At 32.1% G+C, this 70,458-nt stretch overlaps 10 protein-coding genes and 1 long non-coding RNA gene across 13 annotated transcripts; 8 read left to right on the top strand and 3 right to left on the bottom strand.

The window, feature by feature from the left end:
• The first annotated feature begins 9,872 nt into the window (after positions 1-9,872).
• On the top strand, positions 9,873-13,834 carry LOC114374354 (proteasome assembly chaperone 2-like). The gene is made up of 7 exons (XM_028331996.1): positions 9,873-10,033; positions 10,279-10,444; positions 10,542-10,600; positions 11,466-11,584; positions 11,719-11,956; positions 12,838-12,958; positions 13,601-13,834. The coding sequence occupies exons 1-7, from the start codon at positions 9,974-9,976 to the stop codon at positions 13,678-13,680; spliced, it is 843 nt and encodes a 280-aa protein (XP_028187797.1). The 5' UTR covers positions 9,873-9,973; the 3' UTR covers positions 13,681-13,834.
• A 2,944-nt stretch (positions 13,835-16,778) lies between these two features.
• On the top strand, positions 16,779-17,708 carry LOC114375573. The gene is made up of 2 exons (XR_003658787.1): positions 16,779-17,077; positions 17,363-17,708. It is a non-coding gene; the product is annotated as an uncharacterized LOC114375573 (long non-coding RNA).
• Positions 17,709-19,974: 2,266 nt separating this feature from the next.
• On the top strand, positions 19,975-22,022 carry LOC114373542 (allene oxide synthase 3-like). The gene is made up of 2 exons (XM_028331023.1): positions 19,975-20,940; positions 21,008-22,022. Exons 1-2 carry the CDS (start codon positions 20,184-20,186, stop codon positions 21,685-21,687), a joined length of 1,437 nt encoding a protein of 478 aa, XP_028186824.1. The 5' UTR covers positions 19,975-20,183; the 3' UTR covers positions 21,688-22,022.
• Positions 22,023-28,860: 6,838 nt separating this feature from the next.
• On the top strand, positions 28,861-31,935 carry LOC114376966 (cold-regulated 413 plasma membrane protein 1-like). 2 transcript variants are annotated; one of them, XM_028335311.1, is made up of 4 exons: positions 28,873-29,224; positions 30,472-30,579; positions 30,674-30,744; positions 31,359-31,935. In XM_028335311.1, exons 1-4 carry the CDS (start codon positions 29,097-29,099, stop codon positions 31,610-31,612), a joined length of 561 nt encoding a protein of 186 aa, XP_028191112.1. In that variant the 5' UTR covers positions 28,873-29,096; the 3' UTR covers positions 31,613-31,935. The 2 variants fall into 2 exon arrangements, with proteins under 2 accessions (XP_028191113.1, XP_028191112.1); XM_028335312.1 differs by lacking the exon at positions 30,472-30,579 and having other exon boundaries at positions 28,861-29,224.
• Positions 31,936-32,147: 212 nt separating this feature from the next.
• LOC114376965 (long chain acyl-CoA synthetase 2-like) lies at positions 32,148-39,842 on the bottom strand. Its single transcript, XM_028335310.1, has 19 exons — positions 39,562-39,842; positions 38,832-38,895; positions 38,121-38,210; positions 37,981-38,037; positions 37,531-37,579; positions 37,310-37,386; positions 36,777-36,813; positions 36,588-36,682; positions 36,308-36,472; positions 35,730-35,840; positions 35,552-35,639; positions 35,335-35,401; positions 35,178-35,253; positions 34,989-35,106; positions 34,476-34,721; positions 33,848-33,987; positions 33,498-33,680; positions 33,057-33,176; positions 32,148-32,634 (listed from the first exon to the last, which is right to left on the bottom strand). The coding sequence occupies exons 1-19, from the start codon at positions 39,708-39,710 to the stop codon at positions 32,596-32,598; spliced, it is 1,971 nt and encodes a 656-aa protein (XP_028191111.1). The 5' UTR covers positions 39,711-39,842; the 3' UTR covers positions 32,148-32,595.
• Positions 39,843-43,624: 3,782 nt separating this feature from the next.
• Positions 43,625-45,872, bottom strand: LOC114377589 (RING-H2 finger protein ATL65-like). The gene has a single exon (XM_028336177.1). The coding sequence runs from the start codon at positions 45,542-45,544 to the stop codon at positions 44,345-44,347; it is 1,200 nt and encodes a 399-aa protein (XP_028191978.1). The 5' UTR covers positions 45,545-45,872; the 3' UTR covers positions 43,625-44,344.
• Positions 45,873-49,746: 3,874 nt separating this feature from the next.
• On the top strand, positions 49,747-52,359 carry LOC114372851 (mitochondrial import receptor subunit TOM6 homolog). 2 transcript variants are annotated; one of them, XM_028330393.1, is made up of 2 exons: positions 49,747-50,056; positions 50,533-51,594. In XM_028330393.1, exon 1 carries the CDS (start codon positions 49,869-49,871, stop codon positions 50,031-50,033), a length of 165 nt encoding a protein of 54 aa, XP_028186194.1. In that variant the 5' UTR covers positions 49,747-49,868; the 3' UTR covers positions 50,034-50,056; positions 50,533-51,594. The 2 variants fall into 2 exon arrangements, with proteins under 2 accessions (XP_028186194.1, XP_028186193.1); XM_028330392.1 differs by lacking the exon at positions 50,533-51,594 and adding an exon at positions 52,115-52,359 and having other exon boundaries at positions 49,753-50,056.
• Positions 52,360-53,918: 1,559 nt separating this feature from the next.
• Positions 53,919-56,411, top strand: LOC114377156 (CASP-like protein 5C1). Its single transcript, XM_028335562.1, has 3 exons — positions 53,919-54,733; positions 55,805-55,937; positions 56,030-56,411. Exons 1-3 carry the CDS (start codon positions 54,603-54,605, stop codon positions 56,231-56,233), a joined length of 468 nt encoding a protein of 155 aa, XP_028191363.1. The 5' UTR covers positions 53,919-54,602; the 3' UTR covers positions 56,234-56,411.
• A 57-nt stretch (positions 56,412-56,468) lies between these two features.
• LOC114377154 (pentatricopeptide repeat-containing protein At2g15980) lies at positions 56,469-58,444 on the bottom strand. Its single transcript, XM_028335561.1, has one exon. It carries the CDS (start codon positions 58,394-58,396, stop codon positions 56,933-56,935), a length of 1,464 nt encoding a protein of 487 aa, XP_028191362.1. The 5' UTR covers positions 58,397-58,444; the 3' UTR covers positions 56,469-56,932.
• Positions 58,445-61,632: 3,188 nt separating this feature from the next.
• Positions 61,633-62,770, top strand: LOC114375415. The gene has a single exon (XM_028333191.1). It carries the CDS (start codon positions 61,893-61,895, stop codon positions 62,610-62,612), a length of 720 nt encoding a protein of 239 aa, XP_028188992.1. The 5' UTR covers positions 61,633-61,892; the 3' UTR covers positions 62,613-62,770.
• Positions 62,771-67,999: 5,229 nt separating this feature from the next.
• LOC114374630 lies at positions 68,000-69,117 on the top strand. Its single transcript, XM_028332296.1, has one exon. It carries the CDS (start codon positions 68,274-68,276, stop codon positions 68,706-68,708), a length of 435 nt encoding a protein of 144 aa, XP_028188097.1. The 5' UTR covers positions 68,000-68,273; the 3' UTR covers positions 68,709-69,117.
• Positions 69,118-70,458: the final 1,341 nt, after the last annotated feature.

Raw genomic sequence — 70,458 nt, 5'->3', positions numbered from 1 at the left:
AGAATGAGAAGTAACTCTTATGTGGATCATATGATTTTTAACCATTATATATAATATTTTTAATACGTGGATCATATGATTTTTTTTAAAGGGGTGGATCATATTTTTTTTTTTAAAGGAGTGGATCATATGATTGATTAATAATTAATAATGTAACAAATTTAAAAATCAAATTCGTACACGTGACAAAGTAGCTACAAAGAAAAGAAACATGTGACGACTAGCGTCTATGGATTAATCTATTACTGTTTCAAATGTATAGCACAATATATTAGAAGGTTCAACACGTTCAATGGGTCAATTTAGATTCCCATGGTCTAAGGAATATGTGCAATGGCACAGCCGGCCATGAACGAACATTCCTAGTGCAACATAAATTCGTGCCTAATGCCCATTGTCTCATTGTCCAATTCGTGCCTAATACACAATTCGGTATTTCGGTTTCCCTCACAAATTAGGAATTTTTTACATGACACAAGACACAGCCAAAAACTTGGGGTGTCAAGTCAAAATGTTTGTTGAACCATATGGCCTTTTATGGTACCATAATCCAAAGCTATCAAAAAATGTTTGCAACCGCGGTTTCATAATGCACTTCCTTTTTTGAACTTACTAAATAATTGCATAATGTCTGCGTTGCAGCGTACTATTTACACAAATTGCACCCATCTATCTACGTCTTTAATATTGCTATCAAAGTTTGAACGTTAGATTGAGTGAGGACCACTAGTTTCTAGAGTGGAAAAAGTCTTGCCCAGATCGAACTAATACCTGGCCAAAGATCTTCCTCGTTTGTCTTTCCCCTTTCATACTTATTAGGATCTGAACATTAGTAGAAAAGAAAAAGAAATGTTACAGTGTGAACTTGAATTCCAGCTGAATATGCTGCAGTTGTAATTTCTTAATGGATAATATTGCTGTATAATTAAATGGGTGAACGTGAATCAGCATCTATTCCATTGATTAGCCAAAATCTCATGGTCATCTATAAATTATTACTCAAAGTTTACTACTCTCCTTCCATCTCAAATTATGTCGATCGATCTCCGTAAGTATTTTATTTTAATTAATCTTAGCATATTTTTCATTTTTTAATTTTTTTTAAAAAATTATTAAATGTTATTCTTATAAATAATTCGATAAGGAGAACTTTTGTACGTAGAATAATTCTATATCTTCCCGACATGGTTTGGAAGCTCATTTGGATCCCAATGCATACGCATATATGACGTATGTGCAAAGAATGCCGCACTGATACGTTTACATATCTACAAGTGGGGATTGCTTCATTATTAGTATGTTATTAAAGCTTTGGTTTTCTGGTGGTGACCGGCACCTGGCTGCTTAAGTTTAAGAGAGATCAATCATGTAAAATATTTTTGAGTTTTCCAATTTATAATTGCATGAAAAATATCTTCTGAAAATTAAATAAATTTAATCATTAATTTGCATTGATTCCTGTATTTATTCATATACTTTATTTACTGTTCCATTATATACTTAAAAATCATATATTTTAAGTTCATAGACGAGCAAAATAAATATATTTTAATCGTTGCAGCACTTTGTTTCTAGCTAGAAAATTTCTAGCGGTGTAAAATAAAATTTTAAAAAAATATGATGGTAAGAAAAGGTTATTATTGGTAAAATAATTCACATTCAACAAATTATAAAATTAAGAGAGGAAGGGGGTTATTTATGTAAAAAAATCATCTTACATTTTATATAATTAACAAATTATAAATGGTTATTATATATAAATATTTTATTTAATTACTATATATAGCTCGCAAAAATATGCTAACTTTTTTTGTTTTCTTATTTTTCTCTTTTTACTTCTTTTTTTTCACTTTAGAAACCATTCTGTCTATTTTATCACATAATAGAACTGTGGAACTCAAGCTTATTAGTTTCAACGAGCATGCAAATGCAAGTTAAAAAAATATTTTATATTTTATGTTAATAAATTTTGAACTGCATTACAATTTTTCTCTAGAGGTCAAATTCTATCATGTCTTATGTTCAATATTTTTCGGGCTCTTTAAGTGTTAAATTGTATATTCATTATTTTCTTTTTGCTGGTAGGTAAAGGTATCCTTATTATATTAGCTTCCTTCAAAATGTAAGCAAACCTTTTTACCTACATTTTGACTTTCATACATATTGCAATTGCGTTAGGGATTGGGAGCCTTCTTACTCGTACATATATATACGATCAATATCATTTACTTTCTATTATCAATAACTCACGTCCTTTGTTATTATTATTATCATGAAGAAACAAAATATCGTAATGAAGATTAATTTTAGGTTTAAGTGGTAGTTAAACCCTTTAAAAAAAGTGGTTGTTAAACAAAACAAGCATCTTGTATACTTTATAATTATGTATGTATTTAATCCTTCAATACTAACATCCTCTTTAATCAATATTCCACGCAAACCTGTTAATTAGCAAATGTTTCTAAAAGATGCATGGTATTGAAATACTGGGCATTTTTTTTCAACAACAAAAAAAAAAAGTACTGCACATCTGTGAAGAAGATCAGAATTTAAGAGAAGAAAAATATAATCCAAAAGTAATCAACCAGGGATGTCGCATGCATGATCATGTAAGACGTCATATCACAAGCTTGATACCAAGGTTCGCACATGTGTCAATTTAAATTCACGTGTCACGAATGAACGTTATGTACGCATGCTTGAATTCAATGAAGGAATTGCACCAGGCTCTCGATCAATTCAAGTTCCAAAGGGTGCTGTTAGTGTTATACACGCGCGTGATTCATATTTCTGATACAATTAATTCTACTAGACAGTTTTCGATATTTTGTGATGACTAGTAAACATGCACAAAAAAATATTCATAATTAAACTAGCTACATGTATACCGTATAAGTGTTTGGTGTGAGGCTACACCAAATCAAAATCTCACCAAAGTGTCCCTAAGAATTTGTCTTGGACACTTGGCAAAAAAATGTAAACTTCATTTGGCTGAAAATGCAGAGTTGCTTCCTAGCATGTTTGCTAGCTCGTAGTTGCACCCAACTTCTCTGTTTACGTGTAAGTGAACAATCCTTGCCGTATTGCTCCGGCTACACAATAATAGAACATAAAAAGTGATGAGAAACTTTCAAATCAAGCAAATACGACTTTAGTATTTGATTTTGAAGTAAATGTGTTGTTGCTGAGAAACTCTCAATACTTTATTATTTTTTTTACTGTTTGGTTTTTTGTGCCTGCTAATCATCAAACACGTTATCCTAATGCCGAGCATGATTCTTACGTAATACTATACACTTCAGTGGCAATCTAACTAATTTTAGAAGAAAAAAAGTGCCACTGAAGGACTATAAATCTATAATTAAGAACCGGGAAGTAGTAGTTGTTTAGCAAAAACTTACACGCTCTAACATTGCAATTAATTAATCAGGGACAAGTGTCCCAGTGAGCTGTCACACAGCTGCTCCGGTTGCATCATAAGAATAAAGTATTGAGATATTTTTACACAAATAGCTCACTTTTAAGTTAAAAATTTATTAACTCATTCATCTATTTTTTTAGATAAAGGTTCTCACATAAATTCTACTAAAGAAAACTTGAATCTCAAAACAGATCGAAAATGAAAAAATAAACTAGCTAAAAAAAATTAAAAGGCCTAAGATAAAGAAGTTCAGACCAAACAAATTAAAGGCTTGCAAGAATGAAAACACACTAAAAGGATCTAATAACACTAATTAGTTTGGTTTAGTAGAAAAGTAAAGAAAGGATTGGCGATGGAAAATTTCAATCTGGCCGTCCTCTCTTTGGAAGAACATTTAGTAGGAAGGAAACAAAAATAATTATGAGTTCCATTCAAATATTTTTTTTTCTTAATTTAGAGAGAGAATGGTTATATGAATATATAAAAAAGACAACAATCAGATACGGAACTAAAGCATACTGTGTTACATGGGCAGTTCCCCTCCTAAATAACAGAGCCTCTTTATCTTTAACATTTACAATTAAGAAAAAAAAAAAAAAAAAAGGTCGTTCCCTCTCATATTCATTCCTAAGTCCATCTGACTGGAATGAATGAATTTGCTGTATATATTTATATAATAAGATTGTTACAGGGTTAGACTTTTCCCCAGAAATCTGTACAAAAAGTACATGGATGCACGTGTAGATAAAACCCCACTTTTAGTGTTAATAGTTCATCTTTTCAATTCAAGATTTACAATTAAAATTAAGAAAATGATTTTAGTTTTGGTTACCAAACTAAAGTGTTATATTGATAAAACAATCATACAATACCGTGTGTTAAATTTACTTTTATATGATATATGATATTTTATTTTCATTTCCTTATATTAAATTTTCGCCCCCTAGTATTTTTTTCTAGTTCGGTCGCAACATTCTTATTTATTATATATAACATTTTTTATTTAAAACATTTAACTTATTTGTTATATATATTTCCTTTCTTTTCTTTCAACTTTTTTTCTTAAATCAAACATTCCATAAATTTCAACAAATGAAAGAGCCAACAAGACTCTCGCCTCTAAAGCATTATATTTTGTGGGTTAAAACAAGTTAAATGAATTTATTTAAATTTATTTCTTGAAAAAATACTTATTTTAATAAAATAAGTACCTTTCTATTTTCTTAATATGTTCATCTAAAATGTTTTTGCTTAAAAAAGATATATTTTTATTTATTTTGATAAACAAACTCTATCTTATTAAAAATGCTTTTTTTTAAATATTATTTTAAAATTGTTTTTTGTTAAGTCTAAACAAATCGGTCCTGGATAGTTAAGAAAAAAATTACGAATTTAATCTCTCTTAAAAAAACTAACAAACTAATAATTAATATTTCTAAAAAAAAGTATAAGTAAGAAAGTTGGGAATTGAATGAGTCATGATATTTTTAAAACAAATAGGCCACTCGTGTTAAATTTGTTAACACACATTTTCCAAATTAAGATTTTGGACATGATGACTAAGGCTGTGATGGCTCTCATGTTAGATGATTTAGAATGTTCTATCAAAACCCACATAAAAGGATGTCACACCTCTCATACATGAGATTTCAAAATATTGAGCAAGTAAATGAATGAATGAATATTTATCCCGTGTTGCACTTGGAACTCCATCCTAAGCATAATTCACTTGCATATGAGCTCTATAAATATATAACATAAAAGAACCATCAAGTAACAACATTTTCCCTGATATAATATATATTGTGTTAGTTAATTCTTTGACTTGAATGTTACAGAATCTTTCCATCCCTCATATTCATCTCATGCATCTAAGAATATTACTCCATCCTCATCTCATATCTAACTAAAAACAAATGCCATGGACCATTGAAGACTAGGCTAGATGATAGATTCGTCAAACTATATAAACTCTAATGATCCCAAAAATATACGATGTAATTTTAAGAAATTAATAGTTATAATATTCACATCTTAAATGTGATTTTTCACTTCTCAACAGATTTCACACATGCTATCCCCGTTCATCTTCTTCTCTCTCTTTTTTCTTTTCAATTTATATTCCCTCTTCAATCCAAATTAGTTCAGCTTATAGAAGAGATATATCGATCGAGTAATTGGCTGGTTGGCTGTGCGTGGTTATGAAGCCAATCATAATAAAGTTGATAATTGCGTAGCAAGAACGTCAAAGAATTTGAATGATTTGAATTTTTTATTCATGATTGGAAAATTATGTTAGTGTTGACAATGTGGCACTCGTTCGTCTGTTATCCTTTTGCCATGAGATTCTTCATCCCCGAGAAAAAGAAAGTAGCTGCTTCTTCTTCTTTTTGCCCCCAACACAATCATTGATTTCTGGTCCCATACTATTTTTCTTATGCTCTGCCACAAATTAGCCACAAACAACTTAAAAATTATTTAAAATGAAAAAAAGCTTTTTAAGGGGACATTCAAATTGTCAGCTTCCATTTGTAACTACTAGCTGGGGATGATACTTCCAAACTGGAATTTTTCCTGGTTTTTCTGCAATTAAAAATATCCTTTACTGTATGTAATTAAATGTTTGTCATCTTGATCATGTTTTTTAAAGCAGGGACAATGAGAATAATAATAATAATAATAACTTATATAAATAAAATAAAGCTAATTTGATAGTACCAAATAGGAAAAAAAATATTTCAAGAACAGCTAATTAAGAACTTTTTACTGAAACAGTGTCCAGCAAGAAACCACGGGTTTTGTCATTTTCGGTGTATAATAAGCCTTTTTGTTTTGATTCATCATACCTTCAGTTATGCTGACATAAAGCCCAGACTTTACTGTGCCCTCCGTTTGTGAATAGTGATCAAATAGTATTAATACTAGTTTTGACTATCTTGCTTCTAAATGAAATATTGTTACTAGAATATCCACCTGAGATTGTTCAAAGCATCACTTCATGCTGAGCGTATATCAATATCATATATCATTGCCGTATAAACTCTTTCTAAGTTTCTATTCACTTGATACTTCCCATGTTGACAAATCAATTTTCAATGTATGATCAATTATGATTTTATTATTATCATTATTATTTTTATTACCGGGATCTTATTAATCTGTATGGTAATTATCTTACCATTTGGTCATACGAACAGAATATATATAAAAAAAAAACATAAAAAAAATTAAAACACATGCATGTGAAATAAATAAAATTGTGTAACTTCTTAACATAGTATGGAGGCATTATAAAAATATCAGAAGAGTGGGGAGGAGATCTAGAACTTCCATTCTTAGATGAAAAATGATGAACCATGGATCTAGGCTATAGTGCTTTACACATGGCGCCCTGATGCAGAATTATTGGAGCATATTGGTGTTGGGGTGCCCAGAAGTGACAATGGGGACACAAGAGAGTGTGTGTGTGCGTGCAGGTAACCAAATCATAACAGGTAGCCACCAAACGCTATTAGTGCTCTACAGATGGCTATATTCTGCTCACTGCACTACACATAGCTTGGGCCCATTCACCATACCCCAAAAAAAGAAGTGTCTTTGAGGAATGCATGCAGTCAAACTCCTCTTTTGACTCACAAACAAATATCTCCCATTTTGCTCAATGATGGAACAAGGATGATGATGTATCATGTTGCTTCATCCCTATATCCATTTAAGCACTAATTCTTCATCTATTATCTTTAATCATAAAGGATCATTATTGTATGAGTTGTTTTGTGACAAATTCTAATTTTTTTTTGCCACAGGATTATATTTTATATCTTCTGTAAGTGGATATATTAATTTGTTTCTGGTCCGACAGGTGTTTGAAGTGATTTTGTGGGGATGTTGTTGTTGAATTGACAATATTAATCATGGAAATGTACTGTACGTGTCGGGTGCTGGTGCACTGTAGTGGACAAAACAATGAAGATGAGGATAATGTTGAGATGGATGATAAACCAATAATTGCAATTTCTAGAGCTGTCACACTTCTTAATTAAACGTTGCTGATTGCGGTCTGCATACTCAGTTGATCGAGAACTAGAGTAACGTCAAGATCCAACACACGGTTAAGCTATATCTTAATTTCCAATGACATGACCTGATCAATGTAAGAAAAATCAATACCGTGTGGTACCAAAGATTTCTGGGTTTATATACGTGACAAAATATTTAACTTAATTTTAATAAATGTACACAACAACCTTGATTCTAATATAAATTGGTAAAAATCCTAATACACAATGATTCGACGGTAATATATGGATATTCTAACTCTCTATAATCAGTAATGACTATTAATGCTTCCAGGATCAGCAAACCATGCGTAAATTTGGTAAGACTGCTTATTAGGTTGTTGTGTTTGAAAACCTGTGAGAAGAATTTACGTTGAACGTGATTTGGAAAATGAAGGATGCAAACCTTTTTTAATCTTAGGAATCTTAGTTATATTCTCTCAAAAAAAATCTTTAGTATATTATAATGTCTATATGATTATTTTTTTTTTTATTTTTCTTATATTAACTAATGTTGGATTGTTTTATCTTAGCCAAAAGATTTTAAGTTTGAGTTCCTGAAAATGCAATAATAATTTGTATCTTTTAATCAAATTATTTTGAATTTAAATTTCATTTTATATATGAAATAAATCATAAGAAGAGAATTTATTATGTACCAATATCATAATAAGCAACAAAAAAAAATGCAATTGCATTAAAAGTTTGGATAAAAAATTATAGATGGTTCTAAAACCAAAAAAATGCATTTAAATGATTATTTTACTTTAAAAGTGTACTTAATATTTTATTTATTATTTTTTGTAATTTATTAATAAAATTTATATTTAAAGATATAAGTAGGAATAAAGAAAAATAAAGGATATAAAGGAATATCAAAATTCAAAGTGCTTAGCTTTTTTCAGAAGAAAAGACAAGTGAATCGTGATACACAAATAATAAGTTGGTCATATTCAAAATGTTTCATTTTTTTTAAAACAAAAGAAAAGACATTATAATTTAATCAAGCATGTGAGGGTGGATATATCGAGCATGCAAATTGGGCCTAACGACACCAATAACCAACCGCAAGTAGGCCTCCCATCTCATATTTGTAACGTGAGGATAGGCATATGTTATTTGCTACTTCTATTTTACCTGTTCACTCCTCAATTTTTTTTGTTTATTGTTTTTTCTTTTTTTTAACTGTTATTCTTTCTTCCACTTTCTTCACACTCACCCCTTTCCATCAGAAAATAAAAATAAAAAAATCACTCACTCCTTTCCTTTTGCGTACGTGATTCTCTTCCCTCCTGCATTCCATTTCTTCTTCTGTACTTGCCCAGGGTTATCAGGGAAATTTTCTCTGTAACACTCAATAAGAATGAATAATGTGTTACCTTGATAATTTCACATTTATATACACATACTAATTGGACTTTAGATGCATAGGTCCTACTTTTAAAATTAGTAAGGATACTAATCCATGATTACCTATTAATGAGATCTTGATGGTGATTGCATTACCTTTTAAATAATCTTTTACTATTAATTCTTAATGAGTTCCTTGCCTTAGCATACTCGAGGGGTGTTCATCTAAGGTTGATGAGGTGTCCAATTCAAGCCGAAGGGTACTTGCCAAATGTGAAGATATTTGGCTATGGTTGATGGGGATATTTGGCCTTATCCAAAGAGTGATATACTTGTCTTGTAGATTATCCCTTGTTTGGGGTGGTTATTTACTTGGAGGTGATCCTCAGTTATTAAGTCTTTATTTAAATTTATTTGTTGAAATAAATGTTTATTTTTATAAAATATGTAACTTTTTGTTTTAAAAAAATAATTTTGTTTATTTTAAGAAGGAAATTATATATATTTCTTAAAAAAAATTATTTATATAAAAAACACTTATTTTAATTTTTTTTAAAATTTAAACAAATTCATCCATTATCTTTCTTAAGTGCCTCTTCTCTTCTCCTACTTTATTGTGCTTTTTTGTTTTTTTTTTCTTTCGCTTGTTGCTAAACTGACAACAAAAAAATTATTTTGTATATGAATATATAATGAAAACTATTTTCCATTTTGTATTAAAATAATAACACAACAAAGACTTGTTTTTGTTAAGATAAATATTTTTTAAGAAAATAACACACCGGAACATTTGAATGTTTTTTGTGAAATATTTAACACTATAGAGATAAGTTTCTGGTGTACTAAAAATTAAAAATAATTTAAAAGTGAAAACTTGCTGCTGTCAAGCATATTTTTGTAGTAAGAAAAATCTGGAGACTGGGAATAACATGGGCCGCGCGAGTATGTTTTTAGGCCCTTAAGAAGCCCAACAGAGGCCCGTATTCAGAAGCCCACATGATGATCCTGTGTTTCGTCTTCCTCAAGTTGAAAACTTGACGTTGATCAGAAAAATTGAAAACAGCTGAAAAGAATAGCAAAGGCAGAAAGAGCTGAAGCTTCTTCGTGTGTGACAAAGTAACAAATTTCAGCATTAGCTTAGAAAATGGAGTTCGTTCCTGAAGAAGGCAAGCACCTTCACGAGGATTGCTCCACTTTGATTTTGGTGTGTTCATTTTTTAGGGTTTCGCCCACTCTTTATTTCCAATTTCATTTCTCTATCGTTTACACCGTTGTGTATAATCTCTCTATTCTGCAAAAAAGACATTAACTTTTATCTTCTTCTTTTCATTCCATTGCTGTAGTAGAAATGTGGGGTTAGCTCAATTTTATACCCAACTATTAACTATTAGTCTGGTGCTTAAGTGTGTCTATGAATGTTGCATGATCGTAATTTGTGTGTGTTTTCAGCCTGCTCTGTCGATTGGCAATGTGGGGCAGCTAGTTGCAGATCTTTTGATTTCATCAATGGGTTCTGAGAGAGTTGGGTATTTGGATGATCCTAACGTTTTGCCCTGTGTTGGCAATGATGCTTATGGACCCTTTCCTCAAGGAGACCTGGCTCTTCCTCTTGAAGGTGCTCCTTTGCTGGTGTCTTTTTATTATTTGTTTCTTTTTAATCTCGAATTCCCTGCTCCTAATATTTTCTGCTCTTTCTTATCACTTTTTTGCAGCTTATGATTCCCCTTCTAATGCTCTCACTATCATCCAACAGAGATCACCGGTGGTTAAGGTATCGCCCAAGTCAGCATCTACGTTGTTCTTTTAATTTGAAATTGCTTGCCTGAGTCTAATATGCTGGTTTTCTGGCTAGTGTATCATTAAGTCATTTGCAATGTATGGATTGTTCGTTATAAGCTTAATTGTTGGTACTTGGTAGTAAATATTAAATATGGAGAAGCTGAGATTTCAGTGTTACATTGTTACCTTTTTTATTTTTATTTTTTGCATGCATGAGCATTAATTTCAGGCCCCTTTCTTCTGTCATTCAAGTTTGTGAAATTGACTGATTCTGCTGGTTGTTGCCTAGTTATTATTCCCTTCAATAGATTGTCATTGGTTTATTAATAGATGGATAGTTATATTGCTAGAGTATTGCTTTTGTATATTTTCCTGTTGAACATCATGCCAGTTGCCCTTCTAATCAGAAACTTCCCAAGGCTGTGCATATTTCTGTGGTGGTTGGTTTGCTGCTCCCTTCAAAAATGGAGGGGAAAAATTCAAGGATGTGCTTTATATGAACAACTCTTTTCTGAAATCTGAAATTGATACTTCAATTTTAAAGGATATGCATGCCAAATACGCGATTGATTCTTAGTGTAATTATAAAGAGTGATATGTATAATTACTTCCTAATTTATGAATCAACAGTAACATAGAATTGTGGGTATTTGACTAGTGATTTGGCTGGAATAATTTACAATTTACTGCGCATGCCACTTGTTAATATTAATCTTCTTGATTATTTTGCGCTATGTACCTTACCTTAATGTTAGTTCCAAGCTAAATGTTTTATATTAGCTTCCATGGTGGAATTAACATAAGTAATTCTGGAATCTGTAAGAAGAAATTGCACTAATATATGATCACTTGAATAGGGTATGATGATTGAGTTTGCAAAAAATATGGCTGATTTTCTTGCTGGTAGTGGAAAGAAGCATATTGTTGTTCTCTCCAGCTTAGATTTTGGAAAATGGCAAAAAGTTGACATGTCAAGGTGAGGCAGTATATTTTTAAATAGCACTTATTTGTAATTAAGATATTTAATTCATTTATTTCTTTGATTGTCTGGTTTAGGAAATTGCATTGCGATACTTCCCATTCTGATATATCTATTGGCTATTATATTAGTGGTTTGCAGATTTATTACCTTTCTAGTTCCAACAGCAATGGAACAGATGAAAATTGTGAACAGCTTGGGTGGAAGAAACTTCAAGAGTATGACCCTTCTCAAATGCATTGGAAATATCTTAGTGATTTAGCTGAAGGAAATGTAACTGTGGAAGATATTACTTCGGTAGAAGATGAGCTAGAAGAAGAAAATTATTATGCTAGCTTGCCTTTTGCTGCACTTTTTTCTTTTCTCAAGGTAACTTGTATGCATTTAAATTTGATGATGCCATATTTCTTGTCACTCCTGTAATCATTTAAATGAGGAAGGGAAAAATGTTCTCATCACGTAACAAATTTGTTTTATGATTTATTTGTTCCTGTTGTCCTGAACTTTCTTTAAAAAGAATTCCTTCTAATTGGAAGTAGTTTTCCTTACTACACGTTATGCTCTATTTTGTTTGTATGCCATGATAAAGGCTCTACCTTCGAAGGCTCTACCTTGATTGTATGCCGTGAAAGGTGATGCCATGTGCATTAGGAATTTTGTGTTCATATAAAGAATAAATCTTCATGCCAGAGAATGGTAAAAGATAATAGCTTAATTGTTCACCATTTTATTTTAAAATAAAAAAATAAAAAAGATAAGCGAAGTGGTCAATGGCGGACCTATGTTCATGTGAGGGTGGGCAAATGCACCTCATTTTAATAAAATCATAAGTATTTTTCTTAAAATGTTATATTTTACATAAAATCATAAGTATTTCTCTTAAAATTTTATATTTACATTCCCTGACCTATTCTCATGTGAGACTAAGCAAATGCACCCTCCTTGTTTTATTTAAATAAAATCTCAAATATTTATCTTAAAATTTTATATTTTGGACCTCCTAGTTTTATATGTTTGAGCCCACTACCCCATTTTCTTATTCTTCTTTTATCTCTGTTCATGTCTTTATCTTTTTATGTATGATAGTTATTGTTAAATTTATTTTTTTAAACAGATTGTGTTCACTAACTCAGGGTCCTAAATATCCGCCAGCGGGGTGGTTATCCCTTATCTTTTCATTGCAAAATTGCAGAAATAGGGCATTAATTAATATAGATTGATGGATATAAGGTTTTGGTTTAATTTATCAGGCTAAAGGTTTGAAGGTCACCTGCTTGTTATGTTATTGCTCAGAAGGGGACAACATATCGGATGCTTTTCAGTTAGGCGATGCAGTATGTAAACTTCTCCAGCTGAGTCACCCTACTACTGGTGAGCTTTCTTTTTCTTTGTTGTCTTATATATATATATATATATATATATATATATATATATATATATATATATATATATATATATATATATATATATATATAATGATTTGTATGCTTTATTTATCTTTGTCGTCTTTTTATAAATAAAAAAAATCAATTAATTGTTTGTTATTAAGCTAAATAATTCATGCATATTCCAGTTGTTTGAATAAACACATTGTGAAGTTGACGGATTAATTGGTTCATACCAAAATTGTCTTATCATGACAAGTAATTCAATGATCTCATGATTCACTATTTTTTTTTATCTCTCAAACGTCACGTCATGATATTTCTGCCCCGATTTTTCACTTGAATGTGGATTTTGAAGATTAATATTTATAACCATTTTTCTGGCTCAATTGAAATACTTGTATTAGTACCCGTTATCTAGAATTTCATCTGAATGATAAATATCTCTAGCTCTCTGCATTGTACACTCATACAGGCTGTTCCGCAATTTTCTTTTAGTATTTATCGTATCAAAATCCACTTCTCTCATTTTGCAGAAGATTTAATTGTAACAAAGTGAATACACATGTTTGCAAGTAAAAGAAAAAGTAACAAGATAGAAATATTTCCTATAATTTGACATTTTCAGGAATTGAAGGTGGCAAATGGCGAGTTCCACTTTCTTGGATGAGTGTATATGGACCACCCCCAGATGTGTCCATCTTCTAAGGTTGGATTTATGTACTAATTTGTAAAATTAAATGGCTGCTGAAGATAAAAATTATAGTTTTAGAATATTCTCTCTTTTTTGGAATCAAACAGCGATGACCTGCATGCATTGATGTGCGTTTAGAGGTGAAATGTAACAATATATTTTTACGCAGTGTGGGGATTTTGTCTTCTGAAGGTTATATTAATTATAATTTTCACGTGATGCTGTTATAGGATATTAGAAAGAAACTTTTGAACTAAAAGAATTATATGATTGCTTAAGATTTTTAACTTTATTTTTATTTTTAACTTTAAAGTAGTTTTCATGATTAATAAATTAAAATTAGGTCAAATACTATTAATGACTTTTATCTCTTTTCATCGAGTTTGCATTTCTAAAATGTTGAAAATTACACTTTGAAAATAATATTGATAAATTGTTTTTATTGGTTTAAAGATATCTCAGCCTAACTTTTGTTTTTGGTGTATGTAAACATTAAAACTAGTCCTATGTAAGAAAATTATAGCTACTTTTATTATGGTGGTGGGGGAATTAGAATTTATTCAAGATAAACATACTAATTAGTATTGCTTTCGGACTTAAATTTAAGTCAAATTAATTAATAATTTTTGTATTAATTAAAAAAGTTAGTTATTAATTATATTTTATTGTTAATATAATATTACTCTTATTTATAAGTTCTATGATATCCGAATCCAATTTTGTAAGAACTAGTCAATGTTTGACTAGCGAAAAAAATAAACCATCTTTCAATTTTATTTATTTTTTACTTCACCAGCATTATTTTAATAGGGTTGATATCAACAAATTTTATTTAGATTACAATGAAATACTTTAAAAATAATCTGCTATTTTCTATTATATTTTTGTTGAAAAAGTCTTTGGCATTTGGCTAGTTAGTTAGAGAATACAATGAAAAGGACTTCTAAATTCTAATCTTTAGCGTTTTGAATTCTGATGAATATCTGTCACTTCCTCCGATATTTAAACACTTCAAGACATCCAAATTCAAATATCTACAAACTTGTCAATGTTTGACTTGTGAAATAGATAAATCACCTTTTTTTAACTCTATTTTTTCAAAAAAAAAAAAAGTTTCATAATAATTAGTATTTTTTTACTTAAATTACGATGGATTAATTTTTTTTATTTATTATTATACAATTAAAAAAATCTTCTGTAATTCACTATTTAATAAGAGAATATTCATACTTTTTTTATACTTACATAATAGTTTTTAATAATCTTTAACACAAAGTGGGATAAATTGGACATTCAAGTTAAAAGGCCCATATAATTCTTAAAGTGTGTTTGGATAAGACAATTTAAAATTTTAAAGAATTTTAAATTCTGAGAATTTCAAATTCTTTAATTTGAATTCTTTTATTTTTAAAATTTTGTGTTTGGATTCTTTTACTAAAATTCGAAGCTATCAATTTCCGACATTGTTGCCGCCGCCAACGACTTTTCCTCCGACACCTTCATGGGCAGAGGCAGCCACGACAGAGTCTACAGAGCCATCCTGGACACCAGCAAGCTTCTCGTCGCCGTCAAAACGACCAAACTTGTCGCCACCAGCACCTCTAAAAACCATGCCACCAAATGCACCGACTGCGGCAACTGCACCAGCCCTGTCGAAAATGAGATCGAGATCCTCTCTCAAATCCCCAACCCCTACCTCGTCAATCTCATCAGCTTCAGCACCAACCCAAACGACAACAAATTACTCGTCGTTGAATACATGCCCAACGGTGGAAGAAACGCTATTGATGTTAACTTTAGTCCTTCGTCGGTGGTGGACTGGGCAGTGCTGTTGATTAAGATTGGCGACTTTGTCGGAAACTGCGACCGTCGAATCGGTCCTCTACTGGACCCTGTCGTGGTGTGGCAGCTTGCAGTGTTGATCGCCATATGCGTGAGGTCGCAGATCTTGTTGGGTTGGTTCTTGACTGCGGAGACGCATTTCACGACGCTGTCGAAATATTTGAGAATTTGAAATTCACTCTCTTAAAGATAGAATTTGAAATTCTACTCTTTCAACTAGTTAAAATTCCTTTTAAAATTTTAAAATTTTGAATTCTTTTTACTAAAATATCTAAACAGTTACTTTTAACAAAAAAGAATTTAATTTCCTATAAAAAATACATTATTTAATTAAATTATCCTATTCAAACACACTTTTAGTGAAAAATAAGTTTATTTATTATTGTTAATGAATAATAAATTTTAATAAAGTCAAATTTATAAAATGTAAATATTATTTCATTTTATAACTATGCACAAGTTCTTATCGATATATAGAGTGAAGTGGCTTTCCTACGTAAAGTAATTGAATTTATAACTAGCAAATCATGAAACCCAGTGATATTTATCGGTTCCGATCAATTTGAGCAACTCGAAGATTCAAACCAGTTAAACTGCTTCAGCTTTTTCTAACCAGATTATAGTCTAAGACACAAACCTGACAATTTTTTAGACTGGGAATGGACATTAGATACGCGCTACAATTTAGGATTTCAAATATTAATTATTCCTATTCAATTTTATCTAAGAATTTAGTATTTATAATTAGGTTGTTTGAGGACAACTCAGTGTGCCAATCAATTGATACGTGTTATTTCAGATTTTTAGTTTAATGGGTAATTTCGAGTTTAAAAAAAATCTTGGATAGATAACTGCTTAAATATTTAGAGGATATGTGAAAAATCATTTTTTTTGGGAAAAAATGTAAATTATATTAAATCCAAAATGATACAATAATAAACGGGGCATACCCCGCAATTAAAGAAAATTAAAAGTCTCCCTAATACAAGAAGACATATATCAAGATGCTAAAACAAATGTAACAGTTGCGTTTGTCTATACTTAATCTTGCTAATAACCTTCTATGACAGAAAATTGATAATCTTCAAAAATCAGTTTGTTCCTAGACAGTCTACTTCATTTGACTGTAATTGTTATAGCCAGACAACTCCTTGAACACCTGATGTGGATCTGTCCCTAATTAAAAGTCAATAATACGTTGTAAAGAAGTGAAACGCATGCTGAAAGGAGCTCAATCACGAATATGATTTTTATGATAGGATATGTGTGGTCTAAAAAAATAATCTATGCAATTGAGATTTAAATGAATTAAAAAATTTTGATGACGGCATCTAGCATGGCGAAGGAAAATAAGTTGTCTCCATTGGACCATTATTTACAGCCTTTAGATTGATCTGAGAAGTAAAATTTTATCCTACACCTTATCCATCAAATTCCTTCCCCAACCTTCCACAGCCTCATGTTTTGTTCCTTTTTCACTTGTTTTCTGGCACTAGATCCGGAGATCTCTCCGTGCTACACGCCGTCGATCTCAAGCCCCCACATATTGGTGTTGGGGTTCAGGATCTGGTTCGACACCACCACCGTTTTCCAGATCCGTGTTTCAGATCTTATTCTTTTTTAACTCTATATTTTCTTGATCTGTGATCTACGATTTGGCATTGTATCTCAACTGATTTTGATTTTGGATCTGTTTTTAATCTTGATCTGATCCCGTAGTCTGGGTCTTAAAAACACAAACTTTATGGTTATAGTTTCTTGAATTTTATGATTTTGGACTTGGTATGCATTTTGTGTTGATTGGTGAATCTAATTATGGTGTTGTCTATTTGTGTTATGTTGTGGAGCAATTAGGTCGTCGATGCCGGAGAATTCGTCGGCGACGGCAAGCATGTCGGAGAATGACGGAAGTGTTGTCGAAGACTCTGGGAGGGAGAGTACAGAGAGGAAGAAAGGAAGACAAAGATTGGATGAGGAATGGTGTACAATAAAATTTTGCACCTAGATTCATCTGAAGGCTGTAAATAATGGTTTATGGAAGAGCATTTACTTTGCTTCTCCACGCTAGCCGCCGTCAATTTTGATGCATCGTATAAGAAATCAAATATTAAGGAAGTGTATTAGATTAAGATTTTAAAAGAAAATTTTCACAGTTTTTTTAGATTACATTTAAATTGATGGAAAAACTTATAAAATAAAACCCACTACCCACTAGTACAAATTTTATAATTTAAAATTTGATTAAATAGATTTTAACTTAATAAAACGTATCTTATTATATTTTATTCAAGTTTTCCTTTAACCCTTTTCCTACAATCAAGGGGCATTTGGAATTACTGGAGAGATGACCCTTTTATCTAATCAACCTACATATGAATCACTTCTAGAAAAAGCCTAATCAAGAAGCTGCTTTGGATCGTTACATGTTAGCATGAACCCCTTGAGTTGGACTAAAATCAAACCACCGTTATATTTTTGAGTTTTTATAAAAAAAATTATCGAAAAATCATAATTTATTATATTATTAATTTTTGTTAATAACAAGATTGAACTGATGATTTTTTTTCTCTTTAATGATCCAACCTATAGTGCTTCCATAATAATTTGAAAAATAAGGGAGTGACCAAATTAGAAATTAAGACGGTAATAGAAAAAAAAGAAATTGGAGCAAGACACTGCCGTGTTTGAGAGCTTGCTTCTTACCGTGTATGTCGTAAAACTGGAACTGGGAAAATCCATGTTCATAATACATCTTTAATCCATCTGACGTGATTTATTGATTGGAAAACGTATTTCCAAATATACATAAGAGGATATTACTAACCGTTAGATAGCTCTTGATTAGATATTACTAAGGTATCCGTGTAATTTATGAAAAAGTTCGACAATATAAATTGTTGTTAACATAAATGAATTATAATAAGCTTTTCTTTTTTGCAAAGCGAATTATAATAAAAATAATAATTCATTCTACTTTCACTCTTGGAGTCTTGGTACTTATCAGTAGTCTATTTATATTATTTTATCAAAAATTAAAACCATAAAATATAGCTTTATATTCTCTTTTACTTAGTTAATTTATTTAATTAATCAGTTTTTTAAGATTTCACGTTCAAGAGAGAATAGACTAAATTTACTTCTCATTTCTTTTTTGTCTTAAGTGAGAATTGGATAAATAATTAAAAAAAATATGTCAATGAAATATTGATTGATATTTATTGAGAACCTTAATAAGAAGTAAATCTTTTATAGATATATATTTTATATATTGATAATTAACTATTCAAATTAAGACTCATACAATATCTTTATTCATATCAATGATCATGATTTGGTTCATTTTGACAGACGTTTTATTTCTTGGGACAGATTCACATCAGCTGTTTTAAAAGAAATTTCGTTGTCTCGGCTATAACAATTACAGTCCATTACATCTGACTTGAAAATTATCAATTTTTTATAATAAAGATTATTAATAAGATTAAGTTTCTTATGGATATACAAGTACATATGTTACATTTGTTTTAACATTTTGATGCTTTTGATTTTTTTTAGTTGCGGAAATATATCTTGTTTATTGTTGTATATCTTGGATTTAATACAAACCATTTAAAAAAAATGATTGACGCGAATAATGAAACCAAAACGTGTTTCGTTTCGGATAATATCTTTTTTCCTTAAACTAGATATTAGGCGTCCCATGTGATGTGACACCATTCACACCGTTATTTTATTTCTAAGCAAGGCTTGGAAGAATGTTTAGTGCGTAATTCGCTGCACCTCGAACGGATCTTTGCATAAGCTAAGGAACATTTGGCATCTTTTGAATAATGAATTCAACGTAGGTCGAGGGAGGTGGCAATGGGTTTCCACACCTTCTGAATTAAACGCTGGTATCGCATTTATGGGGAAAAAAAAAAGAAAAAAAAAACGCTTGTGTCGCACACGTTTTTATGGGCAAAAGGTAAAACTTTGGAAACCAAACTGTCTTCGTTATATCCGGTGCTTCCTCTTACTCATCTTATATCTCCTTTTTTTGTTTCTATTTTTCTTATTCATCAGAATTTATTTATTTTTGTCTATTTCTCTCAGTTTTTTGACGTGTATACCCCCTCTCTCTCATGAGCACGGAATTTTTCAAATTCTTTTATTTGAGAAGTCCATTTCGTCTATTTCACGGTAATACAATTTTATTTTATTTTGTATAAATCCAGAAAAAAGAAACCATATTTTTCACTGTCGTTACCCGTTTGCCTTTGCGTTTAAATGTGCTATATGTACTTTCTAAAGAAAAGAAAAAAGAGTTTATGACCGTGTAGTGTGAACATACTTTCTGCAACGGTAATTGACTAATTGGTATTCTAAGCAACGCAACGCATCGCACGTGACTTCACCCAGAGAGAGTTTCATTTAAAAAAGCAAAAGGACACAAGAACAGTACAACGTTAAAGACAGGTAGGTGGCTTCGCTGGGCAAAAAAATTATGATGAAAATGGAGCCCGCCATTGTTACCTTATTATTATATAGTTATTGCGTCCACACTACACGTTGTAGACCCATCAACTTCTGAAAAAAAAAAGTATACATATTTGAATTGAGGTCATTTCCTTTCTCGTTCAGTCTCACCCTGCCACAACACTACACTAGCAAGCACACACCTTTAGCACAATCACCAATGGCTTCTTCCGACAGCAAGCTTCCCCTGAAACCCATCCCTGGAAGCTACGGGCTTCCTTTCTTTGGACCCATGAGTGACAGACATGACTATTTCTACAACCAAGGACGCGACAAGTTCTTTGCCGAACGAATTAAAAAGTACAACTCTACGGTTATACGAACCAACATGCCACCGGGTCCTTTCATTTCCTCTAATCCTAGAGTCATCGCTCTCCTCGACGGTGTCTCCTTCCCCATTCTATTCGACAACTCCAAGGTCGATAAGCGCGATGTTCTCGACGGCACCTTCATGCCTTCCACCTCCTTCACCGGCGGTTACCGCGCGTGTGCCTTCCAGGACACCACCGAACCCTCCCACGCGCTCCTCAAGCGCTTCTACCTTAACTTCCTCGCCTCCAAGCACGAAACCTTCCTCCCACTCTTCCGCAACAACCTCTCCGACCACTTCTCTGATCTGGAAGACAAGCTGGCCGGCAAATCCGGCAAGGCCAGCTTCAACTCCTCCGTCGGCTCCGCCACCTTCAACTTCCTCTTCCGTCTCCTCTCCGACAAAGACCCCTCCGAAACCATAATCGGCTCCGACGGCCCCAGCCTGGTCCAAACCTGGCTGGCAGCTCAGCTGGCTCCTCTGGCCACTCTAGGCTTACCCAGGATCTTCAACTACGTGGAGGATTTCTTAATCAGGTCAATCCCCTTTCCAGCATGGACTGTCAAATCCAGCTACAAGAAACTCTACGAAGGTCTCTCGACAGCAGGTAAAATTACAAATGGCATATTCTTAGTTAGTTGTTGTATCTTTTAACTGGGTGTATTATCTTTTAGGTACTGCGATTCTGGACGAAGCGGAGCGCGTGGGGATAAAGAGGGACGAAGCGTGCCACAATCTTGTGTTCATGTTATCGTTCAACGCGCAGGGTGGGTTAGTGAACCAGTTTCCGATTTTGATCAAGTGGCTAGGACTGGCTGGGGAGGGTTTACACAAGCAGCTCGCGGAGGAGATCAGGACCGTTGTTAAGGACGAAGGAGGGGTGAGTCTCCGGGCGTTGGATCAGATGACTTTGACCAAATCAGTGGTGTATGAGGTCCTGAGGATAGAGCCCGCGGTGCCGTTCCAGTACGCGAAGGCCAGGGAGGATCTGGTGGTGGAGAGCCACGATGCGGCGTACGAGATCAAGAAGGGAGAGATGATCTTCGGATATCAGCCGTTCGCTACCAAGGATCCGAAGATCTTCGAGAACGCCGAGGACTTTGTGGCCCACAGGTTCCTTGGCCACGACGGGGAAAAGCTCTTGAGACACGTCTTGTGGTCCAACGGACCCCAGACGGAGGAGCCCACACCGGATGATAAACAGTGTCCCGCCAAGAATCTGGTGGTGCTCATGTGCAGGCTCTACTTGGTGGAATTCTTCCTGCGTTACGACACGTTTACGTTCGATTTTAAACCAGTTGTTCTGGGTCCCGATGTTACCATCAAGTCACTCGCCAAGGCTTCTTCCTTCTGATCCTCCTCATCACCTACTCTACCTCAAACTTAAAATCAATCTTCTTTTTAATGTGTATTAGTTAATTAATAATTAAATAAAACAAAGTAAATATATATATTAAAAGTAGGATGTGCACTGGACAGCACAGCAGTACTCATGAATTGCCGCTTGTTGCATTTTGTGAGAGAGGTGTGTACATTATTTGCTACCTGTAACTTTTGCAGAGTGCTCTCTATATATATAATGTTAAAGTTTTACTTGTTTTGGTTGGCTTTGGCAATCAACTTGTCTTTTTTAATCAATGTATTGAATTTGATTTGTTTTTTGTTTTTGTTTTGAATAAAACATGTGTATCTGAGAGTTTTGTCTTTTGCATGATTCATTCAGATTAACTATAGATTAGTGCAGCATGTGGTTCGGGACCATTAATAATTGTTGGATATTTTTCAGATCAAACAAGCTGGAGTGTTCTTCAGTCATGGATTAATTAAGACTAACCCGTTTGGTTAGATATTTTTCTTGCTAGTCACTTTCTTGTATTGGCTGAATATTTCTTTACCATTCACTTCCTTCCTCTACTCCACTCCTAAGCAAGGAACTCTCCCTTTTTCATGGTAGGCTCTCTTTATTATTACATACTTATGGGATGCTTTGAAAGTCCTGTAACCATTAAACCAAATACACACTTAATTACTTGAGAATGGAATGCTTGTGGTGGTGGTCATCTAACCCTTAAACCAAATTAATACACCTCCATTACAAAGCAATTGAACATGAAATTGAATTTACCAAGTTCCTCTGCCTCTTGAATGTTTTGAGTAGAACATTGTGCTAGCGCCAAATCCTCAATTAGCTCCGAGACTGTTGAATTATGGTTATACCAAGACATATACAAATACATAATATAGTAGATCATCAAATTCTTAAAATTAAGTAGTAGCACAATAATATCATTACTTCACGAAGCAAATCAAGTAGTGGATGCCCCCAACTAAACATGGTAGGATCTTTTACATTATTCCTTCTTTTCTGTCTTTGTCTCTACGGACTGACTACGCCTCTATTTATTTTCCTAAAGGTTTGTGGTTTATTATTTTGGGTTGTATAAGTCCGTTACTCATATAAGAAAAATAGGGACACATAAAATAAGAGGAAAAATTCGTTTCCTAATCAATGAAATAGTAAGTGAAATAAATAAATCATACAAAAATCATTTTATATTAAATAAAACTATGTTCAACTAAAAAAATAAATCTTTTAATATATATAATTTTTTCTTAATATAAAATTATTTGTTAATTTTATGTTATAAAACATTATTTGATTGATAAACTAAATAAAATACAATAAATATTTCCCTTATATTTCATAAAAACACAAAAAATATTTTTATACGCAATTAAGATTTACAAAAGAAACTTTTTCTCATATTTTTTTTAAAATATAAACATAATATTTTCATTCTATTTCTTTCTCCTTTTTATTTTCTTCCTTCTTTTCTGATTTCACATATAATTTTGGGCTAGATTCTAATATGCTAGAGACATATTTGGATAATTTTTTTCGTTAGAACTTCTAGGATGATAAAATAAAATTAATTTCTTAGGTTAATTTATGTATAAATTAATTTTTAGAATTTTTTTATATTATTTTTTTAAAAAAATATTTGTAACTTATGTTTAAATTAATTTTAATCTATGAAAAAACTATCCAAACATACTAAACTTTGCAACGTTTTCCTGCAATTAATTTTCACCAATTGCACATGTATTTAATGTGGTTTACAAGTTCTGTAAAAAGAATGTATTTTACTTGTTGATATGCCATAGTGCATGGATAAACAAAACCGTGATGGCGTGATGTCCTTTACCCAATCCCCATGTTTGACACGCGGCACGCGCTGATCACCAACCCAACCCACATTCCTGGATCGGTGTTTACATAAATTTTATTTTATTTTCTAAAATTATCCATTTAATAAAGAAAAAGATATAGTCTCTTTAGAAAAAAAAATAAACATGGGAATTTTTCTTAAAAAAATTAATATTATCTTTTAAAAGGAATAAAAATTCAAGTAAAGTACTTAAAAATAGAGGCTGCTCTTCTTAAGGATATAAATGTGGAAGATAATAGATAAATGATCCATTAAAAAATGACCTTAACAATTGAATTATTCTAATACTTTGTACCAAAAAAATTATTCTAATAATTTATTGGAAAAAATTTAAAATTAATTAATTAAAAATAAAAATAAAAATACTATAAATATCCCAAATTCTTCAAAATCAAATATAATATTTTTTAGACTTAATTAATGTTTTAGTCCTTGAATTTATGAGTTTATTTTTTTAGTTCTTGAAATTTAAAAATATTTTATAGTCCTTAAATTTTGACAAATTATTTTTCTAATCCTTACCATAATAAATTGTTTCAACAACTTTTAAAATAAGTATAAAAATTGATCTTTGATATCAAAACTAATTTTAACCAAGGTTTAATTAATATTTTAGTCTCTTAATTTGGGATGTATGCATTTTTTGGTTCCTAAAATTTAAAAATGTTTTTTTCTTGAATTTTGATAAATTATTCTTTTTAGTCTCTCAAATAATACATTGATACTTTATAACATTTTTTAGCTGTCATAAATTAAATTTTCTTTTTAGCTGTTGAATTTATATTTTAAAACAGTCACAAAATGTTAAAAATAATCATAAAGTGTCAATTAAGGACTAAAATAAATAATTTATCAAAATTCAAGAACTAAAAAAACATTTTTAAATTTCAAGAACTAAATAAAACATATCTCCAAATTCAGACACTAAAATAGTAATTAATTTTTTTAGAATAAAATAAAATATAATGTTAAAGCCTCGTGTACAATAAATATATAAATTAAATAAAATAAAATTCAATTTTGGTCCTCCTATAATTTAAAATCCATGATTTTGGTTTTTTTATTTCTAAATCAAGACATTTAGTCTCCCTATATTTTAAAATAGACAATCTTGGTCCTTAAAAATTAAATGAAATGAAAAATAAAAAATGTCTTAATAGGAATTGAACTCGTATTTCTTTTCATAGATAAAATAATAAATCACTAACACATTTGTTACGTTTCATTATTTTCTAAGACCCTTTATTAGTAAGAATAGTTTACATATTTTTATTTTATCATTTTTAATTAAATTTCATTAATTAATATGTAAATTTTTTATATTTTTAAAGTTGATTTTAATATACATATTATTTTTACTCTAATTATTTATATAAAATTATTCATAGACAAAACAATAAAATACTTGTTTTGTTTAGTTAATTATATTAACATCATTATTTTCTATGTTTCATTATTCAGGATTTATTATTTTTTTTCAAATTATCAAAATTTAAAATTAAAAAATATTTAATATATAAATCTTTTAATTTTAGGTAAATAATTTGAGTAAAAATAATTTTTTTATTAAAATCAATTTACAAGAAAATTATATAAAAAATTTAAATATTAATTTATGAAATTTAATTAAATATAGGTAAAATAAAAATAAAAATATACAAAATATTTAAAGTAAAACATATAAAATAAAATAAAAATATTTATATAATAAACATTTCTTAATTTATAAATTTTGGTAATTTGAAAAGAAATTAATAACTCTTAACGAATGATAGTTAATCAAATAAAAAAATGTGCTAATAGTTTATTGTATTATCTATAAGTAAAAAGTCAGAGTTTAATTCTTATTAAGAATTTTTTTTTTTTATTTAATTTTTTTCACATAAGAATTATGTTACCGGCTTATATAAGCAAAAATAGGACACTAAATATTTTAATTTAAAAATAAAGAAACTAAAATTTCAAATTAGAAGTAACCAAAATTATAATTTAGTGAATTAAATAATGATACGAGTATGGCTAAGGCCCAAGGTAGAAACATCGAACTCCTTCAGACATATTTTATTATCTTAAAAAAGGAACAAGGTGCGGAACAATGATCAACAACATACACTTGTAAGAGTTAATGATGATCGATTCTATACACAACTTACTCTTCCATGAGGAGAAAAAAATATAATAAGCAAAGTTTTCATGATGACCAAGTGTTGATACAGAGAAACAAATATAAAGCCACGAAAAATAAATTTCGTGTAATCCAGCTGTGCATGATACCTACATGTTAACAATTACGTGTCTCTGTGGCCTCGCAATCCATAAGTTCTGATGATCAACCAGAATGCAGAATGCAAAATGTCGAAGCATAAATTTCTTTTTCTTACCATTACTTTCGTATACAAAGTGTTTGTGCTTATATTTTTAATTTTAATAAAAAAAAAATGTTATCCCAATTCACCTTGTCGCTAACTTGTTTGACCATTGACTGTGAGCTGAATTTCTTCCGTCCAACTCAACTCTAATCAAGTTTGATATGCGAACTACATTTCATTCTTATAACTTTTAAGATTTATGATCCGTTTGAAGGAAAAATAGAGAAATTATGAATAATGATTGCCCCATTGTACCTGGTGTGCATCTGTCATTCGCTGGGTAGTATCTTCTTTTTTCACACGATTCCTTTATATAACACAAGTTCATGGCTTTCTTCATAATAAAGGGGTGGATGTGATGCAATTGAATTAATTAAGGTGATTTAGAGATGAATGGTGTTAGATGAAATGAGAAGAAAATGTGAGTTTTATAGAGTAAAACTTTCAATTAAAATGAGATGAAATGAGGTAAAAGTAGAGAGAGAAGAAATCATAATTTTTGTTGTAGAAGAGACAAAAGAATAACAGACAAGAGAAGAGATAAGAAAATGAGTATCTCACATGTTCAATATATCCCTAACAGATTATGCAAAAATGTATAATTGATTATTCTTTTTTTAGTTTTTTTTCTTTTTTACCTATCAAATTACTTTAATTCAATTTTTTCATTCATTTTACATCCTCTTTCATCTTTACTAAATCACTTTACTTTACATTCTCTTTCATCTTTTTTCATTCATTTTCATTCTTCACACTTTTATTTCTTTTCACTCTTCTTCATTAAACACACCCTTAAAGAACATTAACAATTCTATCTATACACTTACCCTCTTATTATGACTGTGAGATTCTCCAAGAATCAAAATACATTTCCACTTCTTAAAATATACCTCTTAACTTGCTACATACTTATATTAATGTTTTTTTTTATAACTTACTTATATTTATGTTTGAAAATTGGAATTTGTTTTCCCAACAAAAAAATATTAGAATCAAATATATGACTCATTTAAATTTCAAAATTTCATTATCATCATTTTTTCTGCAATGTACCAAAGAATATTAAAATCAAGTAGACTCAGCCATGTACCTAATAGGTGTTGTCATATCCTCATTGATTACCTTCTTACACTTGTCATGTCTAATCAACTAAATCATATTTGAGTAAATAATTAATAATCAAGAATAACTTATCCCACTTAATTTATAACATTCCAAACATTTACATAATAGGTGGTGTCACATTCTCCTTTGAATGCATTCATACACATGTCATGTGCAATCAACTAAAGCATGTCATTGTAAATATTTACTAATCAAGATCAACTTACCTAAATTTAGAATAAGTCGATAACCCACTCACTTTGCATTATTATATACACTATGTCGGCACAAACCAATTTAAACCAAAACAGTCTTCCTAAAAAAACACACTTAAATTGGCCCAAAAACGAAACCGGCTGTTGAGTCGGCCGAATGTGACATATTGACCCATACGGCAGGAGGGAGGTATGTGCTGCTAGACATGGCCTCTTTTTCCCCATTGTTTATTTCCTTTTTTTTTTTAATGCAAACACCTCATATTATATCATTAAAAATAAAAAATTGGATACATATGGATTAAAATAAAAAAAATAAAAAAAACATGTCTACAAGTCAATGATTTAGATCTAATTAACTTATGAGGGACTTGATTGATTTATTGAATGCAAACTCAACAAGAATCAAGGATATGCTGAATTTTCTCCTTACATTCACATGACACCATTCACACAAATGATACAATATAAATAAATAAATAGATAAAAATATGTGTTTTTTCTGATAATTTCGATAAACTATAATTAAAGTTTCTATATAAAATACTAAAATATCAAATTAGTCCCTCATTTTTTGAAGCGCTGTCAATTTGATCCTTGAGATTTAAAAAATGTCAAAATGATCCTCGACTTTTCATTCTGTCTGTCACGTTAGTCCCTACCGTTAATAGTCTCTTAACACCATTAGTAAATGTGTGATGTACGCACACGTGGAACTTCCACATCAGTTTATTCTATTTGCCACGTAAAGAGGAACTAAATTGACATTAAAGGGACTAAAATGACATAATTTAGATGATCATCTTTTTTCCCAAAATGTTGAAACCCTAACTTCTTTTTGCAGAAACTCCAGTCTCAACCTTAGACCAAAGTCTGGTATTAGTTCTATTCTACCTATTTCAGTTGCACCAACATCAATGTCTTCATTAACCCACGAAAAGAAATTACATCGATCTGCATCTTGCTGCACAACACAAAATAGCTCTTCTACGACAATAGCAAAGACGGTTTGAAGTGACATTCTCCCTTGTGCTTAAATTAGCAGACATGGTTGACCACAAAATAAATAATAGAAGAACTACAAAGATGGATAAAGATGAATAGGAGAAAAATAAGAATTGGATAAGAGTATGAGTAGGAGGGAAAATGGAATGAAAGCGTGAATGTTAAAATAACCGTTAGGATTTTAATATTTTGGAAAAAAAGATGATCACTTAAATTATGTCATTTTTGTCCCTTTAATGTCAATTTAGTCTCTCCTTACGTGGCAAATGACACTTAACGTGCCACATCACACATCTGCTAACGGTGTTAAGAAACTACTAACGGAAGGAACTAACGTGACAAACGGAATGTAAAGTCGAGGATCATTTTGACATTTTTTAAATTTCAGAGACCAAATTGATCGCGCCTCCAAAAGTGAGGGATTAATTTGATACTTTACTCATTTTTATATTGATAAATTTGACATCAAACTTTAAACTTTAAAAATATGTACTTCTAAATAATTAATTAGGAATTAAATTTACATGTTTTTAGAAATATAAAAACAAAAATTCATCACTATAAAAATACAAAATCTTGACTACACTTAATAAAAAATACATGTAGATAGATACCGGAATTTTGTTGGTTGTAGGAGATTTCTTACTCGATATTGGAAAAGAAGAGTTTAGAGAAAGCAAGAGCAGCTGGTGTATCTATCTCTCTGTGTTCATTATTGGTAAAGCATTAATCTCCACGTGGCCTTTCCTTATCATGTGCAATTGTTGTGCATATAGATAAGCACATCCAAATGTCTGCTTTGACTTAGTTTCATACACTCCCTCCTGTTTGATTACGAAAATGTGGAAGAGAAGGGGATTTGAAGAAGAAGCAGTTCAATTGATAAACTCAGATTTCAGAGACCTAAGTCTAGCTGGCATAGGCTTTGGAGCCTCTTTCTTCGGATTCTTTGCTGCCATTGCTGCTATGTATGTACCCTCTTCTTATTTCTTCCATTTTTCAACTTCTTTAAAACTATATCAAACTTTGCAGTCTTTTTTTTTTTTTTTAATGAATGATCTTTATCACTCAGTTGTTTTATGGATCATGTGAGTCGATCGCTCGTCCAGCTAGCGGACCTTGAATGAATGAATCTGTTAAAATGTTGCTGTGATTGAACTTTCATATCACTCACTATATACTGCGATCTGTGTTTTTTTATGATGTGTTACGGACGAGAATACTTTCATGTTAAATTTGTTCCATAATTCTAAGCTCCTAAACCAAGTTTTCCTTCTGCTTGTTCAGAAATTTTTATGTACTTAATATATTTATATGTTGTGCAATGAGCCAGTCATTGAATTGTTTCTCAGATAATAAAAAAAAAAAAGCTAATTCAATCTCTCTCTCTCTCTCTCTCTCTCTCTACAAATCTTTTCCAAAATAAAAATATATAATTACAAATTGCTATGAGTTTTACAATATACAATTAACTCGAGGGAAATAATTAATTTTAAAGGTATAATACATAACTTTATAAATAAGTATGGATAAACAGAAAAATATCATATAGTATGAATAATTTAAACATTTATGTGCTATGTTTTCTTTTACTTTAATTATTAATAACTGTATATAGTTTCTTAAAAGCAATAACTGTTAACGATCAAAATAATTATAATACGACTATAGAATTTTTCCACTACTAAATAAGTTGCTTACATAAAGTAGGTGGACGATGAAATCAATTTGGAGTGTGGATAAGGTTCATTCGACAGGCAAGATATTATTAAAGCTAAGAGGTCCATCATCTTATCTGCTCTCCTAATGTTAACGCACACGCACTCAATATCTTAAATTTGCTAATTCTGTGTTGAATTGTTTGCGATTATTCAAACTACTAGTTTTTTATTTATCCTACAAGGAACTGTGAAGCATGTGCATGGTGCAGCCAAACTTTTTTCTTTTTCCATTAAAAAAAATATCGTATTCAGATAAAAAAAATCATACATTTTTTTTTTCATTAAGACACTTTAAATTTTACTCGTTGGCGTCAATTGTCAAACTCCAACCAATCTGCGTTTTCTTCATGGAAGTCAATGCTGTGTGTGTGAGACAGTGAATAGCACAGCAAAAAATAGAGTCAATTGCACAAGCAAGCACACTTTGGAACTTACTTGATGTTAGCTTTCATAGTTTTTCTATGATTTCACTGATTATTTTAACATGTTTGCAGTTATCTGTTGATTTTGGATCGTACAAACTGGAAGACAAATATTCTCACAGCACTACTCATTCCATACATTTTCTTCAGCTTGCCTTCATTAATTTTCGACGTCTTCAGGCGATTAGCTTGTCACGCTTTATTGTTATCAATTTTGCACCATCATTTTTCTGTAATAGTAATTTTCCTTTTTATTATCATTCTACTTATGCAGGGGAGAGCTTGGAAAATGGATTGCTGCAGTTGCTGTTGTATTACGACTTTTCATTCCTAGACACTTCCCTGGTATGGTAGTATAATTGCTTAGTGCTTACATTACAGTATAGTATTATTATAAATTTTTAGTATTTTTTTTTATCAACAAATGTTAGTTTATTAAAATGTTAGTTTTGTTAATATAGGAGATTCAACCTGTGACCTTTACCCTCTTCACTTCATCCTTAACCATTCAACTCACCTTATATCTCCTACTATTTATCACTATTATAATTAGTGTCTCCTAAAGCAATGTGCTTTTACCCATTGATTGAACTTGACAACATCCAACTAATATATTTTGCTGCTATCCCTGTTGATGATCAGTGTCATTCCAGAACAAAGTACAGGAAATATTGAAGTAACCAACTTAACGTTTCTTTAGGACAAAACTTGGATATATTTTAGTTTCGTTTTCCAATCAAAAGTGATTTTTCACATCATTAATTCGCGTAATAAAATTTTGAATTAATAATCAGCATAAGTTACTAAAATAAAATTTCAATATTGATTGAAGAACAACACTAAAAACAATTAAGAAACTACTAGCCCACTTCGTATCAAAGATATAAATAATATCAGTCTTCTTAATGATTCTAAAAATTAAGTATAAGGTTAGTAACCAGGTATGATTGTTACTGCAGATTGGCTGGAATTGCCAGGTGCTTTGATTCTTCTTATCGTCGTAGCTCCTTCTCTAATTGCAAGCACTTTTAGAGACAACATTGTTGGGGTGGTGGTGTGCCTCATCATTGCATGCTATTTGCTGCAAGAACACATTCGGGCTTCTGGTGGTTTCAGAAACTCCTTCACTAAAGCTCACGGCGTATCAAATTCCATCGGCATAATACTTCTGTTGGTTTATCCCATCTGGGCACTGGTTGTCATACTTTTTTAGGCACCACCATTTGGACTTGTTGATTCGTGTGAATTAAACCAATTGTTTTCTGTACCATTCATTTGTTGGAACTTGATATCTATAAACACCCCGCCATTGTTTTGCGATTCATCTTTGTCCTAAAGTTAGCATGTGTAAAAAAGTGGAATAAAATCTCAGTTGTAGTCTTCTGGTTTCGTAGAATGTAAAAAAAACAAAATATGAAGAGGATTGGTGTGGTGTCTTTCTAGCTGTCGTGTATTCACAAATCATGTGTAATTTGGGAAATCATTGTATTTTTACCTGTGGGGTATAATATAAATTTACATTTGTTGTTGCTCTGAGTTATTACAGCATTTTGTTTCCCAGCAAATGCAATCCTAGCAACTATAACAGAATTCCTCTGAACATGAAAACTCAAATATGCCAAATAGAATGTCAAGACCCCAGAGGGTTTTGGAACTTGCAGAGGTGTCATGCTAAGTAAAGCAACTTTAAAAGTAGTTGCAACTTTTTAAGTTGGACTTTTTTAGTCCTTTAAAATGCTACTTTTATCTTTATCACACTTCAAAAGTGTAATTTCCGCCATCTCTTCAACTTTTCATTATCGACATATAATCAAAGCATTGTTAACAAGCATGAAAAAAAATACAGGTTCAGCATTACCCTAATCAACTGTATTCTATTGGCTAAAATTATAGACTTGATGAGGGAACAAAACACTAGGCCCAAAATAGCTTAATAAAAGAAAATGGAGCAAAAACAGAAGTTGCAAGACCACGAAATATCAAGCTTATAAAAATTTCCAACTATCATTTTGTAATCTTTTTAAGAATGCAGAGTGGATATGCTCAGTTGCCATTTCGATGTAAGGTTTTGTTTGTAGCTTTTCACTTCACTCAATGAACCAAAGTGTACAAAAAATTCGAATGGATTCTGTGGAAACTGTGTCGGGAATCAGTATAATTGCATATAATCCCCGTTAGACACCTGGCTCACACCATCTATGCCTTCGCTTCCTTGTATAGTTGATCAATACATTCCTGTAAATGATGTTGGCAAACAATAACATTTTATTAAATTATTTACTTGGGTACATGAGTAACATTTATATAATTAGTTTTATCTTTGATAATCTGCATAATCCTTTAATGCTAACTTTTATTACATGTTTTACCGAATTAAAACTCCAAGTCTAATTAGAAAACAGTATAAACAATACCTAAGAAATTGTTTGAGTTTTGTAATTTTGTTCTTAGTAAGTAAAGCACTCCAAAAGTCTAATTGAAATTATCAATACGGTAATACTTCCTGATTAGCTGAAACCGGTGCACATTTTGGTACAAACCATAAATCATACTAATTCAAGATGTTAAGGAAACAAATAACAAAAATAAAATTGTACTCTATAAAGTGAAATAGAAAGTTACTAATTACAATATTGATCATAGAACATGAGACAAACCTTATACTGCTTGAGCAATTGCGGTCTCTTCAACTTGAATGTTGGAGTTATCAGATCTCTCTCCATGTCAAAGGGAATTGGTTCCAAATGAACTGCTTTTAGCAGCTCAAAACCTCTAAGCTGATAGAATATCAATAACGTCAAATGTAACCAGCAAGACCAAAATATAGCGTAACACCAGAAACTAAACGAGTAAACTCTCAGTAGTCCTTGAGATTGTTTGGGTTGATTATTCTCTAACTTAACAAAATAACAATCAATTTTAGTCTGTCTTAGGTCCAAAACGACGATAAAAATAAAGTAAAAAAAAACTAAAATGAATGATTTTTCAAAGTTAGAAACTAACAAAATATTCATGATCTACTTATAACATAATCTCAAGGATTAATCTGATGTTTAATCGAAACTAAATTCATGGAATTGGGCATTCTATATACTTACTTGGTGTTTCTGACCAGTGTTGTTGAGCTCATCCAAAATGTATTTTCTTGCCTTTGGATTTTCACATAAAGATTTGAAATCATCTGTAGAATTATGCTTCACTGCCCAATACTCAAGGCCCTTTCTTTCAGGGACCACCACTGCCACCAAGAAAGATTCAAAACTGTTTCCATGGACCCAAATCTGCATATGGAATAAAAAAGTTATAGATTAATTGAATTACATAAATTTAATAATTGAGCTATTTGTGAGTCCACTTTCCCATAACAACTAGGCATCCAACACAAATGCAATACAATTAATGTTGCTCCAATTTTACTGAATGTTCTATGATTGAAGCATAAACATACCGATGTTATAAGGGGGCACTGTAAGTATTTGTTTTCAATATTCTCCACGGCAACATATTCTCCTTGAGACAACTTAAAGATATTCTTTTTTCTATCAATAATTTTCATGGCTCCATTTGGCTGCCATTCTCCAATGTCACCTGTAATGATTTTCAAATTATTCCAAAACGCACTGCATTTAGGGGCAAATTAACAACTTCAATGATCTATATGCACTATGCATTCAAACAAAAACCGAAATGGAGAAAGTCAGAAGTTCATGACAAAACTCTCTAACTTGATCTCCTATGTGTCCTCTTCACTGGGATTCCAAATTTAATAACCATAGTTGAACTAATTTTTATACGAAGGTCTTTCTGGATTTCTCAATTCTCAATGAAAATCCCCTTGAGGCCTTGAACACAGCATATCAAGAAATTACCTAGTGCTTAACAGTCCATAAAACCCTTTTGACTGTGTATGTGTCATCCTATCTAGTAGTAGCAGTTTACATGATTCCGAGTGGTGTCTGAAGTCTAAACAAGTAAGAATACTAAACCATTAAGTGGAGAATCCTAATGAAGCTTAGAAAAAGGAACTCTTCATTGACATTGTAGACCACCGTTTATTTCACAACATGAGGGTTTACCTGTATGAAACCAACCATCAACCATAACCTCTTCAGTAAGATCTTGATGCTTGTGGTAACCAGAGAACAAGGTATTCCCTCTAAGGCAAATTTCTCCCCGGGCTTCACTGGAGAGTGCATCATACCCCATCTCTGGCACAGATTCAAGCCTGGCCTCAATGGTTGTCATAGGGACTCCAATTGTTCCCATCATAGAAAACACATTACTTATTCCAGTGAAACACCCACCACAACTTTCGGTAAGACCTGTCACATCAAAATGATAATAATTTAACATTGCATAATTAAATGGCTACACACCCACATAGGCAAGTGGATTAGAAATATGATTAACATGTGACTAAGTCTACTATAGAATGAATATAAGAACCAAAAATTTAAAATCAAATCAAGGAATGCCAGAATCATGCTACAACAGATTAACAGAATTAAAATTTACTATTGAAGAGCTGTCATAAAAATGATATAAAACAATCCACCTGCACTTTTTAGCAAAAGATTCAAATACCATACCGTATCCTTGTGACATAGTAGCTCCAAAAGTGACCCTCAAAAACTCCTCCACATGCCTAGGCAAAGGAGCAGCTCCTGATAATAGGAGGCGAACCCGTCCACCTAATGCTTGTTTTATCTATCCATAAAACCAATATTTCAATTTTCAAACGAGTTTCTGAACAAGAATAACAGAGTAAAATAGAATACCTTATCAAACACAAGCTTATCAAACAAAGGTGCTGCTTTGTCTTGGGGAAGACCCTTCTCCAGATATCCCAACTTGCTGTCAGTAGATTCTAGATTAGTTGGCACTAGGATAGAAGTGCAGAAGTCTAAAATGGTAGAGTTTGGTAGCAGTACATACTAGTTATATGCATATTGAAACAATGTACTTTGCAGTGCTCCTCCAGATGAAATTTTGCTACTGATACCTTCAGGCACAAAGCTTATAGTCAATGCTTATTGGACAATATAGTTAGTAGTTACAACTTACAAGAGTACATGCAGCTTAAATTCAATACTTAGAGCACTATAGCACACACCAAGATAAGAGTGCTAGTACCAAAAACATATAGCCTTACAAGCATAAACACGATCATAAACTCTAGGAACACCACAAAATAGAGTTGGTTTCAGTGCCAGAATATCTTCCATTAAGAATCCAACATCCTGCCAGAATTAACATAAAAAAAAATCCATGAGAGAACATATTAGATAATGAGCCAAAACTTAATAATAGGAATTGAATACAAAACTTACGCCTTGCCAAAATCCAATTGAGGAGCCCTTATAAATGCAATAGGTCTCCATTATCTGGTCATATACATGAGCAAGAGGAAGGAAAGAAAAGTACACGTCGTCTTCTGTTCCCTATCAATAATACACAGTTTATGTTTTGTGTGAGCACATATCATTACATAAATATGACATACTCATGCATGTCTTTTTCCTCTTCATTCATCAACTTATAATGGAATATGACTAATACATTTGACATATGCCCCAAGTCCCTAGAAGATTGATGAGCTTTACTTTCTGTAGCATCAGAAAACTTCATTAAGTCTGGTCATGCATTTATCTAAATCATGGAAAAATAGCTATATAGATAAGGTCCTGGGCACCATGTTATTGTGAGAATGATAAAATAGAAGTGCACAAAATAAAAAGGAAATGAAGCCTAAGACTATCATCACCTACAATTCTCACATACTTGAAAATAAAGAAAACAACACAAATGGAAAAACTAATAGAAGTTTTTCTGAAGGGTGGGGGTGACAGATTTTTCCCTAGCTTGAAAAAATATAACATGAAACTAGTGAGAAAAATGATTATCATACCACTCTGTCAGTTAAATTAAGTATTTGGTCAATAGACAACACTTGAGTCATGAAAGCCTCATTCTTAATAATGACGCCTTTGGGTTCGCCTGTTGTTCCACTTGTGTACATTATTGTGCAGATGTTAGTCTTCTTTTTCGGTGGAAGGTCTAAATCGATATTTCCCTGGAGAAATGAAGATATATTCAATGTTAAAAAATCTATCTCTCAATACTCAATCAAAATGGCTCTTGCTGTTGATTATAAACATCAATATGAAATTAAGAATCAGGGTTCCTACCATCTGGAGAAACTCTTCCCACGAGAAGCAAGATGCACCAAGCTCCTCAGCTTCCTTCTTTTGTGTGGTTGAAACATTACCAAAACTCACAATAGCTGCATCAGTAAATTAAAGAGGCTGGTTACCATTAAAAAGATGGAAGACCCTTAAACTAATAGTAACAGAGACAAAATAAACACATTGGCTTACTTTTAAGACTTGACCACCGATCAAGGCATGACAAAACCTGTGGAAACAGTCATCACTTCAGTAGGAATGGGGGGGAAACAAACATATTAGAGAAATATCCAATGCTGTCCCAGATGATAGGCTAGTTATCTTCAAGAAGCTCAAAGGATAACTTAAAATGTTACAAGAAGTACAGCAAATAACAATATAAAAAAGAGCTAGCAGTATGTGCAACATTCTGTCAGTTTCAAATAGAATACCAGATTTTAACTATTGTTTTAAGCAAGTGGTTTACAGAAATATCAGAAAATATATTTATATAACTCATTTTAAAAGCTACTAATGACTTTTCTCATCCTACAATTTGTAAGGAAACAGATTGATGATCAATTGCAATAGTTATATGTTGAAGCCTTGAAGGTATCTAACATACAAAGCTAGCATCCAGAATAATAGAGGGAAAGAAAAACTTTCAGATGGTTCATCTTGCTGAAATCAAAATCCCTCCAAGGAAAAAATAAAGGTTGTGCTCCAAGAAATATGATAGAACTTACAGAAGGAATCTTGCTATCCTGTACAAATGCAATCGAAACTTCAGCATGGTTTATGATAAACTCCACGGCATTAGGACCTGCTAGGCATAAATTTAGAGTCGTTTTCTAGCTGAATGATGTGAGTGTAAAAGATACATGACAAACTCTGAGTTGCCAAGTTCTTTGGGGAAAGTAAAAGCAAAACACCTTGAGAGTGATTGGGAAAGGAACAAAACACAAACCCAGGGTGTCATATAATGGGACATAGGTTACTGCATAGCTATTGCAAGCCTGCAAACAGCAAATTTGAATCGTGTCACTCAAGTCCCACTGGAAAAATTACTAAGGATAAACATAAAATATAGTTATAAGGTATCAATCCTTGTGATGTTAAGTGAAGTACAATAATACAAACAAGGTTAGAGAACTAACTTTTTAGTTGCCTAATCATAATTTTAATTAGGAACAATAGAAAAATGTTAGCAACACACTCTTTCTAAACATACTCTTCAATTATTGAATGAATTCCCAATGTGCTCACTCTCTATTAGCTGAGTTTGTGTGAAAGAATATGTTGTTATAATTTCTCTTTAACCAGATAATTACTTAATTCAAGTTCATAACTAATTGTGATTAACATACTAAAAGAGTTGGTTAAGTGTAATTTCCCCTAAAAAAACATGGTGTCATACCTGCATTGCAATTATCCATTCGGGGCAGTTGGACCCATATATGCCACAACGGTATCCCTTGTTATACAAAAGCACGAGTTAGATTAATTGCATACGTATTTCCCAATACGTAGTATCTTAAATAAAGCAAGATGTGTTACAGGATTGACACCACGGCTTCTCATGGCGGAACCCATTCGTATGGCAGCATCATAAGCCTCCTGATATGTGATCCATTGATAGGGACCCACCTGCAAATTCAGTTCAATGTTCACATAGTGTACTTAATGCATGCTATGTTCATAAGCCTTAGTGTACAAAGATAAATTTGACAATTGGATTAGTATTAAAGTGTAAAGTTGAGGGATTAATTTAACAGGTTATAGTAAGACACAACATAATTATTATTCTACTTTTTACATATTCAAATAGTAAAAGTTTAAAACAGGAATTTCTTTCTTTTATAAACTAAATTCACATTCTTATACATTTTTGAGATAAAAGGTCATTTACCCATAAAATATAAAATATATAAGATAAATAATCAAATTTGTTTCTAAAAAGTGTAAAAAGTATGATAAATTAATTATTAGATTATCGTATTTTTTTTACATATTAAATTTGTGTTTTTTATATTATAAAGATCAATTTATTATTACATCACACACGAATTTAACTATTTATCCAAATATATACTACTACTAAATTATTATATTTAAGAAAAAATATTTTATCAATAAATAACACATAAGGAGCAAAACTACAAAAAAATGATATGCGACAAATAAAGTCTAAACTAGAATTGCCAAGCTACTGTAACACTGTAAGTAAGAAATGATGGAAGAAACAAAAACACATTAAAAAGTTGGTACCTTGGAATCGGATTTTTGACGCCGACCCAGCATTGGGTTGCTGGGGCACCTCGTTGTCGTGTCCCTGCATAGGGAATCATCGAAACTGCTAAGAATGATTTCCAAACCCCACTACAACTACAACTCATTGTACGACTTCGAATTCAATCTTCATTAGAGAGATTACATTTGTTACTTGCGTTATTCGCGTTTGGATAAAATAATTTTGGATATTTTTAACAATAATTTGGATTTTATCAATTCGCGTTTGCGTTTGGATAAAATTATTTATCAATAAAAAAATTATTTCAATCTTTGATTGTTTATCAATAACTCTTATTTAATAAAAAAAAGAGTTTAAAATATGTAAAAATTGATCTATTAGTTCAATTGGTTAGAACATCATATTAATAACGTGTAGGTTCAAGACCTGCATGAACCATTTGTTATTTTTTAAAAGTCTTTTTTAATTTAACATCAAATATAGTTATCCATAATTTAACTTAACATCTATTTTTTAATCTTAAATAAACATCTTTTTATTTTATTTAACATCAAAATTATTTCTAAAAGATGTAAGTAGAATTCAGGAAATGAATTAGCTTAACATCTAATTCTTTTTTTGTTTTTGGATCTGTTAACGTCTAAAATAAAACTGCGTGAAATGCAAAGAATGATTTGAGTTCTTTTTGACACATAGGAACATGGAATGCTTTTCTATTAATGAAAATTGAAAAGAAATGAAAGTAACCTGAAGAATTGCCATGGAGATTGAAAATGAGAAGGTAACTGAGTCAAAGCATCCTTGGCATAAATGCACCTGTAGACAGGACCTGCTGATGGCTTTTCATGAGTTGCAGGCCTTGCCTCTTCCACCTTCACAGAGTACAACTCCGGCATTGTTATGTGCAAAAGATATATGGGGATTCAATTGTTGTCGAAAGGCCTTTAAAGATTGGTAGATGAATTTAACTGAGACATGGCGTTAGAAGAGTTGGTTGAGCTGAAGGCTTTAGCAATAAATTCCTAGATTACGTTTTGGATATGAATATCATATCTCTACTAGTTATTTATGTAACGGTTTGGAACACTGTATGTTTTCGGCAATGCAACCACCTTGTAGCATTTATTTTCGCTGTCAAGCTGCCTTACCTCTATATCTCTCATCTCTCCTATTGACAACTAGACATTTTTGTTCTGTCAAAGAGATGCACTAGTGTTATTTTTTTTTTTTTTGTCGAGAAGGTATAATTTTAATTTTCACGGATAAAAAAAAGTTTTGTTAAAAAAATAAAAACTAAACAAATATGTAATTAGTGTGGGTTTGGATGCAGTCTTTTTTATATAATTATGTAATTTTTTAGTATATATATCTATAATATCAAAACCCCAAACTAAGTACAGTATATTTTAAGGTACTAAGCTTAACCCTAATTAATTTGTTGCACCCCTCGCCTGCATACTGGTTTAATTAGTGGTTACTACTTAATTACATTAGTAAGAAAATAATTGCTAATAAACACAATACGGATACTGCGTGTGCGTGTGTGTATATATATATATATATATATATATATATATATATATATATATATATATATATATATATATATATATATATATATATGTTTTCATGAAATTTTGTAACTTTATCTAAACCTATGATTCCAAGTCTCAATTTGGAAAACTTTTCAATAATTTTTATAATAGATCAAGAAAATAAATTGCAAAGGAAAATAAAAAAATAAAATAAAATTCAAATGTATGACTTTGTAAAGTTTTAATGACAAAGTTTTCAACCTTATTATATTGTATAAATTGGTATTTATAAACAAAAAAAAAAATCATAACTACAAATAACTTCTAATAACTAGTTTTAGTAACTTTTAGCAGTGATCACTATTGATAACTTCTGGTTTTCACTCTCCACCATTAATATATACTTTATAGTCTTAATTCTTCTTCTCTTCAAATTTTCATTTTTAATGTAGTGGTGGGAAAGTAAAATATATTTTGACACTTATTCAAACTTATTTGGTTATAAACAGTCGAATCACCATTGTAAATTGTTGATTTTTTTTATAGGTTTTGTTGGTTAGTGTCCTAATTAAAACACTAGTTAAGAAATTAGAAGATAATGTTATTTATAAAAAATTATATGAAAACGCATTTAAAAATTATAAAAGGTTTATTTTTATGCATTTCAATAAAAAATAATATTTACTTTTTTATAAGTCTTTAACCAAGTTGCATATTCTAGACACAAATTCATCAAGACCATTAATAAAGCGTAAGTAACACCATCTCAATTAAGCCCAAGTAATAAAATAAGCATAATCAACTCACAAATCCACATTACTGTAGTTCTTACGATTGCACTGTGGTAGTATATGATTAGAAGCTGCTAGTAATTAATTAAAGGTTACTATATATACTAATATGGGCGAATTAATGGTCTCAGCTGATAGCTAGTGAATCCACTTGGCTGACAAATAATGCAACACCCTGCATCATCCGGCTAATAGAAGTGTCATTTACATTGCTCACGCATTGACTTGGAACCATAGCTCGTCTTTTATTTCGATTGTGTAGAAAAATGAACCCAATGACCAATGGCACTTTCATTCTGTATTTTTCAGTTTAAGAATTTCATCAGCAGAAATATCAAGTCAAACCTTTTTTTTTCTTTTATATTTTCACTTGCACGTTTTGTTTGTTGTATTCTTTACCGTGTCTTCCCAAGTATTGACATTTTAACAATTGGGGTAACGATGAATTGAATCATGTATCGAAAAACAAAACGATACTATATCTATATGGACAAGTAAACCATAGAAAAAAGAAAGAAAAAAACTTTTTAGATAGGTTAGGCAACTCGTGTGATTTGCCTACAAGAGTAGGTTAAATATCAGTGACTTATGTATATCCGAATTCCAAAACAAGTGATCATGCATCAAGTTAGTTCACTCCTAGAAAAAGAAGTTTGCATTGGTGCGAATTGTTGTAACAGAACTTATTATTAGGTGCTATTCTCTAAACAATAATGTACACTGCCCTAGCTTAAGTAATCAAATGACAATTGACAAATGCACTATATATATATATAGTTGAGCTGACCTTAATTGAATACTCACGAGTCACAACAAATAATAAATTTGTCTCTGCGTTCGGCCTACTGAGAAAGTGGATACTGGCTACCTAGCTAGAAAATGGATACAAATACATTTATTTTCTTGGTAATCTGAATGGATATGCATTTAACTTCATAGAATTATTTCGCAAGCACATGATGTGGACCCTTTATCAAACATGTATGGCAATTGTCAAATTTTCTAATGCTATAGTAGAAACATTTATGTGGATACTAAAAACAGATCGATAGTATAGATTAGGCTCATGCGTTCCAAAAAAAACTGTGCGTTGAAGTGAATTGTTCTAAATTATATAGTACCACTATTATAAATGTGTGTGAGAGAGAAGTAGAGTTCTAAAATTTTAATTAGCAAAGATAGTTTCTAAAAAAATCGAAAAATTCTCGCCTTATCATCAAGTTGAAAAGATAAAAGAGTAGTAGATTAATTATGAATAAATAATAGTATGATCAATACTTAAAGTAGTGTTCTTCTAATTTTATTAAGAATCAATTATAAAATCTTTCACCAGCAAATAAAAAAACTACAAAATACTATACTAAAAAGAAAACCTATACCTAACTTTTTGTGCTATCTTTAATGTTAGCTGCAACATTAATAATGCATGTAACTACAACAGATGGATATTACAGATTTTGATTTGATAATGTAGTAACCTCTTAACTCGATGTCAATGCATGTCTCGGATGAATTACATATCCTTTCCTCTGGCCACGTATTTTGGTTTTTCGAACAAAACAAAAATGCAACAAAGAGAGGAAAGATATTTCGTGAGATGTGTTTTTAGAGAAATATTAAGAAAGATATTAAAATTTATTGAAAATGATAAAATTTAGTAGGTTTTACATTATATTTAATGATACTTTCTCTTGATTTTATAGTTTTTAATAAATTTTAACCAATTAATTTTTTTTAAAATAAGTTAATAAAAATATGTTGCTGCCACTCCTCTTGTTTTTATATTTTGATATGCACTTGGGACCAACTTGAAATCTAATGGGCCGGTTTGTGCACTTACAACTCAGAGAAGGGTTAGGTTTAGGTTTGGGCTTGAAGACAGATTGTGAAGCTCACGTTGACTGTGCATGATAGCTTATTAGCTCCACAAGTTTACCACTATTGCTAATTATGGGTAAAAAGCAAGACAAACCAAAAAAGCTACTACCACTATTGGTGGCCAAAATGCCAAAGCTTGACTATGCCTTTAGATCTGTTTTGTCAGAAAAAGAAAAAAGTGGTTTCATGGAGTTCACATTTTGAGAGAGACGACGTAGGTAGATTCACAAACATGGGCGTTGAAAGGCATGGAATAGAAGTTGATGTAGACAAAACGTTACAGCAAAACATCAAATTACACTTAAATTTTCCATATGCGAGGCTCCACATTGCCCCTCACCACGTAAACTTTGAATGACATCCACAACTCCCCATGATTTACCTAAATTTATAGATTAGGAGGATGATTAAGTACGTAGCGACTTTCAGTTGAGCCAATTAGTTGAAGAGCCAAGTAAAAATCATTGTTATTTTGGTAGAAAGACATTATTTACAGCAACGTTAGCACTCTTATTATTTATTATTTAAGGAAAAAAGTGAGTTTAGCTTCCCCAATCCGCACTAATTAAAAAGGAAAAGGAAAAAAAGTGGAAATCGGACATGGCATTGATCACAAAAGATTCCAAAATTCAAAATCTTATAAATGGCATTAATTATCTGACGAAGAAAGAATTCACAGCAGAGTCACACACACAAACACTAAAGGAATCAACCAATGTTGCTTGTCAACATACCCAATGCCACAATTAATGCCTTGCGTCTGCGGGCATAAACCTAGAGAGTCACCTAGGTCACCACATCTCATTTGCATCTTCAATCCTTCCACATGGGGAGTTCAGTCGGTGCATAAAGAAACCACTACAAAACTCCGAAACCCCTCATCAAGAAGCCAAAACCTCTTTTGTTTGTAAAATACAAGTACATGAAAATACAAAATCCAATCCTCTTTAAAAACCCTCTTCCCCCCACCACCACAGACACAGAGAATAATAGATATATTTAGAGAGAGAGAAAAAAAAGAAAAGAAAAGAAAAAGAAACTCTCTTCAGTCCTTACTAATCACTTCTCAGCATGAAATGTCTTAGTTCTCTCTCCAATTAAATGCTCTTCCTACCATTCATTAATGACTCTCTACAAATTGCCAGACCGTCTCATTAAATTAAACCGCATGCGACCATCCTCCATTTAATTCCTCCTTTACCTCATCCCTCCACCCATCTCCGATCAACCCCCTCCACCAATCACTCTCCGCCACGTGTCCTCTTGCCGGCCATTCTCATTCATTTCAAAAATTCTACTAACACTTTTTCAACCCTTCCTTTATTTTCACCTCCCGTTAAACCTCTCCGGCGAAAGAAGCGCCTCGGGATCCCCGCACCTCAGCCTGCTCGACGAGAACGCCGCCGCCGACGTCACCCCCGACGACCGCAGAAACATCGGACTTGCTATCGACTTGCTCCGCCGCGACGAGCTCCCCCCGCCGCCGCCGCCGCCGCCGTACCTCACGCTCGACTCCGACAACGGAAAAAATCCCCTCCGCCGGAAGAACGGTGACTTCATTCCTCTATAATACCTAAACGAAAACACCCTCGGCTTCCCCAACGATCCAAACGGCGAAGGCCTCTTGCTCCAGAAACTACTACTCCCTCTCCGGTACCGCCACGGCGACGCTGTCGCCGGTTCCATCACCATCCTCTCCGACGCCAGACTCCGTTCAAATCCGAACGAGTACGATCTCTTCAGCAGAAAATCCCTAAAACAATCCTCTGAATTCACGTTTGCATGGTTCTGGTTCCTCCTTGGAGAATTCTCGTCGACGCAGGGAGTAATCTCCGGCACGGAGGAGATAGCCGCCGCAGGCAGCAGCGGCGGATCGATGAGAGGATCTATACTGATACGGTGGAGAATTGTGTCGTCGTCGAAGCTTGGTCGGATTCTGGCAGCCATCATCGGAGTGAAAGGTGAATCGGTGCAGAGAACTCCGGCGCGGCAGAGAGGACAGTTAGCGTGCGAGCGAAGCCACGCGTCGATGCAGTCCACGTGGAACGTGTGCGAACAAATGGGAAGCGTTCTCACGTAATCATCGTCTTCGAATTCGAGAAGGCAAACGGCGCAGTCGTTGCGAGACTCGTCAAAACGAGCGTCGTATTTCGCGGTGTAAAGCGAAAACGGAATTGTTTTAATCACCGTTTCGTCCAAACCGTAAGGAGAGAACACGTGCGGTCCATCAAAGGGAGACTCGTAGGGTAAGGACTCGAGGTCGCCGACGGAGGATGGGAGGAAGCGGCGTCGACGGAAGCGGCGGAGGAGGCGGTGGATGGGAGGTCTGAGGTGGCGCGCGATGAGGCGGGAGTAGGTGACGACGAGGAAAGCGGCGGCGACGACGACGACCATTGCAATCAAGGGCGGACTGAAGTCAACCGCCGGCGAGTTTGACGGTGGGGGAAAGAAAGACTTGTGGAGGATTGGTGTTGGTGTTAGAGATGGAGATGGGGCCCAATGAGGTGGCTGAGAAGGAGCCATCATGATGATGAGAAAATGGTAAGAATAAACAAAAAAGAGATGAATAGGGTTTTAGTGCTACAAACAAAGCAGAGAGAGAGAGAGAGTGCAGTTGGGTTTAATGCAGATAGATACAAACGTTGACTGTGGTTGTGTGCTTCTTTCTTTTTATTTTCGTGGTGGCTGCTCTGCTCCACGGAGACACGTCGGCGTTGGTGAAGTTGAGGCCAGTGGGGTTGTTTTCCCGTGTGCTTCTCGCCATTTTTCCATCTTATCCTATCACTTTCTTTTAACGACACGTCATCGATTCCTTCACGTGTTGCGTGCTCAATGGATTCGCTACTACTAGGTTTCTTACCTGCCAAGCACCATATATCTTCTTCTCCTTATTAATATGCCTGTGTTTTTAGTGTATTATCAACAACCAACACTTGCCTGTTTTACACCTTATTGCAATTCATTTTTAATCATCTTATTTCTTACTATACATTAAAAATATCATATTAACCTCGATGGTTTCAAGATCGAGTATTTATTATGGGAGATAAATCCGCTTTAAACCATAAGTTGGGGATTATCACGCCCTAATAAATCTTTCAAACGTGATAGGAAGTAATTCGGTCATGATCATAATTGATTAAAAGATAAACTTACGAAACATTTAAGCACGTGATCACATGTACACTTAGCAAAACGAACTCCAATTAATTTTTTTGCCAAAATTTATTTATAGATGTATAACTCACTTATTTTCATACACTCACTACAAATATTTTAGTATATTTTTTAAGTAGTCGTTGAACTTTCTTCAACTTGGTCCTCCTCAATTGTATACCCTTCACAAAGACATATTACTACGATGACATCACAAGATTAGAATAATTTAAATATCAAATTCATACTTTGTAATTGCCTAATATGTTGTTTAAAGTAAACTCATACAATTTCATAACAATCTTAGCATCAAATAACAATTAAAAGGTCGAATAAAATCTAAATTGGAGTTGACTAAGACCAAAATAACAATAATCAAATAACTTTAAAATTTGTTAAAACTTGTTTAGGATCCAAGATGAGAACAGTGATAGAATAACATTGTAGGAGTCTTAATATATTTTATGGATAATCTTTTAACAAAATCAATAACTTAGCCAAGTACCAGATTACCAATGTGATACTAAGCATTTTGTTTCTCTATAACTCTCAGTAATAGAGTGCATAGTCAACACCATATAATAGTGATTGGTAACTATAGATAACACGTTAAACAAAAAAATAAATCAGGAATGAACTGTGAATAACATTTGAGGTTTTCTTTTTCTTTCTCATACAATTTAGAACATTTGACTGTCATATTTTTAAATATTGTTTTAGCATGAGGGTTTAAAAGGCAATGCAAAACCTTAACTCTTTCGTGTTCAACAAAAGATAAATGATAGTCGTATTTGATGATTATCTTACAAATTTTCTTATACTTTTCTTGATTTAGAGACAAATAAAAAAAAAATATTTCTCTTTCTACAACACATTTATTTGCATGCTTTCTTATGTTTAAAGTCACACTAGTATCTCTTGCCACGTAGACTTTACCATAATTTTTATAATTTGTTTCTTTATGATCAACAAACTTGTCAAGATAATTCCAAGTCATGAATGTTTTAGTTCCTTTTGAACTATTTGTTGAACTTTTTCCTTTTTAATTTGATGTTTTTCACAAAACTTATTACCTATGTTGATATCACGGGGTTAGAATATCTAAATATCAAATTTTACATTTTTCAATTACTTAAAAGCTATTTAAATTGAACTCTTACTATTTCATAACAATCTAATAAAGTTCAAAAGCATCAAATAACAATCTAAAAGGTGAACAACATCTAAATTTGAATTGATTAAAACCTATAACACAAATCAAATAACTTTAAATTTTGCTTGATACAAGATGTTTGAGCTACACATGTTTCATGGGTCTAAGTACTGTTCATGCATGAGATGAGATTAAACAACAATTAAATTTTAGGAAAAATGATACATGTTAGAAATATAAAATTTGTGTCTTCACTTGGGAGTTTTAACCTTTTGAAAAGATTAATCCATGTGATATAACCATTAGTGAAGGATCCAAGAATATTTCTCCGTGGAAGAAATAAATAATTTATAATATTTTTACAAAATAAAAATATAACAAATTTTTACAAAATAAAAAATTTCATAAAAAAAGAATAATAAAAATACTTAAATTTCTATCAATTATAATTGTTCTTTATGCATTTTCATTGAAAACGTCTTGTGATTTTTTCATTGTCAATATCATTAAAAAAATATATCTTTATATATGTAACCAACTAATCATTCATCTTTTCTTATGCGATTGTTTATTCTATTCTTCACAAAATTAATTCGAGAGAACCATTTTAAACGACAAATTCTCTTAATCCATTTCTCTTAATCCATTTCTTGCTCTGTTTAGAAATTGAGATGAAATAACTCAAATGAAAATATGTAGTGTAAGTTAGTAAATGGAATCCTTTTATATATATTAGGTTCAATTTAGTCCTTTTATTTTTAAAAAATTTATAATTAGGTTTTTATTTTTTAAAATAGATTCAATTTGGTCTCATATTTTGAAAATATTTGGTGACGATAGAAGAAAAATGGAATCAAATTAAACTCATTTAAAAAAAAAATCTAATATTTTAAAATTAAAGGAACCAAGTTGAATAAAAAAAATAAGTTAACAGACCCAAATAGTAATTAAGTCTAAAAATTAAAAGGATAAAATAGTAAACTTAGTATAAACTTATTATTTTTTTTATTTCTTATATTTTTATATATTTTAAAAATATTATCTTATAGGCCTATTGTTTTTATAAGGGTATTTTTTTTATTATACGTATATAAGTAAGAAAATAAATTTGGTGGGGGAAGTGCCCCCCAATGCAACTCAACATGTGGATCCATCCCTGATAATCACGGTCTCTTAATATTTTACATAGCATGTATATTGTTACTAAAACGAAAATTCCCATAAACTATATTGGAAAAAAAACTACAAATAACTTGTTTTTGTTAACATATTTGTTGTCTTTGTTTAAAAGGAATCATTAGAAAATATAAATGATAAAAAAATGAGACTTTTGAAACTTAAAGGATTAATGTACAAAAAAAAACATTAAAACATAATGTACCAGAATAATAATTTAATCTTTTTATTTTAAAATTTTCACATCTTATTTATTAAATCAACCTAAAATACTCAAAACACTAAATTTTAATAATTTTTTAAAGAATTTGTCAATGATTAAAATTAATCACGAACGACAACATAGATTATTTATTTTAAATTCAATATAAATTTATTATTTTTTATCATAAAATTTAATTATAATATAATTATTCTATTAAAAATATTTATTTATTATAAATTTGAATTATATAAGAAAATATTAATCTCATAATTGTACAAACTAAAATACTAGTTGTATTATCGTACACAACTTGCGATCCATCTATACCATTTAATAATATTTATTTTCCAATAAAAAAATAAAATTTCTTTTTATGCCTTAAAAAAAAACTAGTTTTCTAGGAAAGGATAAGTGGCTTGAAAGTTGAAATTTAGATTAGCTCCATTGAAGTGCAGGTGGATTAAAAAAAAAAGGTTAAATGGGAGGATGGGCTCCTCATTGGGCAGAAAATAAGGGCATTTCTACGTGAACCAAGCAAAATTACTGTTACACCTAACAATTATGCAATTTTTCCGTTTTGTCCTTCCGTAAAAGGGATATACATTAGCTAATCCGTATGAGACTTACGGATTAGCCTAATCCATACAAAACTCTAACCTACTAAACTAATAGACCAATTATATTATAAAATAAATAATGTTGTTATATATAATATTAAAATTTCTAATATATATTTAATGCTCATGTAAATTTAAATAATAAATTTTGTGATAATTAATTTTGATATAACTCATACGGATTAACTAATCCGTATGTTTTTTATAAATAAAAAAATTTACTATTAAAAAATATAAAATTATTTAATTAATAAATTAAAAGAAATACGGATTATGTAATCCGTTAAAGAAAAAAATACTTAAGAGCATTTTTAGAATTTTATTTGAATGCTGGGTGCATAAGCAATATGCATGTGCACCTAGCAACATCCAGAATATAAGCGTTATCCTTATGGGCCGTGATTGCTATTTGTTTGGAGAAAACAGAGAAGGTTAAGAAATATACATGTTGAGGTAGCAACAGAGAAACCCTAAATTGAAGAGAAGAGTGAAGATTGAGAGTTAGGGTTTAAGCGAAATCAGATCAGAGAAGAAGGCATCATCATGTTTCCAGGAATGTTCATGCGCAAGCCAGACAAAGCTGCAGCACTGAAGCAGCTGAAATCTCACGCGGCCATGTTCGGGGCATGGGTTGTTGTTATTCGAGTCACCCCTTACGTTCTTCACTTTCTCAGCACCGAGAAAGAGGAACTTAAGCTCGAGCTTTAGCTTCTCACTCTTCCTCGGCAGAGGTACCTTCCTCGTTTCTTCTCAATTGTCTTATTTTGTAGTGAAAAAGTTATGGAAACATCTTTAACAGAGTAAAATTAAAATGTAAATAGGGGAATATTTGCTCCCTTAAAATCTATTTCTTTTTCCCTTGATTTGGTAAAAAAAAAAATCCTCCCATAAAAAAAATATTATGAAGTGAAAATTGTACAGACAGGAGAGTAATATATGCCGTGCTAAACTCAGGAATTTACGACCCTAGCTGCAGTAAATTGGATAATAAATAATGAAAAGAACAAATGACAACATTTTGTGCTATTTGCATCCTGAACATTGTGCTGTTTCTAGCAATTGTTGCAAACCGTGATAGACATTGCATAGCTGAGATGATTTGACCTTGCACTCATGTTTGTGTAAAACCTTTTCTACATGAATTGTAAGTTACAAACCAACACGTGATTAACATTTATTTCAACATATGATTTTCTCGTGCCTGCAGGTTTTGCATCTTCATTGTCAATCTGGTGGTTTCCATGGTTGATATCTTACTGAATAAATTTTGACATTCGAATGATAAAATAGTACTATTGGTTTATTAGAATATGGTTAGATTATATGATGAGTGGAATTTTGGTGATGAGGAGTGAGCTTTTAGTCTGTTTTTACTGTGCATCCCTCTGTTTTTCATTCCATAAGACAATCAAGAGAGTTGAAAACTACAGATTGGATTTAGATTTAACAATAAGGAAGAAGAATATCCTTTTTGATTGGATTTATATGGTTGTTAAGCATTGATCATTAATCAATATGACTTCTAAAATTGACTTTTCCAAACTTGAGTAAGTGATTGCATTTTTGTTAGTATATAAGATAAGAAGATGCCATAACATAAACAGGGAATTTGAAGGCTGGTAGTTCTGTCTTATTAATAGTAGTTAATCGTGCCCTGGAGTGGCGTGGAGTGACTGTTTGCCTCTATCTGGAGCATGTTGTGTCTCAGTTTAGTGTTGTGTCTGGAGCGGGGTGAATCGCGGTCATTCTTGGCCACCACTGGCTCAGATACAAACCCCCCTTATTTCCCCCTCTTTTCACCCCTCGAACGATGCTTGTGCTGTTTAAGTGGGGGCCAATCTTTGGGATTTCACCCTTTTTACTTTATCTGACCCTATTTTCCACTCACATGCCTTTGGAGGGATAAATGACATTGATCTCTTCTCTTCTCTTTTCGATGCAAACCTTCTGACCCAGGGCTCCGAACTGTGTTTCTGGCCAACCATTGTACTGTGATGGAGTTTCTGGTCAACCCACGGCACTCCTGTGGAGTTTACAGCTAATTTGCAAACTGAAAGTCTGAAACATTGTTCTCTTGTCTCTTGCTGTTCATATCCTTTGGGGGGTATTCAGTTCATGTCAAATAGGGGTCTTATGTTTTGTTCTATATTCTTTCTCTCATGTACTTTTTTTTTCCTATTATATTACTGGACTCTTGCTGTTAGTAAGCATCTATATATGTGTGTGTATGATATTAATTATTTAATATAATTAAAAAATATTAAAATAACAGCCATCCCGCTATCCACTATCCCTTTTTGTGTCGTCTGCTCCGTATCTGGGATGGACTACTATGGCCTTATGTTTGTGTTGTTTGCTAAAGATGAACTTGTATCATCTACAGATCTAGTATCAAAATGCATAATTTGTGATCTTGGGTGGTATATGGCACTTGCCAATAGCTATTGTTTAGTGTATTTGCTGTCTCAATCTTGTAGTGTTGCACTCACTATTTTGTCCCCACTTCTAATTGTGACCTTTTAGCTGAAATATTATTCATTTTTGGTGTTTAACTGAATATTTCTATTTAATTATGGATTTCTCTCTCTCTCTCTCCTTTTGCAAACATAAAGGAAATCCAATTCTGCTGTGTCTTCCATTTCTACCCATGTAATGCTGTACAAGTTTATTTGCTATTCTAAGTGGGCAGTTAAATGTTTACTTCATAGCTGCCTTTTCCCTCGATTGACCACGTTTTGTATGCTGACGTAGTGACGTTCTTTTTCTTTTTCTTTCTTTTTTTGCTGCAGTGGATTTTGAGGAGTTGGATGTGTCCTTGGGTTCGGGACAATAATGGAGTAATGTATTTATGTAACCCTTGAAATTGTGAGGCCATGATGATATAGAGTTTAATCATATTTCCTTTTGCATTTGTAATATAAATGTGTTTGGGCTAGTTGTGAAACGATAGACAATTTCAATAGTCAATTATAGATATACTCAATTATTGTTATAATTGATTACATGGAATTTTATCTTGGACGTGTTTGGTGAAGGTTGGTTATAAGATGTAGTAATATATTTCTTTAAATTGTTTAAAAGATTAATTTTTTAATATATAATCTTTATTATTTTAAAAATTATTAAGTTATATAATGTTTATTAAAAAATTAGCTTTCTATTTTCAAAATTTCTGTCAAATATACTCAACAGGAAAAAAAGGTGAGGCCCCGAGGGAAAAACGGATTTTTTTGTTGATTCGGCCACTTGCCTATCTTACCAACATGTTCCCAAAGAAAAGAGAATGAAGGGATTTTTTTTATTTAAAATTTGGATTGAAGAGAAAAAGAATGAGAAGAAAAATCTACTATTTTTAAAAGTTAATTTTTTTTCTCTTTTATATTTCCTTTAATTAAATAAAAAGTATTATTATTTATATTATTTTTATTTATTTTCTTCCTCTTTGTCCAAACATATCATTAATGTTTACAGAGTAGCCATGTGACGGGAACGGTTGGTAGCTTGGTTCATGATTGAACTAATGTGAACAGTCGATTTGGTTTTCAAGAATAATGGTTTCTTTCTTGTGTTTTATCCATAAAAATTGATAGAGCGAAGCAGGAAGTATATAAATACAATTTTCTTTAATTTGTTAATACGTTAACCAACACGTTAGTTTAAGTGAAATTGAACTTAGGTCTTTTAAATAAGGTTTTGCATTAAGTTATGTAGATGAAAAAAATTGATTGGGAGGAGAGATCTTATTATTTGTCTAGTTTTTTTTTCGCAAAACTTAGTTACTGGTAAAATAGGTAAATACTTTGCACATATGGGGATGTTGCATTTAGTGTACCATTTTTGTTTATTTATCACTTGGGAATGATTTGGTTTGGGTCAAATTAAGGAGAGGAGGAAAAAAAGGCAAAAAAGGGAGGAGAAATGTGCATGAAGGGTTGATTTGGTTGAGAAGAGATGTGATTTATTTTTTAAAAAAAATCATGAGTTTCACACTTAAAAATTTTCTTAATAAAATTGAGATCTGAATGAAAATAGATAAAAACTACGTTCCTTTACATAATTTCTTTTCAATCAAATTACCTCTATTTTTCATCTTTTCTCTTCTAACCTATTATCTTCCACTCTCACTTTGTCTCCTCACAACCTTTACGCCTTGACGAAGTAAAGCTTCACAGTTCACAAGCTAAGGTGAGACTCCAACACCGATAGTCCTTATAGGCTTATAGCCTTTTGTCCCCCAACACAATTCTAGTTTCTCCTCCTCGTTACCACTTGCATTGCATCACATGATCACATCATTTTCCAATGAAAATGGGCACAATACTGGTTTGACAAATGGCGAATCCGAGTTCCCTCAAAGTACTGGTACACAATTTGCCGCTAGTCATTCCCATTCATAAATTCATTTTGGACACAGATGCTTCTCTTGTCTTGTCTGGTCCCTATCAACCAAGACTAACGACCGTTCAAAACCATATAAGCAACAAAAAACCATCGAATATAATATAAAAATAAACAACAAAAAACCATCGAATATAATATAAAAATAAACAACAAAAAAGGATCATATCTTAAAGCAAAAAAAAAAAAAAAAACATCTTTTGATCACCCTTTTGAACATATCTCATCCAAAAATATTTTACTCTTCTATTCTTTCCACCATGATGAGGCTAGAGTGGAGAAGGCAAAACGTTTCTGCTATAAACAGAAAAAGTTAGGACTCACCCCATTAAAGTCATGTCAAAGAAATCTATCTCATATTTAGCGGCACCAAGGACCTGCCACCGAAAAACGAAGTAGCCCATGTGTCAACACACCACCATCCTAATTAAAGCAACAACATTATTGCTCAAACAGCAGACAGAAAAAGCCTTGTCACAAAGTCCAAACTTGCACCTAACATAAACTTGCCGGAAATTCTCTGTCATGAAGTTTCTATTTGGAAGAGTGAGGTCTTCGTTGTCATAAAGTGCAACCCCATGTCCTTATTACATATTGGATTTCCTTTCCTTTCTTCCTTGTCTTGTTTCATTATTTGCACAAGGGATAATAGGGGTCAAGAACTTAGTACAAACATTGGGAGTAGTGAGATCTTAACTGGTATAGATGATGTTTTTGAACCACGAGAAGGTTTCAGCTGAAAGATGTAAACGTCGTTGATGACAAGAGGAGTTTGGTTTGAACTTGAAGGAGGAATATGATAGTGGAATATCACAAGGAAAGCCGAAAATCAAGAAATAGAATTGTAGAGTACTAGTATACATCTCATGCAATTAGTTAATGGATGAATTACCTGGCTCTGTGGGCACCAGCGCTAGCTTCAGTCTGAGATTGGGCCAGACCATGTTCTCTTCTGCTTCCCTTCTCTTTATGTCTCTGGGGGTTGAATTCTACAGCTACACGGCTTTCTGGTACCTTTTTCTTTCTCCTTTCTCCCCGCCATTCTGCAGTGTTTTAGCCGCTCTAATGCTTCTTTTTCCTCCATATATATATGTTATTCATAGATCATCTCATCTAGCATTGAGTTTATTCAGCTCAAAAACAGGAAAAAGAATAATTAATTTTATGCCAAGGGTGATTTTGGTCATTGAGTTCATTCAGCTCAAAAACAGGAAAAGGAGTAATTAATTTTATGCCAAAGATGATATTGGTGGATGATATATTTCTTAGCAAGTTTCCTCTTCGAGTAGACTTTTCAACTTTTTAGCGTCAGGTTGCTTAATCTTAGAGCAGTCAACTTATTCTCTATGGAGTGGCGGAAGAGAATTAATTCAGTTGTTTACCTTTAACTTTTCCTCCACCCTTTGGCTATTGTTTTGCACCCAGCGATGAGACAGAAGGATTTTGAATTTCGTTATTCTATTGATATTTCTTTACTATGATCAAATTGCTACTAAAATCAGTATTTTATATAATGATCCAATCTACTTAAGCACCAAATCTCTGTTTGCATATATAGTGTTAAGAACTGGTCGGTATAATGAAATGGCATCACAGTGATCTTGATCGATCCTATTTGTGATAAGTGACAAAAGAATATATATATATATACGCACACACACACTCATCTAAATTTATTATGAAATCATTATAAATTCTTCTCCTAGAGAGCAAAGAATTATATCAGCAAGAAAGCCGTTGTTATTAGTTCTTAAGAGAAGCTTTATGAAACTATTGAATTCTAAAACAAAAGCTTGATTTGTATTATTAAATTGTCAAGCACATTTTGTGAATTTCAACGGAAATTACTTTTTCTCCCATCTCACCATTTACTCAACAAAGCCGCAGTTCAGGTTGTCAGCACATTTGAATCTTTTATTGATAATCTTCTCTATCACTTGTTAAATATGCTTAAAATTCTGCTTCTGTTATTTGCATCACATAAATGGCAGGAGCTGAGCAGGCATCATTAGCATAATTGAATTTGTTGATTTTTCTGTTAATTAATTATCTTATTTTTGTCTCCACTATCCATGTCCTAGCTATTTGGTGACAATTATGGGGTTGGTCATACCATGGAGTTTCACATTAGCATTAGTAGATGGATATTCCGTTCTGGTCAAATGCCCCATTCGTCAACCAGGAATACTGTTGATTATCGTTGTGGGAGATTGGGTATGTAGTTTCTGATCCAAGTGTTATCTATTAGTTGATGGAGATACATATTGGCAACCATCCGTTAAGTGACTCATGTTTATTTGTTATAGGTATTATCAACCCTCATACTAGCAGCAGCTTGCTCAACAGCTAGTGTTGTGGATCTCCTTCTCAACACCCATGGGTCTTTTTGCCCTCCAAAGCTTTGTAGCAGGTACAGGATATCTGCAGTTATGGCTTTTTTGTCATGGTTTCTATCTATGGCATCCTCTCTATTTAACCTTTGGCTATTACCCTCTGTGATTCTCATTTAACTCCCCTGTAAAGTTATTAGATTAATCATTATTTATTTTGTATTTTTGCCCCTTCAATTATAGCATGAGAAATATCAGGGGGGCAGGATTTTAAATGTTGTATATTTATAGTTACAAAACTCATGTAACTTGTATTTGGAAAAGTTCAAAGTATAGAGGAGCTCAATGTTGAACCGTACACAGGAGCAAAGTACATCTTGAGTCCAATGAAAGTCATGCTCAGCTTCATAGCAGATACAAAAAATCAACAGTTGAATTTATGAATTACAGTATGATCATTACGCGACACCAGATAACAAAATAAATCGTCATTTCTGCTGCTACAAAGCAAATTAAATTCCTGGGATACGGTATCCTTTAAAAGCCTGCTTTTGACATCCAAAATATACTGTGGGAATATTAAGACAAGTAATTTGGCTTTAACTGCATCCAATGCACTAAGAACAGAATTTTACAAAAAAATGTGCTACACTTGTGTTCAATCAGCATTTGACAGCGTTGTTTCAATGTGTAATGCCATTTATCTTACGTTGATTATCGGGAGATAACCACTATTATCAACCACACCTGAGCATAAAAACAAATCAGGATATACAGTTCATCATCACCCCCCCCAACAAGTTCACTCAGGATGGCCACAGAATCGTACAAGAAAATTATTTTCACCAGATTTGGCAAAGTACAAAAGCTATTATTCTGTTAGCTCTGCATCTGATTTTGGAGCATTTCTTTCCTCAAAGCTTCTGCCATCTCCTCGTTCCCATGTCTAACATATCCATCAACAAAAGCACCATATATTTCAGAATTCGGTTGGAAACCTTTTCCAACCATCTCTGCCTGAACCTTCAACGCTTCTTCCATCCTCCCATCAAAACACAACCCCTTTATCAAGGCCTCATAACTCTTTTCCATTGGAATCAAATCAAATTTACCAACTGCACACCTCACAAACTCCAGAGATTCCCGAACCCTACCCTTATCACAAAGCAACCTAATCATTACGTCAAGGGTTGATGCATCAGGCCTTAAATCGCTCCTAGCCATATCCTTATAAACAAGAACAGCCGAATCAACATCCCCAATATTACAATACCCCTTCACAAGATGCTCATAAGTTGAAGCAGTGGTGCCAACACCAGCCACAGCCATTTCCCTGAAAAATTCCTCAGCCCTTCCAACATCTCCAATCGTACAAAACCCACCAATGATAGTATTATAACTAACAACATCAGGCTCAATTTTCTCACTTCTCAACTCTTCCCACAACTTTTCTGCATCCCCCATTCTCCCTTCATCACAAAAAGTAGCCATCAACACACTATAGCTATAAGCATTGGGTTTATAGTTACACTTCATTTCAATCCAAATCTTCTCCACCCTTTCCACCAAACCATCTTGGTAACAGCACAGCATCAAATCATTATAAGTATGGACATTAGGGGTGACTCTAAAACCAGAACCCCTTTTAGAAATTTCGTTGTTTTCCTCATCCAACCGAAAAAACTCGCGGTAAATTGCATACCCTTCATCCACCCCTCGACTTTTACAAACCCTAGAAATCAAAGAATTCAAGGTGCTAACTTTAGGGCTGATCCCGCGAGAGAGCAACATTCGAACGATCTCAATAGAAGGGTCAAGTTTTTTGGAATCCAAACACGCCTTGATCAACAAATCGAAGACGAAGGGAGCGGACCCGGAGTCTCGGTAGGTTTTAACGAGGGTTTCGAAGAGGTTCAGAGGCCGCGAGTTGAAACGACAATTTTCCTCGTCGTTTTGGTGGGAAGCGCGAATTGCGGTTCGGATGAGGTCGTAAGCGTGTGAGGAGAGGCGCGCACGTGCGAGGAGGTGGATGATGGAGGAGTACGAGGCGAGGTTGTGGTTGCAGAGGGATTTGGATTTGGTCCAAAGGAAGAAGCGAAGGGCGAGTTGGGGTTTGTTCTTGATGTGGAGGGTAATTTCGGAAAACTCGGCGGGGGTGATGCCGTTGGGGCACGCTGAACGGAGATTGCTCCAACGTGACTTGGAACGGTGATGGGTGAGAATGGAAACAGCGTCTGTCACTAAACTCTGGGAAGCATCGTTTGAACAAGAGAAAGAGAAGAACAGAGTCCAAGGTTTTGGTCTCAGAGTTTGGGAAAACTGTTTAAGGATTTGAATCGCCATTCAGATGTTTGTTGTCCTTCAATTTTCTATAGCAACTCTTCGCTAATATTTATTCTCTTGACAATCACTAAAAATGTATGGTATGATAAGTAGAGTAACTGATTTGATGTATTTTTTTTTTCTTTTAGGATAAATATTTTTCGTTTTTAAATATATAGTGCTTAAAACAATTCGTTTTTGAAAAATTAAAAATTTAAATTCTAGTTTATTCCTTAATTTCTGTCGTTTGAGACTATTCCTAAAAGAGTTAATGTGACACATACAAATGTTACAAAAATAATTATTTATAAGCATAACATTACATTAAACACTAAAAAAATAAGAAAATAAACATGAGTTAAAATAAACATAATATTGATACTATCATATTAAAAATTTCAGAAATAACATTAATTAATATTATTATGTTTATTTTAACTCAGGTTTGTTTTCTTATTTTTTAAATTTGTTATAATGTTATGGTTGTAACAATAAAAAAAGGAGGAAAATAAAGATTGAATTATATTTTATCCTTAAATGAAATAAAATTTAGAATATGATAAATTAGTCCAATGAAAACTTATATACATTTTGATCCAATAAAAACTTACTGATATTTTGATCCATTCTATTCAACAATCATGTTACAATAATTTTTGTGAGATTTTCGTCTTTTCGTTTCACTTTTTCATTAATGGTATCAAATGAAAATTAATGGATAAATGAATTTGTCGTATTTTTTTTATTTTTGGAAATTAAAATTTGAATTTATATCTTTCAGGATACAAATTTATCAATGCTATATACATTTATAGACAAAAATAATTATTTATATGTTATTGATATGAAATATTACTCATTTGATAATCTAACAAAACCTTCTTGGAGACTTGATTTAATTATTCTGCCAAATACGCCAAATACGTACCAGTAATTACTAAAATATAATACAATTACCTCATCTTATTATTAGTAACGAAGATCCAATAATGAATTTTTTTAATGATGATACAATAATGATTGGAATAAGAAAGGGAGAAACCAAGAAACAAGCAACAAAGGGAAAGATCAATTACCTCATCTTATTATTTAGTGCCTTTTTCTTTAGCTGTAGCGGTTGACTTGACTACTTTTTTTTTATTTGAAAGTAATCACTGATTAGTTTGTGAAACTGATATGGTCTATTGGGAATAAAATTGCTATACTTAATTATGGGATCTGTGTCACCCAAAGTAGATGCTTTGACAAAGTAACAGACCCTTTATTTTATTTTATTTTCTTATTAAGTTGATAAATGAACCGTTGCCTTTGACTGGTTGATTTCTTTGCAATATATATGTCTGGTATTTTGCTTACATACAGATCCATTCCTATCCCATACCATTCATTCTAATAATTTTAGTTATCGTGGGTAATTATGCATATAAAACTCAGAGAATTAGTTTCAATGCAGCTGCCAAAGATTAGTTTTGAAAGGCTTTGGAGAGGGAAGTTGGAAGGAATAATTTCATTCTTGATAAGGACAAAACAGAGATCAGCACCAATAACGGAGACCAGAAAAGAGAATCATATTAAACTTTCACTTTAGATGAAGATCAGATCATGCGAGTACCATTGCTGCAGCACAATTGAACGGAGAAAGTAACCAACCAAATGACTAACACTTTGACGAAAGATTCCAGATGTTTGTTTCAGTGGTAAAAGAAACAAAAAGAAAAATGGTCAAAAAAAATAAAGGATATAGAAAAAAAAAGATCAAAGTTGTATTTTGTCATTATTGTTCAACTGGGTTTCTTAATTCTTCTAGCATTTGTTCCTCGAGAAGTGAGAAGCAATACAATTGAGAAAGGGTATATTAATATAGCATAAGTTCTCCACAACCACATAGCCACTGTGAAACATCTATCACATTGTAACACTTTACAACCACTGTGCAGCTTCCATTAAACGCTTTTATGAATTGGTGATGGTAATGCTTTGCTAAGAAAATCCCATAACCTCATAAGGTCCAACTTGTCACGTACTAGAGATATTAAAGTATAAGAACTATTTGGAATCAATTCCTCATAATTGCATCATGGTTCATTACTAGTTGGAGCATCTCCAATAATATTTAACTTTAAATAATGTTTGTTTATTTTTTTTTCACGAGAACGGATGATATGTGGTTACTTATCATTACTAAACAAATTTATTCTATAAATAACATTTTTAAGTATTATAATATATGTAAAATTAAGTTAAACACTCATTTTAATAATTTTAGTATTAGAATGAATTTTCGTATAAAATACTTAAAGTTACAAGAAATTAAAAGACCCACAGCATTAAAATAAATAACTTATCTAATCAATTATGTTTTCAGATGATGTTAGCATTATTGGTGAAGATACAAAGAGATAAGAACTTAAAATTAGGCATAACCGAATGGACTTACAAGATTAGAAGGTACGAAACTACTAATTATGCAAAGGAATTTATTCCCTTCTTTATTTTTTTGTTTCAAAACTTCAATCACGGAAGAAGGTTGCGTGTCTCTGATTCTCAATCATCCTAGCTTTCAACTAAGCAAATCCAATTATAGATATTCAAAGCCCTTCATTCTTTGCGTATGCTTAAAACACGGGAAAATTCAATAAATACCAATGTTATCTGTACCACATCATTCAGACACTAAACTATTGCCAAGTAATTCGGTCCATTTCAACCCAACTTGATAGATGCTAAATTCTTATTCTGTAATGAAAAATTCCTAGATTGCACTTGATGATCCCTTCATTGTCTTTTTAAGTAAAAATTAACTTATCCACGTTAACTTTTAGAAAAGTTAAATGAAAAAAACACAAAAAATACATAAATTGATCTAATCTTATACAAGAAATTCAATTTATTTTACTTTAATTTTTTTTTTTAGAAATGATTACAGAAAAGTTTGTCCAAGTTCAATGCTAATTAGACCTCGATCTGGGCAGTTGGCATACACCCTTTTAACCCTCCTCTGAACAAGAAAATCCGTAGTTATGGGCTACTCCTGCACTTCTCAGTTGCTGGTTGTACATGATTTTTGCATAATACAATAACCAATTAATCATAAACCAGTCCTTAATTTTATGTGCAGATTGAAAACTTTTGCAGTAGACTAATATATATGTTAGACCATCAACTAAAGTGTAAACGATAATAACAAAAAAAAAAAAACTGGTATATATTCTGTGGTGGACACTACACAATATGCCTCATGTCTAGCTCTTTTCCTTCCCGTTGACGTGGTGATTCTCATGAAGTCTTTATTTACCACCATCACCACCATCTTTGGTAGAGGCATAATTCCTTTTCAATTGCTTCTACCATAAGCCAAATTAAACCCAAACCACTCATAATTACCCCTCCTCCAACAGAAATCGACATATAAATACAATTACCCTATGATGTCAAAACACATGCCATGCCACAAACCACTCTCTCATAAAATCAAAGACTCATACATACAATAAATACACAAGTAATTAACACAGCCATGAAATACAATGAGATATCCCATTTCAGCCACACTGAACACAAGCTGAGATTCGAGTACTCAGAATTCCCCTTCAAATGTGATGGCTGCAAGGAAGTAGGCATAGGGTCACGTTACAAATGCTCCATCTGTGACTTCGACCTTCACATGCACTGTGCCATGATAACCTCCCCGACCTTGCACCACCCTTTCTACACCAAATGCAACTTCCAGTTCATGTCAAAGCCACCGGGAGACACGCCTCGTTACTGCAACGCGTGCGAGAAGGACGTGAGTGGCTTCTTGTACCACTGCAAAGCGTGCGGCTTCGACCTCCACCCGTGTTGCGCCAAGCTACCGTTGCTCCTTGATGACGGCGAGGTGAAGCTGTACTTGTACAGGAAAGTGAGTTCACCGTGTCACCGTTGTGGAAGAAAAGGACGTAGCTGGAGTTATAGGTCCAAGTGCAAGAACTATAATCTGCATGTGGCGTGTGTGAGGGACATGTTGGTGGAGAATTGGCATGAGGTGTGTGTTAAAGGAAGGGGTGTGAATAGCAATATTCCTAGTCTCAGGAACACGCTTTACACTCCTCATAGCAGTAGGAGGAGTAAAGGGAAGGTGAAGAAGTGCTGTGAGATTGCTGGTTTGGCTGTGCAGGTTGTGATATCTGCTGTGTTGGGGGATCCAACGGCTCTCATTGCTGGCATTGTGGGGTCCTTCATGTCACGGGCTTCATGATGGCCACAACAGAATCTATCAGTTTAACTTTAAAGATTGTAAACAACTTCAGTTCACTACTTCATTAATGTGGTTGTCATGATTTTAATCTGACTTAAATGTGGTTCAAACTTTCTTATCACATCTCAATCTGACTTCACAAATGTTAATTTGAGCAATAGATTGTTATGTATACCAATTTATACTAACAATTTTTTTCCTTACAAATAGCATAGTACTAGAATTATAAAATTGATTTGAAGTTGAAAATATAAAAAAGGAGAAAAAGATCATAAGTTTAAATTTTTTTTACTAACATTCTTATAAAATTAATAAATAATATTTGTTAATAAAAGGATATGATAGGGAATGAAAGAGAAAAAAATGATATTATATAAATTATTTTATGTTTCATCATTTTTTGCTCTTCTAGTGGCAACTTCCAATGCCTTATTCCTATAACTAACCCAACACATGTGTATTTTTGAAATAAGATAAAATTTGAAAAGTTTAAATTTTAAGAAATGATTCTTGGAAGTTTTTTTTTATTTATAGAAATTTATGAGTAATTAATTCAAAATAAAATATAAAAAATTGTCGATTACAAGCAAAGTGTTTGAAGTTATAAAGAAGATATGTATATAATTGATTTTAAAAATGAATTGTATTTAAGACTTAGTTACGTGTGCTATTCTTTACGAAAGAATTAATTAAAAAACTCAGTAAGTATTTCTAAAAATATAGGAATTGTTATTATTTAATAAAAGTTCAGTTTGGACCCAAATGTTGGAAGCCCAATTCAAACTTTATAATCAATACAATAGTAATAACAAAAAGTCTTATTTCATCAAAGTGAGGTTGACTATAAAAATAACACAATGTTATTAAATCTAGTTAAAAACTAAATTTCAAAAATATTATTCACTGCTAGATTTTCCTTAACAAGTTTTTCTAATATTTTTCTTGGCTAATTCACCAAACTTCATGACCAAATGAAATAAATTTAATGCCTTTTTATATATATATAAAATTGAGCAAATGACGATAGGGGCGAAAAAGGGAACCCCAACTAGGTTATCGTCCCCAAAGTAAACTACAAACCAGTGAACAACTCACTACCAATATATTAAAACTAGATAAAAAAAAAGAAGAGAAAAATAGAACAAAGTTGAGGGGGACTAGGCCAAAACCCAACAAGAGAATCAACAAAACCTATAGTTTGAAAGATTTTGTCTATTTCTAAGGAACTCCTCTTTAACAAAAGGAGGGGATGGAGTTCAGCCAAAAATTAGTATTCCTAAATGACACATCAAAATTAACAAGTTTGTTTGTGCAAGAATTAACTTCTTTAAAAATATGGGAGCAAATGAAAACTATCTATTTACAAAAGGATAAGCAATTTTCGTATCTATATCTAACCTGCCAAGGGACAATAGAAGAATTTTTGAAAGCATGAATCACCAAGGTAGAGTCACACTCAAGCCAAATGTGATTCCAACCCTTCTTCTTAGCCATTTTAAGAGCAATAATAACTGCAAAAATCTCAGAAAAAAAAGCTAATTGAATCCCAATGTATTGAAAAAAAACAGGTGAACATGCCACCAAGATAATCACCAAAAATACCTTCAACAACAACGTGACCAAGAGAGCCCGTTGCTGAACCATCAGTAGTGCATTTTGTTATTGAGGTTCACCCTCCAAAGAGTCAAATTATCAAGCAAACTGTTTTAACTTTTCACTTTATTAACTCATACTAGAAAATCAAAGAATGGATTAAAAAAAATACTAGAAAATCTAAGCTACGAAACAACTGATTTGCCTTTCTCATACGATATCCACATGCAAGAAAGTTTCAGTTTAATGAAAATGTGACTCCTCCATTCCATAATTAAGTGTAATTTGTTAAGAATATATGCAAAACCAAACTACTTTCATCAAGTACATAGACTCAAATAAAATTCAGTACTGGGCTCATCGGACTAGTATAAGCGGTGTGGACAGAGACGAATCAGACTCAACATGTTGCTTTTTTGTTTTGAGGGAGCAATGGTCTTAACTCTTTTTTTTTTAATTATTATTAAGGAAATGGTCTAAACTCTAAAAAGTTTTCTCAACTAATTTAATTAATTAATTTTTTAATTTTTTTCTATAAAAATAAATTGTTTATTTTTGTAAAGAGCTTTTATGTTCGACTCAGCTACAACTTCTGCTTTTAAGGAGAAGATAAACTAAAGAAAGTTCAAGACAAACACACTCTAAGGTCATATGCGACTCAGTATCTTCCTTCTTAATTTTTTGTTTACACATTTTAAATGAATCTAACTATTATATCATTTACATGTTACTAATTCAAAGGATTTATAAGTTTAGCTTGGTAATAAAGAGAGGAAAAGGGAGGAAGAGATCGTGAATTTGAACCTTATTATTAACAAAAATTAATAACTAATATGTATCGTGATAAAATCAAATATTACTAATTCTTAATAATTTTAATTTAAGCAGTTCTACATTATCCACTAACTTCAAAACCTTTGCTTTACTTAACGAGTCATATAGCAGTTCTTAGATTTGATTCTTTTAAAGTGAATAGAATACACTTCAAATTTTGTTAAATATGTTTATAGCTAGCCGATGCTTCGTGGATGCTATGGCAAAAAAGTTCTATCTAAAATATTTCATAGCAATGAAAATTTTGTAGTCCCGTCTTTAAAAAAAAAAACTCGCTATATAATTAAATATATCTTAAAAGATTCGTTGAATGTGGAAAAATATTTTAATTACAAAAAATGTGACATTATTTTTTTAAAATTCAAATAAAATTTTCAAACTAAATGATCCTAAGTTTTCTAATTTTTTTTCTTCATATATTTTCTTTCAAACGCCACGCATTAGTATGCATCACATCATCACATGTGATGTAGTCAAACCCTCTTCTTTGGTCCATTTTCGGGTTTGTCCAGGAAGAGTATTCAATAATTTTTTTTTCAATTATTGATTTAATATTTTATATATCTATAGGGTACAGAATACAGTTTGAGAGAATAAAAAACATAATTAAGATAATTAAGATTTATAATTTATCTTGATTTAATTTTGATTCGATTTGTCTGGATGAACAAATTAACTATAGAATCAAACTAGTTTATAATAATTTGTGTACATAGTCGATATAATTTTGATTGAACACAAATAAACTTGATTTCAATTTTTTGAATATTAATTTTACTTTTTATTTAAAAAAATTCTGTCATCAAACTTGACAACCTAATTGATTTAATATTACTTTTGAAAAATAGTTCAATTAAAAAAATAGTAATATTTTTCAATTTATATATGATATAATTTTTAATATAAAATGACGTTATTTTTTAATAACAATATCGCCCATCCACCCAAACTTAATTTAACTCATTAGGATAGACATTAGAAGTGAGAAGTTTAAATAGTTTGTAAAATATTAGAATTTGAATTTAATCCTTCCTTTTTTTACTTCTTCTTCAACCACTAACTAAGCTAATTTTATTATATTTTGTATGTTTTTTGAGTTAGAGATGCAAGTGTTCTCAATTCACCGAAGTTAGATATTAATTCCACTAACAGTATATTTATGTTTGTGAAACATAATATTATTATTGGTTCAAAATATTTTTTTATCGTAAAAATTGAATAAATATTCTTTCATTAAATAAATTATTTTTACTTGTAGGAATCAACAAAACCATGCCAACCCCTTTGTAAAAAGCATTGTGATTTTAAATATTGGTGTATATATCCCTTAATTTTCATATTAATGGCCTGAAAATTTTCTAAACTAAATTTAAAGGCGCGCCTATTTATAACGTCATGACCTCTGTAACCTATAGCGCTACGAAACATGTTAGCAGTATTTTGTGCCCTTGCAATACCATTGCCCCCATTGGACACATGAACATGACACATCCTCTATGGTCTGCGTCACAGACATGTCAAGCGTGGTGTCTGTAATTCTGACATTCTGTTGATATGTTGTTTTGTCTCTTCGTATATATGTCGATGGGAAGGGCCGAAGGGGCTAGTTAAAATTAATCTACATGTTGTTTTTATATGTTGATATGTTGCTTAGAAGGTTGTAGGACCTTCCCATTAATTATATATGATTGAACTTGTTAAAATCTCAAATTAGTTTTAACATATAAAGATAAAAACATATATATTAAAATCACAAATAATCAGATATGAGAAGAAAGTTGGGGTAGTAAGTTTAGATATATAAAAATAGGTGACAAAATATAAAAATTTGAAATATGTACTTTTGATTTTATCAAAATGAGAGGAGAGGGGTGCATCCACCACTATATTTATAATCCTTCTACTTCGAGTGTTAAATCTCATAGACGTTTGCACCAAAAAATAAAAATAAAAGTAATCATAGACGTGAGGGCTTGCATAAATCAACCTTCCAAAATGTTCCACTACTCTTCAAACGTAAAGTCTTATAAGCGTGGAGGCTAGCTAGCTTGCATTAGCATTGTTTGGCGTTGGAGAACGGTCCAACATGACAAAATAATAAAGACTCATTCATTCATGAGTATATATGAAAAAAGGGAATGCACACAGTGGAAAGTGGAAACATATAAACGCGAAAAGATCATAGTTTGTCGTAAAGAGAGGCTCCAACCCATGCAAAGTATTAATGTGAAAACAAAATAGGTATGAGCAGAGAAAATTCAAGGATGTTTCCTCGCTTGCTTGAACCCATACGCACACCGCTCCAAAGACTTCAAACTTGACATACTTATTTTTTGGGGGGCCATATCGTGATGTGATTTTATTATCACATTGTTAAGAAGAAAACAAAAAGCATTTTCGTGAATTTCTAGCACTCTCCTCCGTTGATCGGTCTAATTAATTCTCCCTTTTATCTCTTGAAAGAGAAATTAATTCCCAGCTAGACAATTTCCAATAATAATAAATAATATGCATCACCAAAATCTTCAATGAAATGGAATTAATTAGTTTAACCAATTGGATAGAATACTGTAGCTCCAACAAAAAGTTTTGGGGTTGGATTTATGCTAAATTGCTAATGACATTTTATTACTTACTCATAAGTAAGTACTTGAGTTTTAACCTAAACTATTGTCTACAGAGAAAAGTTACAAGAAAAAGCATTTAATTTATACCTACAATCTGACTTTTTTTTTTTTTTTTTTTATACCTGTCGTTTTAATTTGAACAGTAAAGAATGAATCGATACCGATTGATACTTTTTCTTCCAAATATGTTATTAGAATCCATGATTCTCTTGACGCCACGTGGAAAACGGGACCAAAACGGGTGTCAAGCAATGCACTTACGCATGGCATAACAACTGTATACATGTACAGGTTCGTTTATTTGCACATTCTTAGAAAGGAAGCAACGAAGAAACATATCCAAAATTCCAATCACTTCCCGTGCTTAATTTGCATGCAATTTTCATATATTAACATAAAATCAATCAACAATAATGTCTCCTTGATTTAAGTTGTACTTTACTCGTTTTCTTTTTCCTCTCCTTTGCCTATAAATAGCACCACACACTTCCCAACCCTTCCCTCACAAAAACGAGTGATAGATAACTAATTTCTTTGTTTCATTCTTTCCCACTTTCTACCACAGAGACTAGTGATCGATTAAGCAACTTAACACAGAATTGCATATATGGGAAACACTTGTGCACCAACTCAATACGCAAGCAAAGGCGGAAACCATAGTTGGCAATCCACGGTGAACATAGTTCACTTAGATGGAAAGTTGCAACAATTGAAGGAGTCAATTAAGGCATGGAAAGTGTTGTCTGAGAACCCAAACTGCTACATATGCTGCTCAGAATCCATGTATGTTGGGTCACCGATGCCTCCTTTGGCTCCAAGTGAAGAGCTTCAATTGGGTCTCATATACTTCCTTGTTCCAATTCCCAAATCAAGAATCCCACTCTCTCTTCAGGACTTGGGGGCACTAGCCATCAAGGCTAATGCAGCTCTTGCTGCTGCTGCAACACCTAATAACAACTACCCTATCTTAAAACCCAGTTCACAAAAAAAGTTCCGCACACACCCTACTTTTTCTAACGTTTCTATGGGATATTCCCATTAGATCTTCGAAGATGGGTTTGAAGGTTGAATTGTGATATATTCTTCACCTATGCATGTTGTAAAAGCTGCGGATTCTGCTTGATGATGATCGATGGTGATGAAGTTAAGCGACAGGAACTATATATCCTTAATTGCAGTAGTTGCAGACAATTGCAGTTGCAGTTTACAAGTCCTACAGAAACTTTCATGATATAGAATGAAGAATTATGATAGTTGAAAGGTGACATGAGCTAAGGAATTTAGGAGACGGAGACGGAGACGGAGACCAGATCAATTCCTCTATACTTTGGAATACAGTACACATGTACAACTTGTATAAGCCAAATCCAACTTGTATGCTATGAGATAATAAACATTTGTGCCACATAATTATTTCATTTATAAAAATAATATTAATTTTTTCCACTTAATTGTTTTAGCTTTATTGTGTTGGTTATGGTCTGGTTTGTTTAAATTTTTAAAAAATAATTCTAAAATAAAAACAATTTTGACAAACACACTAAAAAATAGAAAATTTCTTATTTTATTAAAATTGATGTTTTTTTTTTCAAAAAATATGTTTAGATAATATTTGTCTCTGCAGAAGCTTTAATTTTGAGATCATTGAGTAGTTTTAGTTGTATGCTACAGTAATAGTTTCGTCTTGATAAGAAAAGAAACGCAAACCGTATAATAATATTCATGAAGAAGAAAAAAATAATATTGGATCATTCCACTTTCCAAAAGGCGGTTGAATTGAATTTGAGCAGTAATTAAGTTTGTAAAGAGTTTGCCATCTATCTCGATCGCTTCAAATCATCTTCATGTGCATATGTGCGTGTTACATATGTTTACATGACATAAGTGATTCCATCATATTAAAAATTCGACAATGCATATGGGACCGGTATATTTTTTCACAGACTGCATTAATCTTATTCCAAATTTAGATCTAATTGCTTGTTAATTAGTCAAGGTCTTAATTCCAATATATATAGAATCCCTATTACTCCACAATAGCGAACTAGAGAAGACCTGGACTACATATGATATGTATAGATAAGTATAGATATTTTGATTTTTTGTTTTATTTTTAGTTTCATTTAAACTGGAACATGGACGAGGAGCAAGAGAAAATTAATCCACAAGTAGGAAAAATAGAAGAGAAGAAACATATGATTCTAAATTTCTAATAAAGTCTAAAGGGGTTAGCTGCAGGAAATCTGAAGCATTAAAGTAAACACAAATCGACTCAAATTTTGAAACCCGTCCAATAGCGATGTGAAAATAAAAACATCAAATACGTGTAAACAACCAAACTCGGAAACTTGAAGGATACTTCCTAAGCTTGAATCATCTTCATCGATGGGACATCTTTTCTCTTCTTTTTCCCATTAATCCCATCATGTTCAACAAAAATGGAAATAGTAGTCCTTTGTTGAATTTTTTGTGTTAGATATAGAAAAGTGTCCCTTAAAATGAAAACGTGCCTCTTCAAATTGTATATTTGGGAGAGATACACTCCTTAAATGGATCTCACCTTAAATAGATGTCAGTATTTTTTAAAAATTAAAAAAATTACTAGTCTTTTAGCTGGGCTCATGCAAATATTTGTATCATAAATACAAATGTTAATTATATTGAGAATTACTTTCCCTCTAAAATAGAAGACATGCAGTTGGAAACTTTGATATTAAAAAAAAACAGATATTTATTTAATAAAGTTACTATAGGACAATTGGTAATTAACTCAATTTAAGGAGAAATTGTAT

The sequence above is a fragment of the Glycine soja genome, chromosome 11 (assembly GCF_004193775.1).
Source record: "Glycine soja cultivar W05 chromosome 11, ASM419377v2, whole genome shotgun sequence".
NCBI lineage: Eukaryota > Viridiplantae > Streptophyta > Magnoliopsida > Fabales > Fabaceae > Glycine > Glycine soja.
Note: the sequence above shows the minus strand (reverse complement) of the source record. Positions and strands in the feature narration are given on the sequence as shown.

What these genes read in the sequence shown, in the direction of transcription:
- LOC114373542 (XM_028331023.1), top strand. Translation starts at nt 20,184, where the DNA reads ATGGCTTCTTCCGACAGCAAGCTTCCCCTGAAACCCATCCCTGGAAGC. An exon ending in CGAAGGTCTCTCGACAGCAG is followed by an intron (nt 20,941 to 21,007) that starts GTAAAATTACAA and finishes ATTATCTTTTAG; the next exon opens with GTACTGCGATTCTGGACGAA.
- LOC114377156 (XM_028335562.1), top strand. Translation starts at nt 54,603, where the DNA reads ATGGATGAATTACCTGGCTCTGTGGGCACCAGCGCTAGCTTCAGTCTG. An exon ending in TACAGCTACACGGCTTTCTG is followed by an intron (nt 54,734 to 55,804) that starts GTACCTTTTTCT and finishes TCCATGTCCTAG; the next exon opens with CTATTTGGTGACAATTATGG. An exon ending in TTATCGTTGTGGGAGATTGG is followed by an intron (nt 55,938 to 56,029) that starts GTATGTAGTTTC and finishes TATTTGTTATAG; the next exon opens with GTATTATCAACCCTCATACT.
- LOC114374354 (XM_028331996.1), top strand. Translation starts at nt 9,974, where the DNA reads ATGGAGTTCGTTCCTGAAGAAGGCAAGCACCTTCACGAGGATTGCTCC. An exon ending in CCTGGCTCTTCCTCTTGAAG is followed by an intron (nt 10,445 to 10,541) that starts GTGCTCCTTTGC and finishes ACTTTTTTGCAG; the next exon opens with CTTATGATTCCCCTTCTAAT. An exon ending in CAAAAAGTTGACATGTCAAG is followed by an intron (nt 11,585 to 11,718) that starts GTGAGGCAGTAT and finishes CTATTATATTAG; the next exon opens with TGGTTTGCAGATTTATTACC.
- LOC114376966 (XM_028335311.1), top strand. Translation starts at nt 29,097, where the DNA reads ATGTGGAAGAGAAGGGGATTTGAAGAAGAAGCAGTTCAATTGATAAAC. An exon ending in TTAATTTTCGACGTCTTCAG is followed by an intron (nt 30,580 to 30,673) that starts GCGATTAGCTTG and finishes CTACTTATGCAG; the next exon opens with GGGAGAGCTTGGAAAATGGA. An exon ending in CATTCCTAGACACTTCCCTG is followed by an intron (nt 30,745 to 31,358) that starts GTATGGTAGTAT and finishes TTGTTACTGCAG; the next exon opens with ATTGGCTGGAATTGCCAGGT.
- LOC114375415 (XM_028333191.1), top strand. Translation starts at nt 61,893, where the DNA reads ATGAAATACAATGAGATATCCCATTTCAGCCACACTGAACACAAGCTG.
- LOC114374630 (XM_028332296.1), top strand. Translation starts at nt 68,274, where the DNA reads ATGGGAAACACTTGTGCACCAACTCAATACGCAAGCAAAGGCGGAAAC.
- LOC114372851 (XM_028330392.1), top strand. Translation starts at nt 49,869, where the DNA reads ATGTTTCCAGGAATGTTCATGCGCAAGCCAGACAAAGCTGCAGCACTG.
- LOC114377154 (XM_028335561.1), bottom strand. Translation starts at nt 58,396, where the DNA reads ATGGCGATTCAAATCCTTAAACAGTTTTCCCAAACTCTGAGACCAAAA.
- LOC114376965 (XM_028335310.1), bottom strand. Translation starts at nt 39,710, where the DNA reads ATGCCGGAGTTGTACTCTGTGAAGGTGGAAGAGGCAAGGCCTGCAACT. An exon ending in CCCATTATATGACACCCTGG is followed by an intron (nt 37,387 to 37,530) that starts GTTTGTGTTTTG and finishes TATGCCTAGCAG; the next exon opens with GTCCTAATGCCGTGGAGTTT. An exon ending in TACTATGTCACAAGGATACG is followed by an intron (nt 34,722 to 34,988) that starts GTATGGTATTTG and finishes TTGATGTGACAG; the next exon opens with GTCTTACCGAAAGTTGTGGT.
- LOC114377589 (XM_028336177.1), bottom strand. Translation starts at nt 45,544, where the DNA reads ATGATGGCTCCTTCTCAGCCACCTCATTGGGCCCCATCTCCATCTCTA.